This window comes from Nyctereutes procyonoides, unplaced genomic scaffold, assembly GCF_905146905.1.
Source record: "Nyctereutes procyonoides isolate TBG_1078 unplaced genomic scaffold, NYPRO_anot_genome, whole genome shotgun sequence".
Taxonomy (NCBI): Eukaryota; Metazoa; Chordata; class Mammalia; order Carnivora; family Canidae; genus Nyctereutes; species Nyctereutes procyonoides.
The window spans coordinates 21,940,984-22,011,464 of record NW_026575024.1 but is presented as its reverse complement, the minus strand read 5'-3'; the positions used below and the strand labels follow the sequence as shown (position 1 = coordinate 22,011,464).

Genomic DNA, 70,481 nt, shown 5'->3' with positions numbered 1-70,481 from the left:
GGTCATAGATTTTATTTTAGGACCCACAGTAAGTTTTAGGCAATTTGAATTTTATGCTGGGATAGAGCAGAGGCAGAAGCTCACCTCACAGGCTGTCCTGATCCTACCCCCCAGGTGATGCTTCCTGAAGGGCCCTGAGCTCTGGAGCAGTGCTGCAGAGGATTTGCTTGTTTGTAGCCTAGTGGGTCTGGGAAGGCTGAAGTCCACAAACAGGCTTAACTCAGAAGATCTACTGGATTTGTCACTGAAATTATTCACCACTGACAAATACCCTTTGTTTAACCAAACTTTAGTTAGGCTCCTCAAACTGCTCCTGGATCCATCTCTGCACTTGCTGGTAAGATCTAGTTTAAGCCAGAACCCTTTTAAGTCAGCCTAACCAGAATCTACCCATCACCTCAAGGCAATGTCCGATCACCAATCACCGTGGTCTGGCTGGACCTAACCTGGTGGGGAGAAGCCCCTTCCACCATCCACCCAGCCCCACCCCACCCTGCCCCTTGGCAGTAAATTTCCACCTGCCTGTGCTGCATTCTGAATTGAGCCCAGTTCTATACTGAGGTCTCTTTCCCCCTATTGCTGTAATCCTGAGTGGAATCTGTTTTTACTGCTTTAACTACCATGTGGCTTTGGCTTTTCCTCGATGCCACAGCAGTGCTGGGCCAGGCTCTCTAGAAGGAGAATTAACCATGGTGGCTTTGAGTCCAGCTGACCTGCCCAGTGAACCCTGTGCCCCTCTTATCCCTCAGGGCCTTGGTTTCCCATCAGTAAAAATGGAGATAACACCTCTACAAGCTTTATAAGGATGAAATGAGGTCATACCCAGAACACACACTGCGGGGCCTGGCACTCTGAGTGGACTCCGTTTGCTCTGATCCACACAGGTACGGCCATGGCCCTCCTTTCCTGTGTGGTAGTAGGAGCGCAATGCAGTAAGCAGTCGGTATCAGGTCCACATTGTTTGTTTGTTTGATTTTTGAATTTACTCAATTCCCCAGCTTGCATTTCCCGAGGGACCTGGAGTCTTGAAACCTGCACCAGAGCACTGCCCTGGAATCAGGATTTGGTTCCCAGCTTTACTCCCTCTGGGTGCGCGGGTGGGTCCTGGGGTGCTCCTGACCTCCCACCTCTCTGTGAGGCCAGCCCTGCCTCTCCTGAGGGCTGTGGGAGGGAGCAAATGAAGCAATGGATGGGAAGCCTCTTTGTGAACCTTAATACAAACATAAGGGATTATCATTAAAAGCGACAAGTCCCCCATTGATTAGAGCATTTCTTTAGGGGAAGAAAAATAGCCCTGAGTCTTAAGTAGGACCCCCAGGGGAACGTGAAGCCCCCAGCCCCTCTGCGGGGGAGGGTGTGTGTGTGAAGTCTTTTACAGCACCATTAGTGTTGTAGTTAATGGTGATAAAGCACAGGAATTGTCGACATGGTGGGTTTTTTTCCTTTATAATTGCATTCCCTTCAAAAGGCACAAGTAGCAGTAGGGCCCAGTGGTCATTATTTCATTTGAAAAACTAATTGGAAGTTGAGAGAGGCCTCAGCTTTTGCTTTTGTCGGGGTTGGAGGAAAGAGATGAGCAGGTGGGTCTGGGGGACGGAGGGGGCCTCAGGGCTGGTCACGGCCAGTCCACCATCCAGCAGCTCTTCCTTTGTGCTCCTCCTTGGCAGGTCCCCGGCCTGCCCGCCTCCCTTGGTTGAAGTGGACTGCCAGCCCTCAATGGCCAGCCTTCTCCTCTGGAGGGGGCTTTTGTCTCCCATTGTTGGTTGGGCCTCCTCAGCAGAGCGCCCACAGTGGCCCCCTGCAGAGCCTTTCCCACGCGCTTGACGTTCTTTCTTGGAGGGTAAACTGGGGACTCCCAGAGAGAGCAGGTGGTCTAAATCCTGTGAAGAATCAAGCTGGCTTTATAGTTCTGGTGCAGGGAGACAGACCTGCCTGCCAGGCCCGAGGTCAGAACTGAGTGTCCCTGGCTGCAGAATGACTGGGGTGGGAATGCTGTCACTGGGTCCTCATCAACTCCAGAATGCTGTGATTCTTGTACTTTTCTTCAAAATAGACATCACATCATCCAGACTTTTTTTTTTTTTTTAAGATTTTATTTATTCATGAGAGACACACAGAGAAAGAGGCAGAGACACAGGCAGAGGGAGAAGCAGTCTCCATGCAGGGAGCCCGACGTGGAACTCGATCCTGGGTCTCCAGGATCATACCCTGGGCTGAAGGCGGCGCTAAACCGTTGAGCCACCCAGGCTGCCTCATCCAGACTTTTCATAGCTGTTGTTTTTTTTTTTTTTTAATTTTTATTTATTTATGATAGAGAGAGACAGAGAGAGGCAGAGACATAGGCAGAGGGAGAAGCACGCTCCATGCACCAGGAGCCCGACGTGGGACTCGATCCCGGGTCTCCAGGATCGCGCCCTGGGCCAAAGGCAGGCGCTAAACCACTGCGCCACCCAGGGATCCCTAGCTGTTGTTTTTTAATTTAATTATAGCAAAATACACAAACCTTAAATGTACAGCTCAATGAATTTTTTTATTTTTTTATTTTTTTTAATTTTTTATTTATTTATGATAGTCACACAGAGAGGGAGAGAGAGGCAGAGACACAGGCAGAGGGAGAAGCAGGCTCCATGCACCGGGAGCCCGATGTGGGACTCGATCCCGGGTCTCCAGGATCGCGCCCTGGGCCAAAGGCAGGCGCCAAACCGCTGCGCCACCCAGGGATCCCTCAATGAATTTTTTTAAAGATTTTATTTATTTTAGACAGAGAGTGAGTGCACAAGTAGGGGGAATGGCAGAGGGAGTGGGAGAAGCAGGCTCCCACCTGAGCAGGGAGCCCAGTGCAATGTGACACGCCATCCCAGGACCCTGGAATCATGACCTGAGCCGAAGGCAGACACTTAACCAACTGAGCCACCCAGGCATTCCTCATTGAATTTATATATATATATATATATATATATATATATATATATATATATATATATATATATTAGATTTAATTTATTCATGAGAGACAGAAAGAGAGAGAGGCAGAGACACAGGCAGAGGGAGAAGCAGGCTCCAATAGGGAGCCCGACATGGGGCTTGATCCTGGGTCTCCAGATTCACGCCCTGGGCTGAAGGTGGTGCTAAACCCCTGAGCCACCCGGGCTGCCTAAATTTTTCTATCTAATGATGCTGGTGTAACCATTACTGAAAGGAAAATATAGAACAATTTGACCTGCCCCCCCCCCCCCGAAGTTCATGGATTCTAAGAGCCATGCATAAGGTAGGTGAGGCATGGAGGTACCTGGCCCCAGTGAAATGGTCTAAGAATAGAAAAAGCTGAGTAATCACTGACATCAGCACCTGTGGTCAGGGGCTTTGGTTTTCTGCTTCCCTTTACAGCAAAACCTCAAAAGAATTCTCTCTACTGGTACTATCTCATAGAGATGTAATGCAAGCCACACAGGTGATTTTAAATTTTCTAGTAACCAGGGGGGCCTGAGTAGCTTAGTCGGTTAAGCATCTGACTCTTGATTTTGGCTCAGGTCATGATCTCAGGGTGGAGAGATGGAGCCCTGCATAGGGCTTCACACTCAGTGTGGAGCCTGCTTGAGATTTTTCTCTCTCCCTGTGCTTCTGCCTTTACACACACTCTCTCTCTTTCAAAATAAAGAGAAAAAATAAAATCTTAAAAAAAAATTTTTTTTCTAGTAACCACCATAAAAAAGTTTAAAAAAGAAAGGTGCCTGGCTCATTCACTCAGTGGAGCATGTGACTCTTGATCTCAGGGTTGTGAGTTCAACCATGTTGGATATAGGGATTACTTATATGAATAAGGAATGGGGGATCCCTGGGTGGCCCAGCGGTTTAGTGCCTGCCTTCAGCCCAGGGCATGATCCTTGAGACCCGGGTTCAAGTCCCACATCAGGCTCCCTGCATGGAGCCTGCTTCTCCCTCTGCCTCTCTCTCTCTCTCTCTCTCTGTCTGTCTCTCATCAATAAATAATAAAAATTTAAAAAAAAAGGAATGGAAATTTCTTTTATTTTAATTTTTTTTTTTTATTTACGATAGTCATACAGAAAGAGAGAGGCAGAGACACAGGCAGAGGGAGAAGCAGGCTCCATGCACCGGGAGCCCGACGTGGGATTCGATCCTGGATCTCCAGGATCGCGCCCTGGGCCAAAGGCAGGTGCCAAACCGCTGCGCCACCCAGGGATCCCGAAATTTCTTTTATTTTAATAAAAAGAAAGACACTTAGAAGAAAACCAAATGAAATTAATTTTCATATCTTTTATTTAACCTGATATATCTAAAATATTATCTTAATACATAATATAAAAAGCACTGTGGTATTTTGTAATTTTTCATACTATTTTTTTAAAGATTTTATTTATTTATTCGTGAGAGACACACACAGAGAGAGAGAGAGAGGCAGTGACACAGGCAGAGGGAGAAGCAGGCTCCATGCAGGAAGCCCAACATGGGACTCGATCCTGGGTCTTCAGGATCACACCCTGGGCCGAAGGTGGCACCAAACTGTTAGGCCACTGGGGCTGCCCTTTTCATACTATTTTTAAAATTAGTGTCTATTTTACACTTAAAGCACATCTCAGCTTGTACTAGCACACTTCAAGTGTTCAATAGCTCCATATGGCTAGTGGCCACCATATTGGACAGCGAGATCTATACCCACCACCTCTGGTTCCTATCATTTGCTCTTGAATCCACTGTAGTCAGACTTACATCTCCACCACTCTACCCAATTTGTCCTTGCCAAAGTCATCAGGGCTTCCATGGTCACTTCCTTGGCCAGTTTTCTTCTGCCTTGACCCATCAGTAGCATTTGGTACACTAGGTCACTCCCTTCTTGAAACACTATCTTCGGTTGGCCTCTGGAATTCCTCTCTTTTGTAGTTTTTGTTATCTAACTGGCTGATCATTCTTAGTCTGTTTCGCTGCTTCCTCATCTTTCTGTGAAACTTTAAATGTAGGGGTTCCCTGGGGTCAGTCCTTGGACTTCTTCTCTATGCTTTCTGTTCTTCTTTGGTGACCTACTCTTCTGACTTTCAAGACCACCTGAATGGTAATGGCTGCTCAACCAAACCAGCTGCCCGGACTTCCCTCCTAAGTCCAGACTTGTATATCCTGGTGATTACACAACATCCTCACTTGGATTGTTAAGAGACATTTCAGACTCATCAGGTTCAAACTCAAACTCCTAACTCTCCTCCCCAAAGCTCCTCAATGGCAACTCCATCCTTCCAGTTGCTCAGGCCAAAATCCTGGGAGTCATTCTTGACTTCACTCCAACCCCCCATCTTCAAATTAGTTCCCCACTAAGAAAGTATCCAGAATTCTACCCTTTCTCAGAGTGACTTTAGATGCAAATCAGATCATGTCATTTCTGCTTAAGCTCAGTGACAGCTCCCATATTGCCAAGAGTGAGATCCTAAGTCCTTACATGGTCTCTGAGGATCCCTATGAGCTGGCCTCCTGCTCCCTCTGAACCTCCTTTCTTTCTGCTGCACCCTCTTAATGTTCTAGCTAGCCACCCTGTCCTCCTTGCTCTTTCTCCTTCTGCACTCTTGCCTCACCACCTTTGTGTTGGGTTTTCACTCTGCTTGGAATGTTTTTGACTCAGATGCTCACAAGGCCAACCCCCTCTCTTCCATCAGGAAGATCACCCTCTCACTGAGGGCTTCCCTGTCCACAGCACAGCACATAGATGGATTATAGCTACAAGAATGCCCTCCTGCCCTCTCTAGTCCCTTTCTTTTGTTAAAAAATTTTATTTATTTATTCATGAGAGACACAGAGAGAGAGACACACACAGAGGCAGAGACATTGGCCGAGGGAGGAGAAGCAGGCTCCCTGAGGAGCCTGATGCAGGACTCAATCCCAGAACTCTGGGATCATGCCCTGAGTTGAAGGCAGATGCTCAGCCACTCAGCCACCCACGCGTCCCTCCAGTCCTTTTCTTTCTTTCTTTCTTTCTTTCTTTCTTTCTTTCTTTCTTTCTTTCTTTCTTTCTTTCTTTCTTTCTTTCTTCTTTTTCTCTTTTTTTTAAGACGCCCATTCATTCACTCATGAGGGACACGGAGAAAGAGAGAGGCAGAGACACAGGCAGAGGGAGAAGCAGGCTCCATTCAGGGACCCCAATGTGAGCCTCGATCCCAGGACCCCAGGATCACACCCCAGGCCAAAGGCAGGCAGGTGCTAAACTGCTGAGCCATCCAGGTGTCCCCCTCCAGTCTCTTTCTTTCTTTTTTTTTTTTTTATTTGTTTATGATAGTTACAGAGAGGGAGAGAGAGAGAGAGGCAGAGACACAGGCAGAGGGAGAAGCAGGCTCCATGCACCGGGAGCCCGACGTGGGACTCGATCCCGGGTCCCCAGGATCGCGCCCCGGGCCAAAGGCAGGCGCCAAACCGCTGCGCCACCCAGGGATCCCTCCAGTATCTTTCTTATATGTGTCTTTTGCAACCACCACCATCTGACATATTCTATGTTTATTTGTTTTTCTTATTCTTCCCCCTTATTAGAACATAAGGTCTAAGAGATCAGAGGCTTTGCCTATTTGCTCACAGTTGTATCCTGGGTGCCTAAAACAGTGCCTGGCACCTAGCAGGTCCTCTAGAATAAATGTTGAATGAATAAATGATATCACTCGTAGATGAACAAGTCACTAGTTGAAGGTTGACTTTGGCCCAGAGTGGACAGATGTAGTTAAGAGCCAGGTTCTGAGCTAGTCTGGCTGGGTCTGAATCCCAGTTCTCTCACTTATCATCAGGGCCCTTGGCAGTTCACTTACCTTTCCTGTGCCTCAGTGCTTTGTCTGTGAAATGAGTATACCAATGCCTCCCATTAGGCTGTGTGACGAGCGTGTGAGATGCTATGCATCAAGCCACCAGGCTGGCACTCCCAAGCACTTATTTGGTAAGGGTTAGCTGTCTTTGGAGTATACCTTGTAACACCTCTTTGGGAAATGTAACTATGTAAAACACATTTAAAAAATGAGGCTGAAGAGAAAAGGAAATTGAGATGCAAACCAGGATGGGGGAATTTTATTGTATTTATGATGGAAAAAGTAGGTCAGAAATTAGGATTAACTGGATACAGTTGTGTTTTGGCTGCAGGTAGCATAAAACACAGGTGGGATCTTCATCCTTGGGAATTCCTGTTGCAGAAAGAAAGATAAAGCTCAACTGGGGAACCTGACACGGGTGAGTTTGGCCACGACACCTGGAACTAGGGTGATAGGTGCTCCAGGACTGGGACTGTCTGGGTTCCAGAAGAAGCAATGTGGGATGAAGGGAAGGGTCTCATGTGTTTCCACATAGTGAACCTCAGTCTTAACCCCAGCTCTGCCAACCCATCCCTGCTGAGATCTAGGGCCAGTTACTTCCCCTTGAAGAAGCCACCTCGAATCCCCAGACAGGGCTGGATTAGGTTATTTCCTCCGGCACAGACATTCAAACACACCCCTTATACCTCTCACCATTATCACAGATGAAATAACCCACTGTCCAGTATTTAATTTCTGTCTGCCTCAGTGTGGCAGTGTTACAAGGAATTCCATGGGAGCAGGGACCCTTATTGTCCTATCCATTGAGGGACCCTCAGCCCAGAGCCTGGCATGTACTAGGCATTTGGACCACTTTTCCAAGGAGGGGAGGACAGATCCTTCTGAATCTCCTTTTCCTCGCAGGGCCATGAGGTGGACATAAAGCATGGTAGGTATATAAATGTGCCATCTTCCAAATCATTTTCCTCTGACTCTCAAGGTATAAGAACTTATTCTTCTGTTGTTTCCTTAGGCCCACCAGGAGTTCCTGGGATTTGCAGCCTTTAAAGTGGAGGCAGAACGATGCTGGAGCAGCCTCCAGGCCCCTTCCCACCTGCATTGCGGCTAGGAGCTCCCTCTGTGAAGTCTCTGGCTTTTAACCTGCAGGAACAAGCCTGCATTCTTAGGACTTTGCCCTCCTTGGGGCCACTCTACCCTACCCCACTGGGGCCTGATGGGAGCCATAAAGCAGGTGAATGATGACCTAATCCCAGCATGAGCAGTTTAGGGGAGGCATTATTCTTAGAATTCTAGTCTTAGGGAACTTAGAGGTGATTCGAGCTCCTCCTCTCTCCACAAAGTGGGGAAACAATTTGCTGTGTGCCTCCCAGGCTGGTTCTCACCACTCCTGCAGCCTGCCCATCTGCCTCCTGCTTGTGGCTTCACAGGACTGTAGTTGGTGAGATTTCTGGGCCCTTGGTGTCTAATTAGGTTGGGAAGAAGGTGAGGGAGCGCGGGGAGAGCTCTGCTGGGAACTGGATTTGCTTAATAGGTTGGCCCAGAAGTGACTGGCTGAGCCATGCTGGGACATGTTTGTGCTCACAGTTAAAAATCAGGCTCAAAAATACAGCAGAGTTTCTCCACGGTCATATCATCACTAGGAAATTTTGTGAAGTGGAGCTCTGTGTGAAGAAGGGAAGCAAACAGGCTTTGGACCTGCTAGTTGCTGACTTGGGACCAGCTGCTGCCCCTTCTCTGCCTCAGTTACCCTCCTCTGTAAGGCAAGAGCACTCGTTCCTGACCTTCCCTGACACATGGTGGGAACATGAGGCTCAGCGATTAGGAGGCATGACCATCATCCGTCATCCTCATCTTCTCTCCTGAGTGCTGCCTATGCTAGTATAGTTTTGTGAACTTGTCAAGGGGTCCTGGGTGTGCCTGTCAGATCATCCACATCAGAATCCCCTGGGACATTCGTTAAAATTCAGGTTCTTGGGTTGTATCCCAGAACTACTTCCTTCTTCCAGTTCTTGATGTGTGTAAGGAGGGACCTCATTCCCAGTTTGTTTGGCACAGCCCCATGTCTTTAGAGAGCTGGGAATTCTTTCCATTTCCTGGCAACCTATGGGGAAGGATGCCTCTGAGGTCCTCCCTAACTATGCACGCGCACACACGTGCATGCACACGTACTCCTACCTGCGTTTCTGTAACAGGGATGCCAAGATGTTCTCCAATGCCATCTGCTTTTGGCTTGCCCACAGACTGTCCACCTGACGGCCGAGTCGTACCTTTGCTCCTTGCTCCCGGTTTCTCTCTCTATTCAATTAGAAACAGAGCAACAGTTGATATTACTGTTTGGGTAGGATGTGAAGAAGCATGGGAAAGGCCAGAGCCAAGTAAGTTAAAGCAGAACAGGTGTGTCCTTATGCCTATTCCAATATCTGGGGTGGACCCTTCTACCCACTGAATTAGATGCAGCAACATTGAGGAAGGCACTCACACAGTAGTGAAGAGTATAGGCTGTGAAATACATATTTGCCCAATATGTCCCCACAGATTAGTTATTAATTATAAAGGGGAAATACTAACTTTATAGAGAAGAGAACCGGTAGACATGTTAACCAAGTGATTAAAATTACCATCACCAATAATGGGACGAATGGACCTCATGTGCCTCCCAATATGGTGCACCAAGAAGGACACGATATCACTGCTACCGACACATAACCTGAATCTAATCATGAGCAAATATCAGGCAAATCCAATGCAAGGGACATTCTATAAAGAATAGTTGGCTTTGGGCAGCCTGGATGGGTCAGCAGTTTAGCGTGGCCTTCAGCCCAGGATGTGATCCTGGAGACCCAGGATCAAGTACCATGTCAGGCTCCTTGCAGGGAGCCTGCTTCTCCCTCTACCTGTGTCTCTGCCTCTCTCTCTTTGTGTGTCTTCCACAAATAAATAAAATAAAATAAAATAAAATAAAATAAAATAAAATAAAATAAAATAAAATAAAATAAAATAAAAATAGTTGGCTTTTACTAATAAGAAATGTCAAAATCACAAAAGGCTGAAGAACTGTCCAGATTAAAAGAAACTGAAGAGACATGATAATTACATGCAACCTATAATCCTGGACTGGATCCTGGATCAGGAACATTAAAAATTGCTATAGAGGACATTTGGGGGGAACTGATGAAGGGTGAATATGCACACTGAGTGCAGATTACTCTGTGATTATGTCGGAGAATGTCCTTTTGTTAGCCGTTAGGAGGCACCGTGTAGGAGTATTTAAGGATGAGTGAAGGGTTGCGATGACTGCAGTTTACTCTCAAATGGTTCAGCATAATGATAACAATGTGCGCACTTGTTTGTGCATGTCAGCAAATATGATAAAACAGTAGGAATTGTTGAAGATAGGGAAGAGGGATGTAGAAGTTCATTGCATTATTGCTGCGATTTTTCTCTAAGTGTCTTACTTTTTCAAAACAAAAAATGCAACAAGCCTTGGTGTCAGGCTCTTTGGATCCCAGCCCGGGTGCTCTTTGGTGTGTCCTTTAGAAGCTATTAACTGCTCTCTGTCAGATGGGAGTAAACAGTACCTACTTTGTAGCGTTGTTACAGGTAGGAGACTAAGTGTAATGGCTCATACTACCAAGGGCTTCCTGGGAGCCCAGCACTGTCCTGAGGGCATGTACAATGTCCCAGGCAGAGCCTTTGTTTCCAGCACTGAATCATGATCAAATAACGGTAGTACTACTATTGGAGCCTCGCACAGAGAGAAGCACGTAGCTGGTGCTCAATGATATTTTGGTAGTTAGAAGTAGGCTGGGGCTTCACATCAGGGCCCTTCTGCTATGACAAATCCAGAAGTGATAGATGCTGTGCAAAGGGAAGGACCAAAAGTCCCTCCACACTCTGATGCATCGGAGTGTGGGAAGAAGTCATCAGGACTTCTGCTTACCCCTGCTGCCGGCTCATGATGTCCTGCAGGAGCTTGCGGGCGGACAGCTGGCCCAGCACCTTCCGGTAGCTGTTGGTGAAGATGGCGTCTGCATACCGAGGGATTCTATATGGAAGGAGTCAGAGGTCAAAGGGCTGGGTGGCAGGGCCAGGCAAGGAAACGAGGGGAGCTGTACTCATCATGTCTCTGTAAGGTCCTTCAGCCCTTTGCCCTGTGCATCCCCAGGGAGGGTAGGATCCAGGCCGGGAGGCTTCTCTGGAGCTCAGAGTCTGCCCCCCTCCCAGAGATGGACCATGGAAGTTGCTGAGGAGATGGGTGGGGGGCAGCTTAGGGCTCCATCCTGCACCCCCCTAAATCATCCCCCAGTGGGTTGCAGAGATGGTTTTGAGATGTTAGGAAACTAGGCCCTGGTGGTAGGACTGCTTACCTGATGGGCAGGGATGGCGGGGAAGAGTGGGAGCCACTGCTGAGGGTGAGGATCACCAGGAAGAACACCCAGAGCAGCATCTTTCACCCCTGCAATGGCTCCTAGAAAATGATAGAAGGAGGTCAAGGGTAGCCATAGCCAGAGGAATGCCCTTTGCTGGCTGGGCCCAGCCCTGGGCTTGGCTCTATGCAATCCTTAGTGCTTGTCCTTTGGAAGCTGTGACGCAGGAAAAAAATCCAGACTCTGGAAGTCAGACAGACCTGGGTTCAAGTCCTGCTTTTGCCAGTCACGAGCTCTGACCTCATTTTCTGCATCTGTAAAATGGGCACGATAAGCTACCCTGCTGACCCTATAGGGTTGAGTGGAAAATTAATGATATTGGGGTAACTGCCCCTTGCTATAGGGCATTATATGTAGAATTCAGGCCCCATGGGTAGAGGGTAGTACCTTCCCCTGGTAGCTTAAGTCACCCCCACCCACTGTGGCACTGATAGCCAGTGAGCAGGGCCCACAGCTCAAGCCCTGAGTCACACAAATCTCAGCTCATATGTGGGTTCTAGCTGTGTGTCCCACTAGCTGTGTGTCCCAAGACAAGTAGCTTCTCCTTTCTGGGTCTCAGTCTCCCTATCCATAAAATGGAGTCGATAACTATACTGACTGCATAGGATCCTTGTCAGTGTTAGGTGACACAAAAGTAGCTTGGCACATAAGGAATTCTCTGAAACGCCTGCTGCTGTGACCTCATATCAGACCCAGGCAGGCTCCTGTCCTGTTTTGTTATATGCGAACTCAGGGGAAGGAAAAGCTATATATCTTACTCCAGACATTTCGATTCTGCCGAAGGGTTTTAGCATTGGAAAAGACCAGGGAGCCTGAGTAGCCAGTGTGGCAGTCATCTAATAGATCATGTAATTACCCTTAATTGGAGCCTACTGACACCGTGCTCTGCAATCAGGGGGAGAATAGGCAGCTTGGGGTGGAGTGAGGGGAGTGCCTGCCTTAGCGGGGAGCCGGCGAGCCGAGCCTCCCCTGGTAAGTCCGACCTGCCCCCCTCCATTGAAGCTGGAGTGACTCAGTTACAGAATTGGGTCTCCTCACTTCCCATGCCCCTTCACCCTCAGCAGGATATCCACTCCATGGGGATAGAGGCAGGGACCCCTCCTTTCCCAACATCACCCCATGTCTTCCATTTTCTCTCCTGTCCCATTGAAGACTGATTTTCAGCAGACAGGGGCGGAATCACCTTTCCTTTTCCGGGCTCACCTGCCTTCTTAGGATGTCACCTCCCTTCTACCAGACACCAAGGTCTTGACTAACCCAGGCATGCCTGGAGACCCAGGGTGGGATCTGCAGAGACAGCTCCATGCAGCCTGAGACCCTGTTCCTCCAGAGCTGGTGTGTAACCCTGTTTGGTGTGCAACCCCTCCACTCCCTCCAGCCACTGGCAGTCCTCCAGCTCCTGCTCAAATGCTCTCTGCCAGTGAGTGACGGGGAGCTCACTACCTACAAATCAGTACATTCTATTTCCAGCCAGTTTTTCTTGTTGGGAGGTTTTTCTCATCATGTCAAGTGCAAACTCCTTTGTCCTGCAAAGATGTGCTAAGCTTCTATTCTTCTGGAAAGGATGGGGGCTAGAGAAAGGATGAAACCATGGCATCTGCCCACCTTCTCCCCAACCCTCACCCAGGCTTTGACATCCACCTGCTGGGCTACCGCAGCTTCTGCACCTTCATCCACATGACAAAGCCCTTTAGATGAGTTTTGCATCTGCCTTAGTTAGGCCTTTGCTCCCCAGCCAGAGGATCTCCATATTCTATCCTTCTCATTCCCACCATATCACATCTGACTCTCCTTCTCCCAGCCTGGCCCAGCCTTCCTTGCGAGCCACAAAATTTCCTAAGCAGAGAGATCTTTGGAGGTGAAGAGGGCCCCTTGACATTGCTTTTTCTGTTTCTTGGCTGCAGCCTGGACTTTCTTGCCTTCTTTGCTGCTGATCTTTTAAAGACCTGGGCACATCCAGGGCCCTAATCATTTCATTCCCCTGCTCAGAAGCCCTTGGTTGCCCACCGCCTCCAGAGCAAACCCCAAACCCCTGCTCTTGGCTTAAGCTCTCCTCACCTTCTGCACCTTCTCCTGTGCTCCCCAGCCCCAAGTTCCACACACACACACACACACACACACACACACACACACACACACACCCCGCTGCGCCAGCCTGCACAGCCCATCCTCACAATCTCCCCTCTGGAGCAGGTATCACAGTCTTCATTTTACAGCCGAGGAAACGAGTCCAGGGAGCAGAAGGGCCTTTTTCCATGGTCCTCCATCAAATTAGTTTCGGAGTGGGCACTTCAGAATGGGCCTCACAGTTCCCAGGCCAGCAGGCTTCCTCCAGCTCCTTGAGGCAGCCTCCCAGATACAATACCCTATTCACAGCACTCCCTATTCATGGGCGCTTCAGAATTCATCACCTGCACATGGGAAGCAGTTCTGAAAAAAAACTGAAAGCTCTTGCTCTTTGTCATTAGATCTCTAGGGAAGAAAAAAGGGGGACAAACAGGAACACCTGCTTGGTCGGCCCCTTCCTATGTATGTCCAGTGGTTTCAGGGAGTTGAAAATAACCTGATAGGAGGGCAAGTCCTAGCAAATTCTGTAAACCTCAGCTTATTTGGAATGCGGCTAAGCAACCATATAGTCTGGACAACTAAGGAACACAACACTGGCTGCAAACCATGTGCCCCAGGGATGGGTCAAGACCCCATTGCAATCTCCAGGCTAGAACCTAATCCATGGTGTGGTAAAATTCCACTAAACAAAATTGGGAAACAAAAGTTTTCATCCCTTATAGCCCGATAAGAATAGAGCATGTATCACCAAGGATAAAATAGCTACTGACAGACATACTCCACACAAGTGGTCTACAGAGACAGCATTCCAGTGAATTAAGTGTAGCATAAACCCAAGAGTATCATCAACGACTCCCTGAATGCTCTGAAGGCATTTTAAGGTTTATTATCTACTGTTATGAATATTAGTTAGCTTTTCGCAGTGTTTACAGATGAATTCTGTGGTTAGATCTATTTGAGGTCATCTGGATTCAGGATAAATGGGCACTTGATCTACATTGGTTGGCACCTCTTGCCAGCCTCTATGCCAAGAATGTCATGAGAATTCTGCAGATGCATCTTCAGCTAATGACAGAGATCAGGTCTCAAGGGTCCACTTTTGAACAGCAAGGAAGGAAATCTCTTACTTTTCCTAAACATACTGCTTTTGTAATTTAAGAATGTTGAAGTGGGCAGCCCGGGTTGCTCAGTGGTTTAGCGCTGCTTTCAGCACAGGGCCTGATCCTGGAGACCTGGGATCGAGTCCCATGTCGGGCTCCCTGCATGGAGCCCGCTTCTCCCTCTGCCTGTGTCTCTGTTTCTCTCTCCGTATCTCTCATGAATAAATAAAATCTTAAAAAAAAAAAAAAAAAAGAATGCTGAAGCACTGACATCCTGATCCAGTTTATAGACTGTTTCAGCAGTAGTTTTCCAAATTGAAGGAGATCTAAGTTTTTAATGAGGAAGCATCTTGAATTGTCATTCAAAAGAGGGACACCCGGGATCCCTGTTTAGCACCTGCCTTTGGCTCAGGGCGTGATACTGGAGGCCCAGGATCAAGTCCCACATCGGGCTCCCTGTGTGGAGCCTGCTTCTCCCTCTGCCTGTGTCTCTGCCTCTCTCTCTCCATGTCTCTCATGAATAAATAAATAAAATCTTGAAAAAAAAAAAAGAGGGACACCCCCACCTCCTTCCAGAAAGCGTTTGAGGAGGCTTATGTTGAAAGACACAAATACTTTGGACCGTCAAAGCGTGGGGATCAAGAGACAAGCGTGGGGGTAATGGAGCACTCCAAGGGCAGATAATTGCATCTGAAACCTTGAGTAAGGAGCGCAGGTGCAGTTGAGCAAGAAAGCAAAATGTTATCAATTTCCAGGCAATTATGTTGAATGGATCTGAGCGAGATAGATGGGTGGTATTGATTTGCATAGCCACTTGGCTCCTTTCTGATCCATGGCAGCACCCCACTGTCGACTGGTGACTCTAGCCAGCTCATGTCTTGTCCCAGATGCCTGCCTACACACCCGTGAAGGAGAGCTGAGACCTCACCCGCCCCCAACAAACACTTGAAACTCATCTGTCTGCCTGCTACCTTTCTATGGTTGGGCTGCCACGTATTCGAGACAACCTCAACATGGTGCCAGTCATCTAAAGCATGTTCCAGATCCCTTAACCAGGGGCCCGAAGGGGCTCACAGGCAAAAAAGATGGTGGTGGGCCTCTTTGACTTGGTGTCTCTGACTTGGTGAGAAGGTCAACCTTCTTGCCCCATCCAGCCCAGCCCCCAGGGCCACCCTCTCTCACCTCCGACGTGGCAGGTGTCCCTCTGCTCTGAGGCGCTTCTCCTGCTCCCTGGACCTCAGGCTCAGTGTTTGCTGCTCGGCAGCTGCGTGGTGCGCCCATCATTTATACCTTCATTTTCCTAAGCGTTGTCAGCGTCAGAGAATCAATTACCCAGAAGTGAACCAAAGGCCCGTTTTTAGCATCACACTGACAAACCTTAATAGGGGGAAGAGGTTTTCCCCCTTGCAAATGAAGACTTTTATGGAACTTTCCCTTTATCTTGGAGGGAATGACGGAGCACAAAGTAATAGCATTATACTGAGGTGAATAGAGAGTATAATACCGCTTCTCTAATAATTGGAGGCATCATAACCATGAAACACCAAAGGGGTCATTTACTCTCTGGGTTAGATGTGCCTTTTCAAACCTTGATATCATTTTGTTTTGTCCGCGCACCACTTTATTTCACTTTAGGGTAGTCAACATTACAGATAAGTGTTCTCCTCTCCTTGGCAAGGAGGGTTGCTTGCTATCTCTCTCATCCAATTATCGACATTTCCCCCTATTCCATTTACACCCACTGGGGCCACAGGCCAGCCGAGGCAGCTAGCCCGGGAAAACCCGCTGGCAGGTGTCGAGGCAGCCGAACACGCGGAGTGGCCTCAGAATGTGTGAAGTGAGAGGAAAGATGGAAAACCTTGGGAGGGCTGTGGTGTTTCCAGATTTTATGAGCCCGGAGCTAAAGAATCCTCAAGAATGGCATAAAAGTGTGTGAGGCAGAAGTGCCAGCTTCCCACGCGGCTGCTGTGGAAGAGTAGAGAGAGCTCTAAGCTTCCAGCCCAGAGCCCCGCTGCCCCGCGTGTGTCTGTCAGTCATGACCCCTCTGACCCTTAGCGAGTTACTTCTACCCTCAGGCCTCAGTTTCTAAGCCTGGAAACTTGAGGACTGCCAGCGAATAGCAGCTTTCAAACTTTAAAAAAAAAAAAAAAAAAAAGTGGCATAGACCTTTCTTTGTAAATGTTTTTCTTCTTCTTCTTCTTCTTCTTCTTCTTCTTCTTCTTCTTCTTCTTCTTCTTCTTTTTAAGATTTTATTTATTTACTCATGAGAGACACATACAGAGAGGCAAAGACATAGGCAGAAGGAGAAGCAGGCTCCATGCAGGGAGCCCAGTGTGGGACTGGATCCCTGGACCCCAGAAGCACCCCCTGAGCCGAAGGCAGATTCTCAACCACTGAGCCACCCAGGCGTCCCCCCCCCCTCCTTCTCCTTCTCCTTCTCCTCCTCCTCCTCCTCCTCCTCCTTCTTCTTCTTCTTCTTCTTCTTCTTCTTCTTCTTCTTCTTTTTAAGAGTTATTTATTTATTTGAGAGAGAGACAGAGTGAGTCCAGGGTGCGAATGGGGGAGGGGCAGAGGGAGAGGGTGACTAGCAGACTTCCCACTGAGAAGGGAGCCCTGGATCCTGAGACCATGACCTGACCCGAAATCCAGAGTCAGATGCTTGATTGACTGAGCCACACCATGTGCCCTTTTCGGGAATCTTCTATGGAAGTGCAGTATATAAAGCAGATTTATTTATTTATTTTAAGATTTTATTCATTTATTCCTGAGAGACACAGAGGCAGAGACATAGGCAGAGGGAGAAGCAGGTTCCCTGCAGGGACTGGATCCAATCCAAGGATTCCAGGATCATGCCCTGGGCGTGAAGGCTGACGTTCAACCTCTGAGCCACCCAGGCGTCCCTATAAAGCAGATTTAAAACATGAGACTGCTCTGGTTGAAGTGGGGCAAGCGAAGACTCCCTTTGGCTGCCCCTGAAGGAAACCAGTAGTTTCTGAAGGAGTCTCCCAGCAGTTTATTGTGATCTTTCTTCTTAGCCTGCACTGAGCTGTGTTCTTGCCACACAGCACACAGAGGATGTTTCCCATAGAAGCAGGGGCAGAGTGGCAAGTCACTGTGCCAGCCTGGACACAAAGCGGTCAGGTCAGCCGGGTCCCCAGGGACTAAGCATGGGCAGATAGGTGGGAGACAACCCCCACCCAGAATACAGCCAGGAGAAGTGAGGTTATTTCAGGGAATGCAAGGTGGGGGCTGCATAGAGTTAAACTAGAATAGACACCAGGCCAGAGAGCAGATGTAGGGCACGTGAAGCAGGCTGGAGAAGCCATGGGGATCAGAATTCAACCTTAGTGGAAGCTCCCTTGCCTGGCAAGCATTATGCTAAGGGCTTCATGCCTGTTCTCAGTTTTCTCATCTGTAAGATAAGAATCATAGGGCTCAACTCATAAGGGTGAGGATTAATTGCACCAGTGCATTATGTACAGGCCTGCTATAGAACAAGTCTCAAGAATTAGCTCTTCCCATTTTTATTATTGTAGTTGTAATACACGAGAGAACAGAGGCACAGAAAGGTGACCCACTTATCCACAGTCACACACCTGGATGTGGGCTCAATCCCAGGGCCCCAAGATCATGACCTGAGCTGAAGGCAGATGCTTAACCAACTGAGCCACCCAGGCACACCTCTTCTACTCTTTTTTTTTTTTTAAAGAACTTTAACAGTTTTATTAAAGTATAATTCACACACCATAAAAAGCATTTGTTTGAAGTCTATGGTTCAACGAGTTTTCATAAGTTTATAAAATTGTGTCACTATCACACAATCCTGTGTGGAATACCTGTTACCCAAAAGTTCCCTTTAGCCCATTTGCTATCAATTCCCACCCCAACCCCAGCCTCAACAACCACCGATCTGCTTTCTGCCTCTCTAGGTTTTTCCTTTGGCAGAAAGTTCATATGAATTATGGAGTCACATGATACGTACTCTTTGTCATCAGGCTTCTTTCACTCCACCTCTTGCTTTTGAGATTCTTTGGTGTTGATCCAATGTCCACAGCCTGTTCCACTTTATCGCTGAGTAGCATTCCATTGTATGGAAGTCTGACAGCTTGTTTACCCATTCACCATGATGAACATTTAGGTCGATTTCAGTTTATTTAGAGGCTATTATGAAAAATGCTGTTATGAACACTCGTGTGCAAGACTTTGTACGAACATGTGCTTTTGTTGCTTTTGGGTGGTTACCTAGGAGTGGAATTGCTGGGTCATATGGTAAGGGAATGGTCAGCTTTTTAAAAAACTGCCAAACTGTTTCCCAAAGTGGCAGTGCCATTTATATTCTTGCCGGCTGCAATGGAGAGCTCCCCAGGCTATTCTAAAGCATTTCTTTATTCCACAAACACCTATGAAGCACTGAATTAGGCCCACACAGTGCTTGTCGGACCAGGTGTTCATCAGTTTCTGAAGGCCTGGTCCTATTTCTAACCTTAGAGGAGTGGGATGGCCCTTCCCCCCGCCCCTCCCCCCACCATATTTTCTTGGGTACTAAAAGGCAGGCACTTGTATTCAAATAGCTGCAGGAGGCAGGCAGGTGAGAAGCTGAGCAATTACCTCAGGCAGGGAGATCCAGAGACAGACATACTGTTAAACGTTCCCAGAATCGAGAGCAAGGAAAAGTCATGTAAAGCTCGGAGAGCATCAGACAGGAGGAGAGAGGAGAAGCATGAACCTGGGGGGCAAAAGGATTTGGATTTGAAACTCAGCTCTGCCACTTGCAAACTGTGTGATTCTGGGCGAGAGGTTTAATCTCTCTGGGCCTCGGCTATCGCATCTGTACGATGGGGATGATAATATCTACCTCAGCAGCTTGTGAGGATCAGAAATATGCTTGTAAAATGTCTGATGCATGTGGCAAGAGGCAGCTGTTTAGGGTAGTTTTTAATGATCAGAGCTCCTAAAGCTGGGCAGGGTGGTGGAGAGGAGAGCTGGGTGCTGTCTGGGATGATGGGCTTCATTTGCAGTATATTCTCCAACCCCTTGAGGTTGAGGATGAGGGAAGAAGCCAGAACAAGCCTTGAGAGGAAGAGCCCAGCCCCCTCCACCAATTCCTGCAGGCAGCCAGTCGCCTCATCCTTATCTTCTGAGAGGCGGTGGGAACGCCTTGCTCACCGCCTGCTTTCTTCCCAGGACGGGTTTTAACCCAGAGTTAATTAGCGATCGTGCCTGCACTAGGAGCTGGGGACTTGAGCTGTGGAAAGAAAGAGCCCCAGAGAAAGGCAGGCTCTAAAAGGCCCCAAAAGGCTGGGACAGAGAGGCTCCACCGAGAGAGAGACAAGCCGTACATTTGTGTTGCAAATTTCCAGTGTGCTGGAGCCAGCCATTCAAGGAGGGTGATGCTAAAGGCGGTGGGCCTGGGGGTTGGAGGGGGGCACGGGGAGGGAACAGAGGAAGTCAACAAAAGGGGCCAGACCCTGCTTTGTAAAAGCTGCTTTCATCACCCTCCCTGCATGGTGGCAGCGTTCCCAGACTGAGGCCAGTGTACAGGGAAGGGGAGCTTGGACCCCAGACTCCCAGATTCCCTTGACACTCCACACCCAGCGTGCCTTCTAGGCCTGTTTTTATGGAATTGGCAGCAGCAGATGTCACAGAAGTGCTCATGAGTGCTATATCAGGGTGAGGGACCAGGGTTCAAGTGGTTGGCCTTCTTGGGGGTGCCTCAGGCAAAGTCACTGAGCCTCAGTTTCCTCTTCTATAAAATGGGGCTAATGGGGTCTTTTCTCCCATTTTGTATCCCTACCCAGGTGGAAGTGCCTGTGATTGGTTGGTGATCCGATAATCATCAGAAGTTCTTCTCTTTCTGGAAAAAGTCTGTATTTGGGAAGGTCATTTGGAGAGCTTTTTTAGAGAGGTGAAATGGATTGTATTTAGCAAATCAATTAAGTAATTCTGGGTTGCTTGGAAATGTTACTCCCATAAGTATTTTAAACACTCACTTTGCTTGGAATCTTTGAGCCTGCCCCAAGGCAGTTATGAATGTTAACCAGGTTGGTTTTCTGGGTTGATCGATGCAGTGCAGGTGTCAGGCACGCTGACACAAGGAAGGCTGTCCCCAGTTGATCCCGGAGGCAAGCTCTCTTTGGTGGAGATGTGTCCAGGCTTTAAAGACCTCCTTGGATCCCACCTCTCCAAGAAGGGTCCCCACACCCTGCTCCTCCCTCCTGGCCTGTGATTCACTGACTTTATATGTGGGAATGTCTCCTTTCCTGAGACACTTGGGACGTCTGCAACCAGATATGACGAATTTTTGAGCTTCCTAAAACTTTCTTTTCCCAGCTTTATTGAGATGTAACTGAAATCTATTAACACTTTCTAATCAAGGTGTGGTTCCCTGACCAGCAGTATCAGTATCTCCTGGGACCTTGTTAGAAATGCAGAGTCTCGGGCTCCACCCCCAGACTGAAACAGAACCTAAATCCCTTTGTTCCAGGATTCTAAAGGTGTCAAGCACCTAAGATGGTCTCTGAAGGCCTGTTGGTTCTCTAAACGGGGAGGAAGGCCGTGAGCACAGGCAGCCGGGAGGTGTCGCTGTTCCCCAGTCTTTGGGGATATCAGGCTTCCCTACGAACGCCAGAGGCCCCCCAAGTTCTGTTTGCTGTGAAATCCAGGAGCACGAGGGGTCCAGGTCAGCTATGTCTGTCGGGCCACCTCCTCCGCAGCCCCCCTGGGGACATCTATCTTTCTCTGCCCACTTCCTGCCCTGGGTTCTCAACTATGTTTCCAGTTAGGGGAGGCTGTGTGTCCTGCAAGCTTAGCCCCTGTCCCAGGATCCCCAGGAGAAAGCCCGGAGGAAAAAAATCTATCATGTGGAGCCTTCTTTCAGCCTGGCTCATCAGGCAATAACATGGCCAGGCAGAGGAGAGGGCATCTATCCGGTGGGAGGCCCCTTCTCATTTGCAGAGTTGGAGGATCTTAGGGACAACAGGACCTGCAGACATAGCCAGTCTCTGGTTTCCCATCTGCTCAGTATTAGGACCAGTTTATGGCTTCACTTCCCCTTGGTGGTTGTAATGCAGTCAATGGATCTCCATTAGCTATAGATGCAGCAAACCTGAGTTCCAGAGTCAGGGCCAAAGACCAGAGGCAGAGTTACTGGTTTCTCTCCAGGGTTGAAGTTTCCAGTCTGGCCACATCCTCCTGACCTTCCCCCATCACGTGTCATCTGGTCTCTGAACACCCAGGCCACAGAGCAGAATGCGGATCAGCTTCCACAGCCAGCCCCACCCTTCGAGCTGGAACTCTAAATCCCAGAATCCACCCCCAATCCATGACAGACACCTGGCGTCCTGCCTAACTCCAGCCCCTGGGTCAGCCCAATGCGTCCTTACCTAATTTCTTATAGGAATCCAGTTGTCCTGGATCACAGCAGAATAGCTGTTATCTCTAGATGCTTACTATGTGCTAGTCATGTAACATACATGATCTCATCCAATAACCTTAAGGGTTAGGGGTATGAAGCGGTTGCATTTCACGGTGGAAGAAGCTGAGTGTTGGAGCCACTGGGTAACTCTCCGCTCTCACTCAGATAGTACATGGGGAAGCCAGGGCTAAAAGTGGCACTTGTCTACCTCCAGACAAGCCCTAGTGCCCTGGAGCAGTGCTACCCCTGCCCCAGCCTCAGCATCTTAGGATTGATTTCTGCCAGCACCTCACAACAGGTATCAGATTTCCCTTTGAGCAGCATCAGCAGGGTCTCTGTGGATCCTGTGAGATGGAGTGATAAATGTAATGAGTGAAAATTTCCCATGGCCAATGACAAAGATGGCACTATACATTTCACACGCACTTGTCGTGGGGATAGTGACATTTCTTATTCACATCAGAACTTTGATGGTTTCATCAGTGAGCCTGGAACCAAAAATCCTAGGCTCACATTTGACCCAATTCACATATCCTTCAGGTTAGAAATAGACTCAGGCATGCATGAGCTTTTCAGAATATTAATCAATGATGAAAATTCATCATTAATTCATTTGCATATTTCATCATTCATTCAGGCTTTCATCCATCTTTTGACAGTTCACCCATCAAACATCAATGTAATTATGCCTGCTGGGTGCTAAGCATTATGTTCGGTAGCCAGGAACCAAGAAATGGTAAGATGCAATTCAAATCAATAGATATTTCTCTAGTGCTTGCTGTGTGCTGCTGTTCAGTGTGTTGAGGGTTCAGGGATTCTGTGGACTTACCTTGGTGGAGATTTTTCTAACTAGGAAGGCAGGCAGGCAAACAGATATATTAGATATGGTGTGATACCTACGGTCTGTAATAGAGGTGTGTGCCACATGCTAAAGGAGCAGAGTGGGTGGGGAATCTAATCTGTTAGGCTGTAGCAAAGGCTGCAAAGGAGATGACTTTTAAGCTGGACCCTGAAGAGAAGGGAAGAAACTTTACTACAGCATGAGCAGAAGCTGGGAGGCATGCTCAGCATGTGACAATTTGTTTGGTGTGGCTAGAGGGTCCTCAGGCCTTTGCGTGCATTGGACCTGGACACCCACATTCAGTTGTCGGGGATAGCGCACAGGGTTCTGCAGTTTTGTTTTTTTAAGTAGGCTCCATGCTGGGCATGGGCCAACTCAGGCCAAGTTCACGACTATGAGATCAAGACCTGAGCTGAGATCAAGAGTAGGACACTTAACTCACTGAGCCACCCAGGCACCCCATGGGTTCTGCATTTTTAACCAAGGCCCCGGGTGATTCTGATGCAGGTGTGAGAGACCACAGTCTGAGCAACCCGGCTTCATTGGCAGGAATTGCAGAACATGATTCTTGAACAATGTGTGAAGGCCCAGCTGTGCGGGGTGTCAAATACCATGCTTAGGAATTTGGGCCTTTTCTCTTCTCAGTGGAGAGGCCCCCGTGGGAGGCTTTCAAGCCAGCAGCCCGGAGGGGGTACTGAAAAACAGAGTGGCCACAGGGAAGGAACGTGGCCAGGAAGCTTTTACAGCTGTCTAGGTCTGTGGTTCTGAGGGCCTGAGCCAAGACCACACCCCCTACCAACAGCAAGGAGGTCCTTGGGAGCACGTGGGGCAGGCTTTGAGAGGGCTCTGGAAGATGGGACCACTGGGCCTGGGGTAGAAAGGAAAAAGGAGGCAGAAGGATGGGGAGATGGGGAGAATGAGCTGATGTTTCTAGCTGGGGGCCTGAGGGGTTGTGAGGGGGAGCAATGAGCTCTGATTTACATGAGGTAAGTTTTTAGGACTCAAGGGACCTCTAGAAGGGAGCAGGTAACAGGCAGTTGAAGCCAGTCTGGAGCTTAGATCTGGGCCAGAGGCCAGTGCAGAGAAAGGAGCCAAAGCTGTGGAGCATGGGTGGGATCTCAGAGAAAAGGAACATTGCAGGGCAGATAGCTGCAGAATCAGAAACGGTGGTCAAGAAGAGAATTAGAAAAGGACACTGTTTTGTCATCAATTTATGACTTCCGTGTTGCAGATGGGAAAACCAGGACTAAGACATAAATGTCATGTCTTTGGTCATCGGGGTGGATCCAGGACTTTGAACCTGAGCCTCTTTGGCTCAGCATCCATATTGTCTTCTCTACTGAGACTCCAGGAAGCAAAACCCATCCCCGGAGACAAAATAATTGAATTCATAGATCCAGGGTGGGAGGCTGGAAAAGATGCAGCAAAAACAACTGGCGAGGGGAAGATGGTAGGAAACAGTCCATTAAGGGAGCCATATTTTTCTTTACCTTTCCCCACTAGCATATTTTGAAGCAAATACTAGACCTCTTATCATTGCACCCATAAATATTTAAGTATGTAATCTCCAAAAGATAAGGGCTCTTTCTTTAACATAGTCACAATACCATTATCACACTTTTAAAAAAAACCTAACAATAATTCCTATTAAGTGAACCTACTGAGGGCAATTTGACAAGACCTCAGAATGGAAGCCGGGCTTGCTTATCTTGAGCCAGTATTGTCACAAAGCCATGATAAGGAATTTAAATTTTCCCAAGATAATTACAGAGAAGGCGAACAGGGGATTGGAAATGCAGATTTGAGAAGCTTGTCAGGGCCCCGGGAAGGAAATGTTATAAAGGGGAGAAAAAAAAGTCTGGGAAGATTTGCAGAGTACAAAAGAAAAGAATCTTCTTTCTGACTTCCCTTCTCTTCATCCAAAGGCCTTTAGTCAGAAATGTGAAATAGGAACCGGGTCTAAAGTGAAACCAAACAGATTAAAAATAACATGAGTAGTTGTTAAGATGCAAGAAGACAGACTTCTGGGGCTCATTTCCCACTAAGACTCTCCTGACTGATCACTTCATAGTGAGCTAAGGACTGCTTTGTTGCTGTTCAGAATGCTAGCCTCCTGGGAGGTCCTATATATTGTTTATTAACTGGTTTATGAACTGGACTCTGCCCTTCTGCTTGGCATCTGGAAACCTGGATTCTGGGTCCAGCTCCTCTACAAAGTTGCTCTGTGACCTTGGACAAGTTATTTCACATCCCTGAGCTAATGTGCAACGAACATGAGGGTGTGAGACCACAAGATCTCAAAATTCCCTTCAAGCTCTGAATTCTCTGACCCAATGAACACCTAATGAAATGTCACCCATCCCCAAGGGTTTGGGCTTTGGTTTGATGTTACCCTGTATCAGCAAAATGCTTGGCTGACTTGATTGAGCAATGCCATGAAGACCCCACGTGTTTATTATGCAGGTCCTTGCTTCCCAAACACCCAGGTTGTATTTGACCCCCAGAAGGAAATCCAAGCCACCAAGAGATGGCTCCACGTGCGCTCACGGGAAACCAGTGGGTAAGGAGCAGATGGAAATCGCCCAGAGCCATCTACAGATGGAACTGGCTGCCTGAGGCCCAGGAAGCAAACGGTAGAAAGTTTAAAGGACAGCCCCATGTTCTTTCGATGGCAGGTAAAGGAGCTGATGAATGGCAACCAGGGATTTGGGGCCGAGATGGAGCTAAAGGCAAGCAAGTGGTCTTGAAAAGCTGTCAGATCATGGTGCCATATGTTGCTGGCATTCTGGGCTTTGGCTGGGGGAGCTGCATTAGAGCAGAGTCCTAAAAACCCGGGTTAGAGCGGAGCCAGAGGAAGACACCTAAGCACGTGAACCAAAACATGGGGAGAAACAATTCAGACCCCTCCCTGGACAAGAAGAGCAGCCCTTTCCTGAAAGCCTGCCCCCAGTCCCCAGTCCCCACACCCCACCCCCATCCCCCTGCCCCCAGCCTGGCTCCTTACCCCACCAGTGGCCTGACTTTCATTTCTTCAGTTCCTCCAATGTGTTCTCTCCCTCCCACGAGAGGGTTTCTGCTGGAGTCCTGTCCTCTGCCTGGATGGCAGCTCTCTTCTCCTGGTCAGCTTCTGCTCAGAACTTAGCTCAAACCTGTGCTTTCATGAAGCCCTCCTTGACCTCCCTACCTAAGTAAGACAAAGCACTCCATTTCTAGGTCCTTCTACCATTTCTATCATTATGTACTTAAAAAAAAAAAAAAAGCACTCAACACTGCTACAATTTCCAAGTAGTTATGTGATTTTTTTTTAATTTCTTGACATAACTTCTAGCTTTCAGAAAAGTTGCAGAAATAATACAAAGAACTCCCAAATACCCCTGGTCCATCTTCAACAACTGTTAACATTTTGTCACATTTGTTTTATTATTTTCTGTTTTCTCTCTCTGTGTATGATAGATTATATAGGTTATATATACAAACTACATGTATAGCTAATATATATATGATCATTATTTTTTTAACTACCTGAGAAAAAGTTGCAGACATCTTGCCCTTTACCCCTAAATGTTTAAGGATTATTTCCTAAGAACAAAATCATTCACTTACATAACCACAGCACAATTAAATCCTTTGATTCTTTGAGTAATGTCTGCCTCTTTTTTTTTTTTAAGATTTTATTTATTTATTCACGAGAGACAGAGAGAGAGAGAGGCAGAGACACAGGCAGAGGAGAAGCAGGCTCCATGCAGGGAGCCCCATGTGGGACTTGATCCCCAGACTCCAGGATTATGCTCTGGGCCAAAGGCCGGTGCTAAACTGCTGAGCCACCCAGGGATCCCCTGTCTGTCTCTTTCCACTCAAATGTAGACTCCATGAGGGCAGGGGCTACTCTGGCTCACTGCCCGAGCTCACCCTCTATCATACCGTCTGGCGCATCGTTGGTGCTCTACAAATATTTGTTGAATGTATAAGAAATTGGGAAGGACTTGTCAATGCTGCATTCTACCCTAGCTACAAGCTTTCTCACTCAAGAAGCTCCGGGTGTTGGATTGGGGTTGGGTGTTTGAATTTGTTGCCCGTCTCCATTTCTGTGGAGAATAAGAATCCCACAGTGGTAAATTATAGTGCCTGAAGATTTGGCTTCTGTCATTTTCAAATCCTCCCCAACCAGCCTTGGCCCTTGCTCAGCCTCAGTCTTGAGTGGCACCTGTTGGCTATTGCACCCAGTTAATTAGCCCCATGAGAGAGTTCTGGCACAGACAGCTGGAATGCCAGCCAATCTTTCCATGCAACTGCTTGTATGAGGTGTCGGCCTCTGCCTTGGAAACCGCCCACTGTAGGCTCTTGGCCCACTAGGTGCTTTGAGCTACCTTGCAACCTGTGTTGGGCCATCCTGTGGGATGTTATAGCTGCTTAGTTAACAGAGAAGCTGATGGAGGGGATGGAGGGAATGGATGTGCTCCAGAGGGAGCGAGAGCTGGAGCTCACAGCTCATGGAATCTTGAGTTGGAGAGGTCTTTAGAGATCTTTTAGGACAGAGGTTCTAGGGGAGCCTAGGTGGCTCAGCGGTTAAGCATCTGCCTTCAGCCCAGGGTGTGATCCTGGAGACCTGGGATTGAGTCCCACGTTAGGTTCCCTGCATGGAGCCTGCTTCTCCCTCTGCCTATGCCCCTGCCTCTCTTTCTCTCTCTCTCTCTCTCTCTCATGAATAAATAAATAAAATCTTAAAAAAAAAAAGGATAGAGATTCTCTAAGTACGGTTCCCCAATCCACAGTATTCGCACCTCCTGGGAACTTGTTAGAAATGCCCACCCAGACCTGTTGAATTAGCACCTCTGGGGATAGGCACAGCAATCTGTATTTTAACTAGCCCTCCTGGTGATTTCGATGAGTGCTCAGGTTTGCAACCCTCTGCTCTAGGCCAACCTCGCCAGTTTTCAAGGGGGGAGCTCAAGCTCCTGGAAGGTCACCCTGGTGCCTCTTTTCACACAGGAACCTTCTCTGCTCCTTGCTGCCTTTCCACAGCTTGCTGTTTTTTTTTTTTTTTAATGTTTTCAGAATCATAAATAAGCTTTTCACAGGCTATTACATTACCATGGCAACGTGGCAGCTAGCTAGAAAGAAGCAGGTAGCACAACTGCCTTGGGGGGTCTCAGTGGAACTAAAGTAATTGTGATTTTTCTCTCTGCTGGGGTCATTCTCTTTATTCAGGGCCTCTTTGTTTCTCTCCTCTTTTCCTCCTTTGTTCTCCTCTTTTCTTCTCTGCTTGGCCCTTATTCCTACCTCTTCACATTAGGAGCAACATGTGTTCTAATTGTTTTAGATTTTCCAAGGGCTGCCAAATCTGACCTGGGCTTTGAAACTAACAATCACACTGCAAGGTGGGCGGATGTGAGCAGGGCTATTTGACTGCATTTGTGTTCCCATCAAAATGTTGTATTAATTTTTAAAAATTGATTAACTTAACTTTCAAGGAGTTACATGCAGAGTGCAAAATTAAAAAGGTACAAAACAGTACACATTAAGAGGGAGTCTCCCAAGACTCCTGGGGTCCAGGTCCCCTCCCTGTGAGGGGGGGGCATGTCCCGTTTCCTGTTTCTTGTGCATCTTTGCTGGGATAGCCCATGCACACATAAGCATATGCTTTTATCTCCTTTTTTAATGTACACAATTGGCAGCATTCCATACCCACCATCCTGTACCTTGTTTGTTCACTCAATGATGTCTTAGTGATCCTTCTCTAGCATTTCCAGTTGTTTCATGCTTTTTAATAACTGCATATTCCATGGTGTAAATGTACCATCATTTATGTAAACAGTCTCCTATTGATGGGTATTTGGGTTGTTTCCAGTGGCTTGTTATTTTCATTCCCATTTTACAGCTGGGAAAGCCATGATTCAGAAAAGGAAGTGATTTGTAGATATTACCATAGCAATTGTGGGCATCTGTAGGCATTGCTCAGCTACAGAATCAAAGTAAAAAAGGAAGAGTTGATTGACTCCTGAATTACAGAAAAGAAGGAGCCATCTAGGCACCTGTTTTCTCGCCTTGCTAAGTGTCTTTCCAGTTGACTTACATTCTGCTAACATTGCCAGATGATTGATGCGTAATTAAATAATTGTTTGTTGAAGGATTTTAAATCTGTCTTCCCTGCTTAGATGATAATCTCTGTTAGGGCAAGGGTGATGTTTTCCTCACTCCTGGACCCCTAGCAAGTACTATACTCCTAGCAAGCCCCGGGTACACATTAGGTGCTCAATAAATCCTTGTTGAATGAAAGAACAAATGGGCCAGGATTGTGCGGGGTTAAGACACTGGGCTCAGAGGCCTGGGTTTGAATCCTGACCCTGATAGTTATTAATTGTGCAAACCAAGACCCATCTCTCAACTTCTCTCTCAGTTTTCTCCACTGTGAAGTGGAAACTCTCCGGGGGGGGGGGGGGGGGGGAGGTGCTGCGGGGAAGGAGGATGGAGTGAGTGAATGCAGGCCAAGCATCCATCACAGGGCCCTGTACACAAGGGAGGGCTCTGCCGTTTCTGAAAGAAGCTGAGCTTCTTTCAGCGTCATGCACTGCAGGGAAATTGTGATGAGGGAACTGAAAAATCTTCAAAGAGGAGGGCATTTGAGCTGAGCACTGAAAGAGAAATAAGATTCCAGCTTCTGTGGCGAGTGCCAGATCTCTTTACGAAGTTCATCCAACTACAAAATGGAGATGATGACACCCAGTTTCTGTCTCCCTCTGAGATGTTCTGGCTTAAAGTCCCTCAAGAGGAAGATACCACACAATTAAAAGACACCATTATTATTCAGCTGGAAAAGTGCCTTCACAGGACAAGTGAGCTAATCCCTGCCAAATACGATTCTGCTTGTGCTGTGTGTAATTGAATATTTAGTGTGGATTTAACCCGGGGAGCCAACTGTGCTGTTGGTTAGAGTCAAGTTTAATGGGGCACTTAATAAACACGGAGGTAATTAATATCATCCAGATGCTAGATGCATGTGAAGTTTGTGCTGCTTCTATGACTGAAGCATTTCAGAGAGATGAAGTTCTGGACTCACTCCTTGTGGGGAATTGGAAGTGCAAGCCCTGGCCTAGGTCTTTGCTTCTGTTGTAATCTGCTTCTGGAGAGTGAATGCCACTTACTCTGGGATGCCTTTGGTGATTGTCAAAGGTCTGATGCTTCTCCTTTTTAGAACTTCTCTGATGAGCTCTCCTTTGTAGGACTCAAAATATCCTATTGTATTAGTTTGTTTCTATGTCTCTCTCCCTGACCAGAGCCCAAGATCTTATCCCCAGTGTTTACCTGACATGCAGTTGGTATTCAATGAATGTCTGCTGAATAAAACTTTTCAGGTTTCAGGACTGTGGGAGATCTTGGGTCTCAAGAACAAGTGAGAGTGTCTGGTTTTTCCTGGGATAGGCACTTTGGTGTTCACATGTAATTTCTCTGGAAATTCTGTTTGCTGACCTCTCTAATGAGCCCAGCATTGGAATGTGAACCTCTCCTCCTTGTAGTAGACTGGCTCCTGGAAAATCCTAGAGCACAGGAATAGGATTCAGGCACCTTGTGTTTCTAGACCTCTGAGAGTAGAATCCAGTCCTGAGTTCATACCTTGTAGAAAACAAGAGAAGAACAGGTCTTGTCAAAGTTGGTTACCTGCTACGAGGCTCTTGGAGGCCCAGCCCAGAGAAAGAGTCTGGGATGTGATGAATCTCCACTGCTATTTGGGCTCTGCTGCCTCTGAGAGAAACGTGTCCTTGGCCTTTCTGGCATGAGGAAGATGTCCAGATCACCTGAAGGAAAGTGGACCCTTGTTTTGGTCCTGCGTCTTGGATTTATCTGGATCTGCCACACTCAGCATTCTTGGTTTCACACCAGAGCTGAACCTAAGGCAGAAGGAGGTGATGAAACACTGCAGAACCGGACTCAGGCAGGAACCACCCAAAGCCAGGTGGCTAACATCCTGCCGCTAGAGCCTCTTGTTCTGAACAAGGTCCCCAAATCTGGACTCGCCATGGTCTCTGACTGATCTTTACAGCTGGAATTTCTGCTTCCAGATTAAGTCTGGGGTGGGTATGTCCAGTATTCATGCTCTAGCAGGAACTGAGGTAAGAATGTGTTCACTTCATCCATCTGCCTTCATCCATAGGGAGAGAGGAGACTGCCTCGTCCTGTTTCTGTTTCTTGAGATTCCCCCAAATGAGAGTTGGGCAGCCAAACTGACAAATGCCAAGTCCCCCCTCCACTCCACAAACTCTATATTCTCTCCTGTTACCCTTCAGAAGGGCTCCATCTCCCAGGCTCAGTTAGTCACTCAAAAAACATTCACTTGTACCTCCAGGTACCAGGCAGTGTACTAGGTGCTGGGAGAAGGCATGAGCAAAGGAAACAGAAGTTACACTCTCTTGGGGAAGAGACAGATAATGATTACGCAAGCAAATAAGACAGTTACAGACCGTTGTAATGCCCTAAAAGAAGCAGACAGGGAGCTGTGATGGAAAGTAAGAGAGGTCTCCTAGAGAGTTTCTGTTATCTATACCTCCAAAATTAGTAGCTTAAAGTACTCATTAATTTAGCTCATGATCTTGTGGGTCAGGAATCCGGAAAAGGCTGGACTGGGAGCTTCATCTCTGCTCCACGTGGTGTCAGCTAAAGTGTCTGGGGCTGGAGAATCCACCTCCAAAATGGCTTCTCGGGCAGCCTGGGTGGCTGAGCGGTTTAGCGCTGCCTTAGCCCAGGGCAGGATCCTGGAGACCCGGGATCTGGTCCCATGTCGGGCTCCCTGCTTGGAGCCTGCTTCTCCCTCTGCCTGTGTCTCTGCCTCTCTCTCTCCTCTCTCTCTCTCTCTCTCTCTCCTCTCTGCGTTTCTCATGAATGAATGAATAAATAAAATCTTAAAAAAAAAAAAAAGAAACAAAATGGCTTTTCTTTTGCCCCAAATTTTGTAGTGGAAAAATTCAAATTTATAAAAAAGCTAAAAGGATTGTACAGCAAACACTACACTTACCACCTAGATGGTACACTTAACATTTTCCCATCATTGCTTTATCTCAGATCTGTCCATCGCTCCACCTCTCCCAGATGGCTTCTTTATTCCCTGATCTGGTGTCTGATGTTCCTTGGATTCTCTTCCTCCGTGTGGTTTGGACTTCTCACAGCTCACTGATCTCAGGCTGGTCACCCTTCTTACGTGGCTGACTTCCAGGCCAGGCGACTGCCATGCCTGAGGCTGACACAGTTCCTTCCACAGTATGCTGCTGGTCAAAGCAGCCATGGGCAGAAGAGCTTCTGGGGTGGCAATACTGCTGGAGCCATCTGTAGAAAAAACAACTAGCTAGAAAGGGGGGTCGGGGGGCCCTTTCTGAAAAGGTGGTATTTGGGCTGAGCCCTGAGGGATGAAAATGAGCCTGATTTGTGAAAAACCAGGAGGGGAGAGCATTCCAGGCAGAGACCGACAAAGGCGAAGGCTCAGAGGTAGAAAAGCAAGTCTTGCACCTCAAGTTTTCTTTTCCCATATTTGATCCAGCCCATTTATCTGGAACACACATTGAACCGCTTCCCTCATGAAGCCTTCTCAGATACCTCAGTCCCTGTGGATCCTTCCTTTCTTCCTGGGGCGCTCATGCCTGGAGAGCCCATCTGGCTTGGACAGGTTGGCTGGGTAGTGCACTGGTTATGCCTGTCGCCTCTGGGACGCTTTGGGAAGTTGCTTAACTTCTCCAGCCCTAGGCTTCTTTACTTGTAAATGAGCATAATTACAGCTGCCTTGTAGGCTTGCTGACAGGAGAATATTGATGTATGTAAAGTGCTTGGCACTTAGTGAATACGCAATAAATGGCAGCTATAATTAATAATTACAAACCAGTTTATGCTGTCATGTGTTCATCTAGTTTAGAATTTTTTTTCAGAGCAGAAACCATATCATTTTCAACTTTTTCTTTCATGCTGCGAGCAGTGTGCCTTGCATAGATATCATGGGTAGGAGCAAGTGTGGCACAGAGCTCTTCGCCTTGCTGTGGTGCTAATAGAGCCACGTAGGGCACAGAGATGAGCAAGACTCAGCTGGAGCCTTCCAGGAGCTTCCAGAGATAGAGAAAGTTAGCCATGCTTATAGCAGCCACACTGGGGATCTTTTACATTTGGATACAGAGTAACAGGTTTCAAAGCACCTGTGCATCTGTAGTAGTTTGCTAGGCCTCCATAAAAAAGTACCACAAACTGAGTGGCTTAAACAACAGATATTTATTTTTTCACAGCTCTGGAGACTAGGAATCTGAAATCAAAGCTGAGGGTTGTGAGGAACAATCAGCTTCATGGCTTTCGCCTAGCTTCCAGTGGTTTGCTGGCAATCTTGGTGTGTAGAAGCATCACGCTGATCTCCACCTTTATCTTCACATGTCATGCTCCCTGGGTGGAGATCAATGCCCAAATTTCCCCTTTAAATAAGGACACCAGGGAACCCTGGGTGGCGCAGCGGTTTAGTGCCTGCCTTTGGCCCAGGGCGCGATCCTGGAGACCCGGGATCGAATCCCATGTCGGGCTCCCAGTGAATGGAGCCTGCTTCTCCCTCTGCCTGTGTCTCTGCCTCTCTCTCTCTCTCTCTCTGTGACTATCATAAATAAATAAAATTTTAAAAAATAAAATAAAATGTTAAAAAAAATAAATAAGGACACCAGTCAGATTAGTGCCCATATTAATCACCTCATTTTATTTTTTATTTTTAAGATTTTATTTATTTATTCATGAGAGACAGAGAGAGAGGCAGAGACACAAGCAGAGGGAGAAGCAGGCTCCATGCAGGGAGCCTGACGTGGGACTCGATCCCAGGTCTCCAGGATCACGCCCTGAGCAGAAGACGGTGCTAAACCACTGAGCCACCCAGGCTGCCCCAATCACCTAATTTTAACTTGATTACCTCTATAAAAAAAATCATACCTTCATGTATGATTATATTCTGAGCTACTAAGGATTGGGACTCCAACATAACCTTTTTTTTTTTTTTAAGGCAGAAGACATAGCTTTCTATTCCCATCCAATTTTATTTATTTATTTATTTATTTATTTATTTATTTATTTATTTATTTATTTATTTATTTATTTTTAAGATTTTTATTTACTTATTTAACAGAGAGAGTGAGAGAGCATAAGCAGGGGGTAGTAGCAGCAGAGGGAGATGGAGACGCAGGTTTCCCGCTGAGCAGGAAACCCGATGCAGGGCTCCATCCTAGGACCCTGAGATCATGACCTGAGCTGAAGGCAGATGCTTAACTGACTAAGCCACTTAGGGGCCCCTCCAACATAGCTGTTTTTGGGAGGAGATATAATTCAACACATATGACAGAGAGGGTCTGTCTCCCATGACCCTCCTCTCCTCATCCCCATCCCACAGTGAGTCCCTTTAAGGGCAAGTACCAACTCTTATTCTACATTCCTGTGCCCTTCAGGCTTGAGCTTCTCTTCCCTTCTTATGCCCCAAGCCTTTCCCACAGCCTTTCCACCTCCCACCATGCGGTTTCCTCCCTCTCCTTGCCTGGCAAAATGCTCTTCATTCTTCTTTTCTTAGTTTAAATGTTACCTTCACAGAGAGGCCTTCCCTGATCGCCCTATCTTGATTGTATCTCCTACCTTATTTTCTCATGGTTTCCCCTCCTTCCCAACACATCTCCTGATTCATATATATTTCTCTGTGTGATTGACTAATGGAGGTGTCAGACATGAATTCCTACTCTGTAAGCACAGTGAGGGTGGGGATCCACCTGCCAGCCACGGTCTTCCCAGTTCCATAGTACATGATCCAGGGCAGAAACTCCATAATTATCTGCTGAATGAATAAATGAATGCTACGTTTTCTATCTTCCATTCCACCTCACATAGCATGGAGTTAGTGGACGTTGTCTGAATTATAATTATTTCAGTATCCTCTAAGAGTGAGCTTTTTTTTTTTTTTTTTTTAAAGACTTTATTCATGAGAGACACACAGAGAGAGGCAGAGACATAGGCAGGGGGAGAAGCAGGCTCCATGCAGGGAGCTCGATGCGGGACTCGATCCCAGGACCCCAGGATCATGACCTGAGCCAAAGGCAGATGCTCAACCACTGAGCCACCAGGTGCCCCTAAGAGTGAGCTCCTTGCGGGTAAGATTAGGTTTCAATTCTTTTTTGGATCTCTACCATCCAACCCCTCCTCTGCGAGCAGCCGAGCAGCCGAGCAGCGAGAGTGCTCTATGTTGCATGACAAAGGACCCTGAAAATAGGAGCTTAAAGCAGTAACGTTGATTATTTCAGAATTTCACTGTATCTCCGGTAACTAACACAGAGCACAGAGTATGGCACTGTTAATTTTCCGGGTTTTTTTTTCTCAAGTACGTTCTGTGCCCACGACTCGGAGATCAAGGGCCGCGTGCTGTACCCCGCCCCCGCCCGCCCCCCCCCCCCGGCCCGCCCGCCGCGGGTGAAGGCCTGGAACGAATTCTAATAATGCGCTTCCGTCTGAACGCTGAGAATTCTTATTTGCGTCCCCTCTTTGCAGGCTCCTAGCTCAGGGTCTACCATAGAATTAAAGCGCCCGTAGACGTCTACTAACCGTCTGCTGAAATGGGCTCAGACACAAAGGGGCTTTGAAACACCGGGGAGGTCTGTGCCCGCAGCCCCAGGCTCCCTCCCGCTCAAACCCCCCGAGTTGGGACAAAGGCCGGAACCCTAGCAACGCGGGAGGAGCTTGACCCGCGGGTTGCTAATGCGTCACTTCCGGGATCTGCGGCGGGAACCACTTCCGGGGGAGCGGCCCGGCGGCGCGGGAGGTGAGTGCGGCAGCGCGGCGGCGGCGGCGGGGCCCGGGCCCGGGCTCGGGCTCGGGCTCGGGCTCGGGCTCGGGCGTCGGGGCGGGGCGGCGGGAGCGGACGCCGGGTTGGGCTCGGGCGCCGCGGCCCGGCTGCCCCCAGCGGCGCGGCTCGGCCGGGCCCGGGGACGCCGTGCGCGCGGCGAGAATAACTTCCCGGGGCGCTCGCAGGAAGTTACTTGCGGGAGGGAATTGGAGTCCCTGGGGGGGCGAGGCCTCGCCCGGTGCCGCCCGGCGCGTTCGCTCGGAGCCCGGGCCGGAGCCGGGCGCTCCCTCCCACCTGCGGAGCGTCAGCGGCAGCCCCCGCCCCGGGGCCAGTCTGGCCGGAGTTGGACTCCAGAGTGGGCTCCCAAGTGCTGTGTCGTCGTGGGCCTTCTCTGGTGGCCTCCTCGGTTCTCAGTTTCCTCCTTTGTAAAATGGAGGAAAAAGCCCATAGGCTTGTGGTGAGGATTAAATGAGATGGTGAAGGCGAAGCGCTTAAGTGCACAGTGCATGTTTATTGTAATGAACCAATGTTGATAAGTTAATCTTAGCTAACGTCCGTGCTTTATTCGCTTTTGCTCAGCGTCCCCCGATGTCCTTTTATTTTTATTTTTTAAAGACTTTATTTACTCACGAGAGGCAGAGACACAGGAGGAGGGAGAAGCAGGCTCCACGCAGGGAGCCCGTCGTGGGACTCGATCCTGGGAATCCAGGATCACGCCCTGGGCTGCGGGCAGGCGCTAAACCGCTGAGCCACCCGGGGATCCCCCAGTCCCCAATGTGCTTTAAAAAAAAAAAATAGAAAGATTTTATTTATTCAAGAGGCAGAAACAGAGGGAGGGAGAAGCAGGCTCCCCCTGGGAGCTCCATGCAGAACTCCCATCTCGGGACCCTCCCCCAGTGTCCTTTATCTGCTCCAGGATCCTGTCCAGGATACATTACATTTAGTCGCGTGTCTCTCTCTCTCTCTCTCTCTCTCTCTTTAAGATTTTATTTATTCATGAGAGATACAGGCAGAGGGAGAAGCAGGCTCCATGCGGGGAAGCCGATGTGCGCCCTGGACTGAAGTCGGCGCTAACCGCCGCCACCCAGGGATCCCCTAGTCGCGTCTCTAAGGTTCCTCTTGGCTTTGATGGTTTCCCAGACTTTGCTTGTTAGAGCAACTTGGCAGTTTTGAGTAAAATGATCCTTAGTTGAGATTTGTCTGATGTGTTTTCGCATGATTAGTTGGGAGTTGGGAGTTTTGGGGCAGAAAACCACAGAGGTAAAGTACCATTCTCATCACATCAAGGGTACATGCTATTAGTATAAATTGTCACTGTTGATGTTAACCTTGGATCACTAGCTTGGGGTAGTCGAGTTTTTCCACTGTGAAATTTCTTCCTTTTCTCCTCTTTCCCATGTTGTGCTCTTGGAATAAAGTCATTTCGTACAGCCCGCACTTAAGAATGTGGAATCATGCTCCACACTTAAAGGCGGAGTATCTACATAAATTGTGTGGAATTCTCCACGGGAAATTTGTCAACTCGCCTACATTTATTTATTTACCTGTTCAATGATTTAGATCTGTATGGGCTCAGATATTTATTTTCATACTTTGGGTTTAATCCAGTAGTACTGTATTTTATTGCTCACACTGTTCCAGCTTTGGCCATTGGGCACTCTATCCCTTTGACATGTCCCAGCAAATGTGTTGTTTTGTGGGTTTTTTTTTTTTTTTTTTAACATTTCTGCTCAGGCTTATCTTGTATATTTCATGCCTCAGTCCTAGAATTAACCATTTCTTCGGAGCCTTGGTTCCTTTTATTGGAGAATGTATTAAATGCCAAGACCTGGTTGTTAGGTGTGATCATTGCTACTGGGATGCCCATGCTTCTAGGTCCTCAGTGCAAGAGACAGATGTGTGTATACTAACCTGTATATATACACATATCTATAAATACTTCCCTGTGTTGCCACCTGTGTCTATATTAAGCTAAATACGAGTTCCTAGAGATCTCTGCAACTCTCATCAATTCCACATGGATCGTTCTAGCCTCCTCTGGCTTATCTGTAACCTCCTACTCCATCTGACTAATCTAACTCCCACCATCTACCATCCATTTACTCAGTTGTTCAATTTCAGTATACATATAGTGGTTTCAAAATTGTTAACCTCTGTCGCCTGTGGGAAGTAACTATCAGGTAGAGTGTACTGTACATGTGTACTTCCTTTTACCTTTAGTCCTACAAACTCCACTCATTTTCATAGTTAACTAGGTTGGCACCTGATAGCCCCCGCCCTCCTTTCAACTACTAATTTTGTAAAGATTTTACTCATTTGAGAGAGGGAGGAAGGGAGGGAGCACATGCACATGACAGGGGGAGCAGTGGGGGAGGGGCAGAAGCAGATTCCCCGGTCTGGACCCTGGGATCTTGACCAAGCTGAAGACAAAAGACTTAACTGAGAGGCTGGGCCACACACGTCCTGCCCTCACCCCAGCCCTGTGAAGTTATTTAATACATTTGTAATACATTTAGATTCAGAATGTCACATTCTTTGTACCATCCTGGGATACTTTGACCTCTGAAATGATTTTTTTTTTAACATTTGCATACATTAAATTTTACTCTTTGTGTTGTAAAGTTCTGTGGGTTTTGACAAATCCTTAATATCTTCTATTCACCATTACAGTATCATACAGAATATGATCCCTTTGACCTTCAATCCCTTTGACCTTCAGGGATTATGTTTAACTTCTTTCTTTCGGATTTTACTTCAGCAGTGCCATTAGCTCTCTGCAAAATATATCCATATCCCCAGAACTTATCATCCCCCACTGCTGCCACCTGGGTGCAGGCATGTCTTTTTGACTGTTTCAGCAGCCTCCTGCCTGACTGGTCTCCGCAGTCCCAGGTCCCACTCTTGTACCCCTGCAGTCTTTTCTCAACAGGGTAGCCAGAGGGACCATTTAAAAATGAGTCAGACCCTGCCATCTTCTTTGCTAAGTACCTTCAAGAGTCTTCCCTTTTACTCAGGGGAGAAACCAAAAGGCTTTATAGTGGCCTCCTGGCCCTACACAGCTTGTTTCCTTTCTTGTTCTTCTTGATCATAAAGCTCATTCCTGCTTCAGGACCTTATTCCCACTGTTCCTCCAGTGGGTATTTAAATGGCTTTTCCTGTGCTTTCTTTTTGGCTCTGCTGAAATGTTACCTTCTCAAAGAGGCCCTTCCCTCACCACCTCATATCAAATCATACTCCTTTATATTTTCCCATAATACCCAACTCTGACATTATACTCCATGTGTATATGTGTTTGAGTACCCCCATTTGGATGAGAACTCCGTGGCAGAAGTTAGAATAACCCTTGACACACAGTAGGTGCTCAATAAATATGTATCCAATGAATGAATGTCTCAGACCACTGGTGTCTGGCATTCAGGGATGAGCCTCAAGGATTTTAATAACCTTATGAAATTATTTGTTATGTTTGGTAATAGATGAGTAAGTATTTTTTATTAAATTCTGGCAGGGGTATGAGATTTCCCCAGTGTATGAAAACCTCTGCTTGGGCAGCCCTGGTGGCTCAGCGGTTTAGTGCCGCCTGTAGCCCGGGGTGTAATCCTGGGGACCCGGGATGAAGTCCTACGTCGGGCTCCCTGCACGGAGCCTGCTTCTCCCTCTGCCTGTGTCTATGCCCCCCCCCCCTCTCTGAATAAATTAAAAAAAAATCTTAAAAAAAAATAAAGGCTCTTTAAAAAAAAAGAAAACCTCTGCTCTTAAAGCAAGTCTGGTGCGCTGTAGGCTAGAGACACCGCAGGATAGCTGTGCCTCTACTCACTGGGAAAGCCTAGGAAAGCCCCATGCTTCTCCACTCCTACTCCTCATTGTTAAATGAGGCGGTTGAGGCTTCTGTTCTTGCTTTCCAGGTGGGATACAGGCAGAGGCTTCATCATTCACCAAATATCTGAGTCAGGCCCTGGAACAAACTCGGGGTGGGCCCAGGGCCCCTGCTGTCCAGGGCCTTAGAGTGGAGCAAGTAAAAAACATTAGTCTCCAGACTCCTTATTTCTCAAATAATAAGAAATACGTTTGAATTTTGGCTCCGAACACATATACTTGGATGTAAATAGATGTAACTGAAAAAAAGCTTCAGGATACAATACTGACCCTTACTAACTGGATTTTTTTTCCTTCCTAATGTGATTTCTTTCTTTCTTTCTTTCTTTTCTTTCTTTCTTTTCTTTTCTTTTCTTTCTTTCTTTCTTTCTTTCTTTCTTTCTTTCTTTCTTTCTTTCTTTCTTTCTTTCTTCTTCTTTCCTTCCTTCCTTCCTTCCTTCCTTCCTTCCTTCCTTCCTTCCTTCCTTCCTTCCTTCCTTCCTTCCTTCCTTCCTTCCTCTTCCTTCCTCTTCCTTCCTCCCTCTACCCCCCACCTACACCAGTGGGTGGAAGGAGGGCAGGGACAGAGAGAGAGAATCCTTAGGGAGGCTCTGTACTCACAGTGCAGAGCCTCATGCAGGGCTCCATTTCACTTCCCTGAGCTCATGACCTGAGCTGAAATGAAGAGTCAGGCGCTTAACCCACTGAGCCACCCAGGCGCCCCACTAATGTGATATTTTCTATTGTCATTTATTTAAATCAAGTGTTGGCTAATGAAGTTAAGGAAAAAATGCTTCTTGCAGCCCACTAAGTGGTTTCCACGGCTCACTGATGGGTCACCGCCTGCATTTTGAAAACCACCGACCTAATGGGGAAGCTCTTAAGCTCTGGAGGAGCCAATCAGTTTGAAGCTTGACTTTACCATTCATCAGCCACCTGGTCCCTGGGCAGGGCACATAACCTCTCCCAGTCAGTTTCCTTGTCTTCGTTAGTAAAACCCACCTCCCTAGGTGGTTGCGACGTGAACCAGATGCTGCGAGGTGTGGTGCACATCTGTCAAACGATTGCTTGTTGCTGCTGCAACCATGGCAGAGGGTGGGGGGGCGGCAGGGCGACAGCCTGGCACAGGCACAGGGAGTCTGAGGGCAACCGCCTCCCACTTGAGATCTGAAGGATGAGTAGGACTCATGTGACTTCTGTACTCAGGAATTGAAGACCCGGAAACACTGGCAGGAAGGCTGGGAAGTCAAGCACAGGGGTGTAGACAAAACTAGGTAAGCGTTCTAAAGCACACATAATCTGTGTCAAGCAGATTTTTTCACAGTCACCCTCCCATTATATCTATGCTATCCTATATAGAAGCCTTTGCTTGAACAGTGACGATTCACATCTTCCTAACCTTTTTTGATCTTTGGCCAACAAAATCAGTTCATACATGGTTGCAGTCACAGTGTTCCTGTAATTGTTGTCTCTTCAGCGAATGTTATTTCGCAAAGACTTTCCACTGACCTGATATGCATCGTTTATATTTGCCATCTTAAGGGGGAATATGCCATGATATGCGGTAATTGGGTTAACTGACTCTTTATTGTTGGACACTTCAGTTGCTTCCTGTTTTTCACTATCATGAATAGCACTACTGTGAATTTTTTTGTACCTGAAGCGTTTTTTCTTGTTTTGAATTGTTTCCTTACTGTAAATTCTAGGAAATGAGTTATTCAGTCAAAGGATATAATCACTTTTATGGCTCTTGTTATATATGGCCTTATTGCCACTAAAAAGCTTAAATGCATTATTGCTTTGAATAGATATTATTGTTTGGCTCATGAGAATATCAAGACTCCAAAGTGTAGCTACTTGCTGATAGAATCAGGCTTTTTGCCCCCATGCCCAGGCCCAGTTTTTTTGTATTTCAAATATTCATAACAGTGTTGCTGTTAGTAACACTAGTTAATCCAAGTATTGATAAGTTCAGTAGGCTTGTTAACAGCATGAAGCTTGGGACCAAGGGCATTTTTAAAAATGTGTACTTTAGGGGTTCCTGGGTGGCTTAGTCGGTTAAACCTCCAACTCTTGATTTCTGCTCAGGTTGTGATCTCAGGGCCATGGGATCAAGCCCTGCATGACCCACACTCAGCAAGGAGTCTGTTTATCCCTCTCCTTCTGCTCTTTCCCCTGCTCATGCTCTTTGTCTCAAATAAATAAAATATTTTAAAATTTTTTCAAAAAATGTATAGTTTGTGAGCTGCAACTGAAAAAAATGAGAGCGCCTTCTTATACCTTGGTGTTCACATGATGGTGCCCTGGCAGGGCTGCACATTTCCTGCAGAGAAGCTGTTCTCGTGGCTGCTCTGGAATTCACTTCAGGCAGTTCATGAGCCACCCCAAACAATCTGCCTGTGTCTGAGCGTCATACCTTGTATTTGACCAAAAATGGTATTCCTGAGCTTGAGGCCCCACCTGATTCACCACACTTGGAACCAGATGATGTTGGGTTCTTTCCAGAAGTCAAATCCTTCCTGAGAAGATGAAGATCTGCCAGCTCTGAGGATTTTAAAAGGGCCCTCAGGCTTGGAAGGTGGCTCCCAAAGAAAGCAGAAATGATGTGAAAGTAGCCACCCTGTTGGCACAGGCATGTAACCTTCCTAAGTGTCCAGGTCAAAAGGGACACAGTACTTATTTGCATAAGTCCCACTCTACTTACTGAGAAGATCACTTTACTATCCTTTAGTCACTACTTTGATGATGGTGCAAAGCAGTGAAAGATCCTAGAAACTTCTCTTTAGCCCAGGGTTATGCTGGGGAATACAATGCAGGCCACGTGTGTAATTTTACATTTTCTAGTAGCCACATGTAAAAAGTAGAAAAAAGGGACGCCTGGGTGGCTCAGCAGTTGAGCGTCTGCCTTCGGCCCAGGGCGTGATCCTGGGGTTCTGGGATTGAGTCCCATGGATGGGCTCCCTTCACGGAGCCTGCTTCTCCTTCTGCCTGTGTCTCTGACTCTCTCTCTCATTTTGTCTCTCATGAATAAATAAATAAAATCTTAAAAAAAAAAAAGTAATTTTTTTTTCATTGTGGTAAAATGTATATAACAAAATTTACCGTTTTAACCATTTTTTTCCATTTTAACCATTTTTAAGTGTATTCAGTGGCATTCACAGGGGTGTCTAACCATCATTACTATCTCCAGAAGTCTTCCAGCATCCCAAACTGAAACTCTGTCCCGATTAAAAACTAAGTCCTGTTTCCCACCCCCCAGCCTCTGCTAACCTATCTCCACACTTGATCTTAGTCAAAAGGCCGAGAAGCAGTCTGCTAACCTATCTCCTAGTTTCTGGCTCTTTCTAGTTTCTAGTTTCTTTGCCTATCTAGGTACCTCTTACAAGTGGCATCAAACAACATTTGCCCTTTTGCGTCTGGCTTATTTTACTTAGCATCATCAGGGCTCATCCATGTTTTAGTAGGTGTCAGAATTTCACTCCTTGTAATAGCCAAATAGTATTCCTTTGTATATATGCCCCACATTTTATTGATCCATTCATCTGTTGATGGGCTCTTGGTTGTTTCCATCTTTTGGCTGTTGTGAATGCACCTCTGAACACTGGTGTACACGTTGTATCTGTTCAAGCCCCTGCTCTCTGCTCTTTGGGGGTATATACCTAGGAGTGCAGTTGCCCTATCATATGGTAATTCTGTGTTTAACTTTTTGAGAAACGACCAAATTGTTTTCTAGTTTGTATTTTCACCCTCTTGATAGTGTATAGTGTCTTTGGGTATACCAATTTTTAAATTCATCCTGATGAAGTCCAATTCTTTTTTATTTTGTTGCCTTTTTTTCTTTTTTATTTTGTTGCCTGTGCTTTTGGTGTCCCATGTAAGAAATCATTGCCAAATCCAATTTCATGAAGATTTTTCCCTGTGTTTTCTTCTGGGAGTTTTATAGTTTGAGCTCTTAAGTTTAAATTTTTTTTTTTAAGATTTTATTTATTCATGAGAGACACAGAGAGAGGCAGAGACATAGGCAGAGGGAGAAGCAGGCTCCATGCAGGAAGCCTGATGTGGGACTGGATCCCAGGACTCTCAGATCACAACCTGAGCCAAAGACAGAGACTCAACCGCTGAGCCACCCAAGTGTCCCTTAAGTTTAGCTCTTTGATTCATTTTTGCGTACATCTTTGTATATGGTATAAGGTTCCGGCCTCATTATTTTGCCTGTAGGTGTGCAGTTTTCACAGCACTATGTGTTGAAAAGACTGTTCTTCCACATTGAATGATGCTGGCACCCTTATTTGAAAATCAGTTGACTGTGTGTGTGAGGATTTATTTCTCAGTTCTCTATTTCATTAGTCTATATCCTTATCTCAGTACAATACTGTTTTGCTTTCTGTAGCTTCCTAGTAAGTTTGGAAATCAGAAAGTAAATCCTCCGATTTTGTTTTTAAAGATAGGGTGAAATTAATAATACAACTTAATCCTGTATATCATTTCAACATGTAATCAATATAAAAAATCATTAATGAGATATTGTACATTTTATGTTCCTCCTATGTCCTAACTTACGTGCATAATTAATTTAACAACCTTCTTAGTTTGGACCAGCTGTATTTCAACTCTCAACCACATGTGGCTCATGGCCACCATATTGAACAGCTCAAAAAAAATTTTTTTTAAGATTTATTTATTCATGAGAGACACACAGAGAGAGAGGCAGAGACATAGGCAGAGGGAAAAGCAGAATCCATGCAGGGAGCCCAATGTGGGACTCAATCCCAGGACTCTGGGATCACGCCCTGAGCCAAAAGGCAGATGCTCAACCACTGAGCCACCCAGGTGTCCCTGGACAACTCAAATTTAGCAGGAAATTGCATTGTGGCACACATCTCTGAAAAAACAGAGGGCTTTGGAGTCAGGTGGGCCTGGTTCCAAAGTCAGTTTGCCCCCCCCCCCTTTTTAAAGATTTTATTTATTTGAGAGAAAGAGAGCATGAGTGGGGGGCAGGGTGGGGCATAGGGAAAAGCAGACTCCCTGAGCAGGGAGCCTGGATGCAGAGCTCAATCCCAGGACCCTGGGATCATGCCCTGAGCAGAAGGCAGCCACTTAACTGACCGAGCCACTCAGGCGCCCCAGTTTGCCCCTTTCTTGTTGGGGTGGGCAGAGGAGGCCACTTGTGGGTACTGTGGTAGAGGGGAAGAATTTGGTCATACCAGGGCAGGGGGACAGCAATAAAGAAGGCATGCTGGGGAGGTGACACTTGAGCTCAGCCTTGGAGGTTGAGTGGGGGCTTCACCAAACAGTCAGAATGGAAAAGGGCATTCTTGGCAGAGTGTGCAGCCTGGGCAGAGGCCCAGGATTTTGAAAGAGCCCATGCTCTTGGAGAACTACAGGCAGTTCTTTCAGCTCGACCAGGGTATTAGGAGTGGGGGCCATGGTGAAAGGAGAAGCTGGCTAAAGCTAGACCTGCTACCACGGGCCACTCCGGCCCCTGTCGTTCATGTGCCCAGCATCTCTTACTTGGATTACTGTCAGTAGCCCCCTCACCGGCCTCCAAGTGTCTACTCTGCACCCCCTCACCTCACCCTTTAAAATGTAAGTCAGATAATGTCATCTCTCTCCTCAGAACCCCTCAGTGGCTTCAGTCAATCCAGAAATGACCTAGTGGGTCAGCCCACATTCCTCCCTGATCTTTCCTCCTTCTTGAGCACTCTTCTATGGCTATTTTGAACTCATTTCCTGCCCCAGGGCCTCTACACTTTCTTTTCTCTCTGCCTGGATATGCCTGTTTCAGATGTTCCAGTTGCTCACTCCACTGGCTCACTTCGTACCTCTGCCACTCAATTCCCATCTCTTCAGAGAGCCCCTGTTGACACCCTATACAAAATAAAACAATGCCCTTCATAAGTTTTGTTCAAAACAGTTGTCACTAGCTGGCACAAGCACATCTGGCAGAGGTTGTCGGCCTCTGCCCTGAGATGTAGGCCCCAAGATAGCAGGGATTTGTCTTTTTTGCTCTCTCTTCAGTGCTTGGTGTTCAGCAGGTATTTGTTGAATGAATAACTGGGTGAATAAACGAACAAATGAACGAAAACCTGAAACATAGCAGGCCTTCAAATGTGTGTTGATTAGAGACTTTTGTTGAAATGTTTGCCTTTACTTATTTTCCCTAACTTTGTATTTATTTGTTTATTTATTTATTTTTTAATTTTTATTTATTTATGATAGTCACACAGAGAGAGAGAGGCAGAGACACAGGCAGAGAGAGAAGCAGGCTCCATGCACCAGGAGCCCGAGTGGGATTCGATCTCGGGTCTCCAGGATCGCGCCCTGTGCCAAAGGCAGGCGCTAAACTGCTGCGCCACCCAGGGATCCCTTTTTGTTTTTTTTTTTTAATCCTAACTTTGTATTTAGAAAACTTTCAAATATAGAAAAAAAGTTGAAAGAATAGTCCAATGACTGTCCATGTCCACTTGATTCAAGGACTGTTAATATCTCACTGCGTTTGCTTTATATATTCTTGCAAGTATGTGTATGTTTGTGCAAGTGGAAGCGTTTAAAAGCCAGTTGTAGAAACATGACACTTAACCTTTGTGTTTAGAAGTTGGCTCTGGAAAGTGGTGAATCAGAGGAGACCACAGGCAGCTGGTGGCCGAGGCCATGGCCTCCGACCTGGACTTCTCACCTCCCGAGGTGCCTGAGCCCACTTTCCTAGAGAACCTGCTGCGGTACGGACTCTTCCTGGGGGCCATCTTCCAGCTCATCTGTGTGCTGGCCATCATTGTACCTGTTCCCAAGTCCCATGAGGTGGTAAGTCCTTCCCTGTGAGCCTCTGCTCCTCAGACTGGGTTCTAGGTACTAAAAATAGATACCATGGCAAAGAAGATTAGTTGGGACTATGCCAAATTCCTGCCTAGTGGCATTGAACTATGTGACCAACACTTTATTTGTTCACACGTTAAGCAAATTTTTATTTACTGTTTACTACATGTCAGTCTATTGCAAGATGTAGTGTCCATCCTCATGCAGCTTCAAGTCCTTGAGAGAAGGGCAGATATGAAGCAAATATGCATGTTTCCATGAGAAGCCCAGGGCACTGTGAGGGTGCATATCAAGGCGGGGAGGACCTGGTCTTACCTTGGAGCAGGGGAACTGAACTGCATTTGCAAGGACTCTACTTCAAGTAACTTAATGAAGGTGACTGTGACCAGAGCACAGAAGGACATGATGAGAGTTGCAGCTAGAAGAGTGAGTGGGGCCCAGAGGATTTTAAGTAAGAGACTGACATGATCAGATTGGCTTTTTGTTGTTTTGACTTTATTCTGTAGGTCTTTTTATTCTGTAGCATACTCCTTCCACTACCCTCCCTTTTCTCATGACATTGATTTGTTGGGGAAAGCAGGTCATTGTCATCTATAGTATCCACATCCAGGATTTAGCTGATTGCCTCTGTGTGGTGTCATTTAACATGTTTCTCTGTTCCCTATATTTCCTATCAATAGGAAATTCAATCTAGTTGCTTGAGTCAACTCAGATCAGGTTATTTGGTGAGAACACCTCATAGCTGGCGCTGTGGACTTCCTGCTATGTGTCACCAATGTGCGTGTGGTTTCTGCTTATCACACATTTAGAGATGCTGGGATTGATCAGTGGGTTTAGGTGGTGTGAGCTGATCCCTCTATTCAAAATTTCCCACCAGTCTTTCTTGTGTTTTCAGCATCCATTGCTGGGCTTCATTATTTCCTTCTGCATTTATTAGCTGGAATTCTTCAATGAAGACTTTTTCCTCATTGCCTATATGGTTATTCTGAAATGCTGTTCGTAGTAAAGGCTGGATAAATGCTTGTTTTTTTCCCCGTTTATTGATACTCAGAACAGTGAGCTTGGACTCTAGCAGTCTCCAATCTTGAACAATGAAGCTTTGATTTTCATATCATTTTGAACATATATATTTACTTATATCTGTTTCTTTTTTTTAAAAGATTTATTTAAGATTTATTTAAGTGTGCATGGGCACAGGGGAGTGGGGCAGGGGGAGAGGGAGAGAGAGTCTTAGCAGACTCTGTGCTGGGCATGAGTCAGATGCAGGGCTTGATCTCATCACGCTGAGATCATGACCTTAGCCAAAACCAAGTGTCAGGCCCTTAACCGACTAAGCCACCCAGGTACCCCTTGAATATATATTTTTATATATTTGATATGTTTTTAGATTTTTTTTTGTGCTCAAATGGTCTCAATGGGAGCCTCATCAAGTTGTGTGAAATAATGTCACCAGGGAAGTTCATTTGAGGCTCATTGGCTAGGACTTTTCTTAGGGATGGGTCCCACAAGCACCCTCTGCTTATGGACCAGAACTCCAGGCTTCCAGAAGGAAAGCCGGTATTCGGCATAAACCATATTGTTTGGTTTAGGTGCAGTGAGTCACTCTTATCAGTTCTAGGAATTGTGAGAACCACCCAGAATCCAGTTTTCCAGGTGCCAGCCAAGGGCCAACCTTGCAAGTAGACTTTCCTAAAGATAGCAGGGTTTTTTTTATGTTGACTCTACTCCATACACTTAAAATATATTATAATTTAAAAATAACTACATTGTTTTTTACTACTGACAGTAAGACTCCGAATGAAATATAAGGTTTCTTTGTGATTCTTTCTGGCCTAAAAATATGCCCCAGTAGGAATGTATGGTCAGAATACTGGGTTTAGTAATTCTTTTCTTCATATAGTTATATTCCCATTGTGATATACAGTTAGGCTAACTTGCTTCAACTTATTTTGAATTTTTAAGGATTTGTTTCCGTTTTGATTTAATTAAAAATTATGTAGAAATTTATGTATAATATTTCCCAAAGTCAAAATGATACAAGATACAATTGTCTTTAGAAACAGAAGTCTCCTTTAATCTCAATATCCTCCACCTTAGTTCCTTCCTTACTCCATAGGTAATAATTTTTATTATTTTTATTTATTCTTTTGTTTTTTTATTAAAACATGAGCAAATGCATATATGTGTGTGTGGTGTGGATATATATACGTATGTATATATATAAACATCCTCCCTTTTGATGCATAAAAGATGGCTTACTATTAAATACAGTTTCCCAGGGCAGCCCAAGTGGCTCAGCGGTTTAGCTCTGCCTTTGGCCCAGGGCATGATCCTGGAGATCCAGGATCAAGTCCTGCATTGGGCTCCCTGCATGGAGCCTGCTTCTCCCTCTGCCTGTGTCTCTGCCTCTCTCTCTGTCTCTTGTGAATAAATAAATAAAACTTAAAAAAAAATACAGTTTCCCATGTTTCTTTTTTCACTTAACATATAGTATATTCTGGAGATCCATTTTTCTTGGAGGTGACTGTGTCCCAGAGATCCTGCTCATGTAGCCGGGAGGATTACAGCGATTTACTGATGCAATGGGGAGCCTTGGCAAAGGAGCAGCTTGGGGTAGAGCTGGGGAAGAAGCATGCTAATGAGTTGTTTTATTTATTAATTTTTAAAAATATTTTATTTATTCATGAGAGACACAGCAAGAGAGAGGCAGAGACATAGGCAGAGGGACAAACAGGCTCCATGCAGGAAGCCTGTTGTGGAACTCGATCTTGGGATTCCAGGATCACACCCAGAGCTGAAGGCAGATGCTCAACTGCTGAGCCACCCAGGTGTTCTGAGTTCAATTTTAAATAGGTGCCTTTAAGATACTAGTTGGTTGTGCCACGTAAGTGGTTGGATCCACAGGTCTCTAGCAGGAGGAGGGTCTGGGCTAAATGCTGATCAACTGTGAGAGTTGAGATGTAATTGAAGCTGAGCAGTGAGGTTGAGGTCTCTGGGGCAAGAATCTGGGATGAGATGAGCAGAAGACCTGGGCTGCAGCATGCATTCATTCATTCATTCATTCATTTATTTATTTATTTATTTATTATTTATGAGCTGCAGCATTTATGGGGTGGGCAGGGAGGCGCAGCCAGTGAGGGCCAGGAAACCTTGGTGACTATGGACAGACCCATGGCTTCTGAAGGTTCTGGCCATCTCTGTTTCTTATTCTGGTACTTTGAGAAGGAGGTCATGATTGGAGTTTTTTCACCCACAATTGTATCACACTCTAAAAACGTAATCCCTCTGCTCTGGGACTCTGTCCTCACAGACATGGCATTCTATTGGGTATTATAAATAACAAACATTTTTACTGTCATTGGCCACTGATGAAGCCTACTAAGAGTCCCAAGGGAAGGAGGTGATGAATGTTTTTATTTTATAGGCAGAGATGTAGAGTCAGAGATGTGTGGCCTTTTGGATTGCTGCTGCTCACCTCCTGTCGTGTTCTTAACCCTTCCAGGCTGGGCACAGAGGCCTGGGTCAGTTTAGCAAACAAGGCAAAGGGGGTGCCTTTTACTCATCTCTTTGAGGCTCTTAGTGGTGCAGTGAGTTGAGGCATTTTAAGGCAGGGAGTTGACAAAGGGCTCAGCTGTGTGCCTGTTCCTGTTCCCCCCACTCTCCCACTCTGCCATTTAGAGGTTAATTTGGGACAACAGCCTCATCTTTTGAAATATGAATATAGTATATAACGTCTCATTTTAATTTATCTTGCAGTTTAACAGAATAAGGCTCACATAAGTGAATTGTCTTCATAACTGAAGTTTATGATTTTTAACTTTTTTTAAAAGCTTTTCAATGGATCAATAACAAAAATTACAGTACTGGTAATTAAGCTTTTTATTGGCACATTAGGCCAACAAATGGCCCCCAATTATGCAGGGATTCTACTGCCGGCTTTCCTCAGTGTGCCCCCATAAGGCAATCTTCTCTTACTCCACACATTCCCAATTCACCGAAGGGAACACAATATTCTGTGCACAGTCTCATGAAGAGAGGGTGAGTGCTGAGACTTCAGAGGTTGAGCCTCGCAGCTAGCTGGGATTTGGAATTTGGATGGCAATGGTGAAAAGAAGAGGATTTTACTTGGGACCAGGGAGGTCTTGAGGAAGGGTGCTTGTGGGGATAGCTGGTGGGAACCTCGGGCAGCCTGAGGGCAGGAGGGAAGTGGAAGGTGTCACTGGAAATGGAGGGTGCCAGGAGGTAGGAGAGGGTAGAAACGGGGGTGGGAGGACCCAGAGAACAGTCTTGCTCTCTTTGCCAGTTCGCTTAGGGCAAAATCATCCCTTTTGCTTGGCCTATAGGAACAAGGTTTATTAGTGGCTTTTTGGGTCAGAAGATAATATTTTTGGCTCTAGATGATGGGAAAGCCTTTGAAAAGCAAAAGAATGTCTTTCCTGTTGTTCCAGTAAGCCGATTTTTTGCAACTAGTTTATGACTTCAGTACTTCAATACTTAGCAGATTATTTGAAAGCTCTTTTGGGGGTAATCAGGGAAGAAAAAAGGAACACATACAAATGCTTCCCATCCCACCCCCTTCTTTTCATAGTGGGAGCAAGAACCAGTTTGCTAAATCAAAACTAAAGTCTTTCCAGTCCTAAGCCAAAGGAGAACATGTTCTTGTCAACACCTCATTAAACCAAGACCTGAGAAAACAAACATTTGTGTGAGCCTGATTGAGGCCTGAGCCACACTTAATCCAAGCATTTTCTTGTCGGCTGGATCCTAAAATATGAGATAGTAGATCCTTACACCATTTCTGTCTAGCCTAGGATGGCAGATACATGTCATCTCTCATGCCAAGTCTGATGGAGTGTGTGGTGGCCACAGTGAATGGGTTCTGGGCCTGCTTCTAGGCTCCAGGTAAAGTAATTGATCGTTGATGTCTGCTGTGAGCAAGAGCCTAGGGAGTCCTTGAGCTGGTCCATGATTCTCCATCTGTCTTCACCTGCCTGGGGTAATCTCTTTGAGACCAGGCCTGGGCTGCTCCCAAAGAGATTCTGATTCTGTTGTTCACTGTAGCCTGCATTGGTATTTTCTTGAAGTGCCAAGGTGATTCAATTATGCAGCCACTGGTCTAGTCTTTAGACTGTTTCCCTGAAGCACAGACCAATTTTGGGAGGGTAGGTGATATTCAGTTCTACATTAAGTCTGAAATAATAGCAAGACATCCGAATGGGAAGGAAAGAACGAGTGAGAAGTTGGGGATAGAGACCTGGGGATTATTATATCCACATGGCTAACTCCTTGAAACCTTAAGAGTGAATTACTGAGCTTTTCAAGGGAAATTAGGATTCAAGAAAGGCCTGAGCTTGGGGCATTCCCAACCTGCTTGAAGTAGTTTCTGTGCAGTGTGGATATCCTGAAAAGATGTACATGCTGTCCCAGAGCAGGGATGCAGCTGGGCCTCTGGAAGGGGTGAGAACCAGATACCCTGTCACTCACCATCTGCATCCCCTTGGTCTCCCCTCCCTGTCTATCTCCTGTCTTTCACTTCTTATACCAGGGCCCTGTTTCCTCTGCTCACCGTCTCTGCGGTGAGATGAAACATGGCTACTAAAATAGCTTCTAGAGTTTATGTCTTTCAGCTGCGGCGTCTGGAGGCTGCCTTCTTGCTTGGCCCCAGTTCCAGAATGTCCAGGGAAGGAACTGTAGCTGACCCACCTTGGGACAGCGAGGGCCAGTGTGATGGGAGGGGAGGGTCCTGTGGTGTGATCTCTTCGGGGTGGAAGGGCAGGCCATGTCCCAAAGGAACAGTAGTGCTGTGCAGACAGAGCTGGGGTCTCTGTTCTGGTGGCTCACTCAGAAGACAGGGAAGAGCAGTGGGCAGAGAGGACTGCAGTATCTCAGAAAACTGCCGTCGTCTGAGAGAGCACATGTACAACCTGGTCCCCACGGAGGTGGTGTGACAAGGAAAAGCAGCCCTCCAGAGTTCGGCTGCAGTAGAACAAAGTTTTTAACAGAGTTCCTAGATCCCTAGGGGGTCCCTGGATAGGCTACAGAAGTCTGCAAGCTCCCTGAAACTGTGAACAAAAATGTGATATTTTTACACTCAGGCATATTTTCTGGGAAGACAGGCTATAGCTGTTCTGAGAGTGAGGTGTGGTACTTTAATGAGGTGGGAGCTAAATTCCAGGAGTTTCAGGAGTGGGTGGTGAGGAAATATAGGTAGTGAGCTTCTCTCCCCCCCTTCCCCAAAGGCCTGTTGGAGCTTACTCCCAGTCTCTTTTGGATGCATTTCTACACAGAATGTTGATCCAGTTAACCCTGAGCAAGTGGGTGTTGACTTTTAGTTGAGCGACTCACGAAGCAGATAGTAATGGTTCATCCGGCAGTGAATCACAGAATTTGATTGCTGACTGTTCCCATCTCTCCACATGTATGTGTCACATCTCCCCAACTGCTGTCAGCACTGAGGCCAGTACCTTCACTTGCACCCTGCTGCCTCGATGTGGACCATCACAGTCTCTTTTTGCAGTCACGGGGACTCTCTGTTGAAAGTTCTGAAACTCACCTCCAGCAGTTTCTCCAGAAAGAAACTGTATTGGTTCTTAAAACTGGGAGTTTCAAGGCACAGCTGGGTTCAGAGGCTCAAAAGGTCTTCAGGGCTCTGTCTCAGTCTCCTGGCTTTCCTGTGAGCGTTGGCCTCCTTTGTAGGCCCTCGCCACGTGTCCAGGAGGTGGCTGCAGCAGTCCCAGCTGCATCCTCATTGCTCATGATTCACAAGCAAGAGAAGCCATCTCTCTGCCTATGCTCACTTTCCAGGTCTCCTGGAAGGCCTCTGGCTTGACCACATGCTTACACCTTGCCCCACAGGTGGGAAGGAGCAGTGGGTACCATTTCTGGCCAGGCCACGTTTAAGTGGCCACACCTGTGGCCACAGTGAATGAGACTCCCCCCTAGAACTACATGGGACAGAGAAAGGGCAGAGCTGCCAGACAGAGACAGCTGATGCCCAGTGAGATCCAGTGAGAACTCACAGAATTGATAGAAGAGTGGTGTGATGGCTTTCAGTGTGATGCCCACATAGATGTCACTGTCAGCCAGAAAGCTCTGCACTTTTGGAACCCTGAAAAGGATGGAGACTTCCCAGCAGTGGCCTAGAAGTTCTGGACCCTTTTGGAAAACTCTGTCTGAAGCTGCCAGAGTAAATAATTAACTCGGGCAAGTGTATATTATACCTACTCTCAACACCTTAGGAGACAGGCTCGTAGAACTAACTTTGCAGTTTCTGCCCTGTATTTTTTTAACCTTGGGAGTAGTTCACAGTTGAACTGGGTGGCAGGGTGTTTTTTACTTAACGAGCCCTCCTGGAGAGATTGCTGTGTGATGGGCAGGGTGATGGTATAAACACAGTTTTGAGACGTATACCATCTCATGGGAGAGACAGCCGGACACACAAAGAGCCGCAGACCAGCCAGTGGGAAGGGCCTGTGGTCGTGCTGAATTGTGTCTGGAATAAGCTCCGAGGCTGTTCTCTGTAATCACCGTTCTCTTGCCTGCCAGGCACGTCCCGGACACTGTGTCTTCATTTGCCTGTTGAGCCCACATGGAGGGCCTCCCAAACTGCCTGTTTCAGCTAGCCCTGTCCTCTCAAGGTCAGGGCTAGCTCCACCTCTGCGAGGTCTCAGACCCCACCCTGCCCAGGGCCTGGGACAAAGGCACACCTGGTCTGAGTGTGGCTCACCTTTCGTGTCCCTAAGCCTGTGTCCTGCTCTATAGAAGGAGGGCATGCATACCCAACCCAGAGTTCCTGGGGATCAAGTGAGGTAAGGTGTGTGAGGATCTATGCACGTAGCACTGTGGTTTTCTTTCCCTGGACCACTTGAGAGGAAAGAGTGGTTTCAGTCTGTATGGAATGGTGCTTTGTTCTGATTTATCAGACTAAATCCACACTCAACTGTATAGTGGAAATCATAAAATTCTGAGTGCTTTCCCTGCCGGAAGGGATTTGATGCATTGTGGCACAGATTCGATTATTTGAATCTGATGAATAGCAGCAATTTTCTGGCCTCGTAAGCAGCTGTGGAACTACTTCATTATTGATGAGGCCTGTGTCCACAGAGGACTGGCGCCTCCGCAGAGCCAGGAACCACCTGGGGGGCGGTGGGGGGGGGGGGTTTTCTTTTACTCCTGACAGCGTGATTGCTGAAGAAACTTAAAACTTGCTTCAGATGAGGCTCAGAGTTCCCAGATTTAAAGGTGGGGCTCTAGTACTAGGAGTCTGCCTAGCTTGTACCAACAACATGCATTTGAAGAGTAATTAAAAGGCAGCCATCACTCAGTCGTTCCTGTTAGCTAAAATTTTGGAGCTATAGCTCTTCGAGACTAGGACCCCACCCAGCATCTGAATCATGTGCTTAAGAGCTGCTTTTGCTTCCCTGTAGCTTGGGGGGAACTTGGCTGCACCCTACTGGATCAGTCACTGAGACTCAGCCTCAGTTTCCTTGCTTTGTAAAATGGACTTACAGTGGCTGGCTCATTAGGGTGATGGAAGCTTAGTGAGTGGGTGTTTGGTGCGCGTTGCTAGGCGTGTGTTCTCTTCATTACCCCGTGGTGTCTGGCACAGAACCTGTACGCACTGGGTACATGTAAGTAGGGGGAGTTCTGGGAGCCTTGGCAGAGCAGGAAAAGGAACAAAGCATGTGGCCAGTACTGGCGGGCCGGTAGCTTGGAGTGACAGTGGGCTGCACGAGAGGGCATGCCAGGAGGCAGGGCCAGCACTGAGTGGAGTGACCCTGGAGGCCACCAGGAAGCTCTTGGAATTTGCCTCCTACGAAGAGGGGGACCAGGAACACATTTAAGGCAGAAGACAGACATGGTCAGGACTGTTGTTTTAGACTAGACCAACATCTATCTGCGCGGTGGATGGTGGGAAGAACGTGTTGGGGGCTGACACGGTGAGGGGGCAGGCGGGAGGCCATGGGGTCTGGCCTGGTGCAGTACTGTCTGTCTAGAAGGACCGGGCCGAGTCGAGAGCCCCGGGGAAAGTAGAATGTGCAGGGCCTGGGGGTGCACTGGAAATGGGGGCACAAGGGAATGGCAAGAACCCAGAAGTGACTTGGAGGTTTCTAGCTTGGGTAACTGGATGAGTGATGATGCCAAAAACTGAGGTGAGAAAGGGAGGAGGAGTTCTGGGGTGAGGAGGAGACCGATAATACATTCAGATGACTCGATGGCTGTAATATGTACGCACACCCACAGAGAGCTACTTTCAGCCATAAAGAACAAAGCCGGCGCGAGGAGCCCTGACCCACTCTCCTGACTCCTGTCAGAAATTCAGTCACAAACAAGGGGTCTGAGTGACCCATCAGCAGAATCTAGAACAAGCTGTTCTTGTTGTTCTCCTGACAACTGTGCAGCCTGTGGGTCTAGGAGCTGCTAAATAGAGGGTGGACTTCACAGTTAACTCATTCTTGGTCCCCAGCCCTGAGGTCCCTAGGACACACAGGACAGACTCATCCTGCCTCTGCTGCTCACCCCCTGACTCCTTAGGCAAGTCACATAACCTCTCTGAGCGTTTCTTCGTTCGTCTGTACAGTGGGACTTGTCATGGCACTTTGCGAGGCTAAAATAAGATGTGTCCATGCCACATAGCCCAGGGCCTGGCACACTGTAAATAACAGTAGCAGCTGTTGTGGCTCTTGTTGTTATTACTGGTGGCTATGACTAGCCATACTTTAGGGAATGTGTATTGGGTTTGAAATCTGCTTGTGTCCTCTGTGCCCATGGGAAAACTGAGACCTAGTCCTAAGTGTTTTTTATATGTATATATATATATATTTGTGTGTGTGTATTTATATTTGTAGATATTTATTTATTTAAGTAATCTCCACAGCCAGTGTGGGGCTCAAACTCACAACCCCAGGATCAAGAGTCACATGCTTCACCGACTAAACCAGCCAGGTGCCCTTAAGTATTCTATTTTCATGACGATAAATAAGAGTGAAGTTCCCATAACTTCAATCCCAAGATGTTGCTTGGTCTTCCATTTCCTTCCTTCCTTCCTTCCTTCCTTCCTTCCTTCCTTCCTTCCTTCCTTCCTTCCTTCCCTCCTTCCCTCCTTCCCTCCTTCCCTCCCTCCCTCCAAGCTGTCCCAAGGAGCTCACAAGCTAGTAGGGGAGACCAACACAAGAACATTTAACTGTGGTAACATGTGATGTGGCACTCTGCAGTTCCTCAGTACTGGAGGTAGGGGTGGAAGAATGGATGTGCCCTGCTGGAGATAGAGGAGCAGGGAAGGAAGGCTAGATGGCGAGCAGAAGTGTGTTAGGCTGGGCCAAACCACAGGGAGGGGTTTGCTGGGTGGCTAAGAAGGGTATTTCTCTTGTTAGGGGTGACCAGTGGAAGCCCTGGCACCTGACCCAGTGTGGTCTGGAGAAAAGCCCAGAAGAAGCTGGAAATGTGGCCTCCTCAGATGCCTTGCCATGTGTGGGGCATTAGGCTGTGGGAGATGGAGAGCCCCTGGAAGGTTTAAGGTGAGGGTATCTGCATGAGGCATGGCATAGAGCAGGGAGGTTGGTTAGCAGTGGAAGAACTGAAGTTGGGATTTGGGTGCTAGAGAGAGTGACCATGTCAAGAGGCAGAAGGGGTCATCGGGATGTGGTGACTGGACAGTTGGGAGGAGAGAGTAGTGGGGTCACTGGGACAGTGTGGAGAAGGACCTGGCCTACTAGAGAAGGCGCCATGCTTGGTCTGGGACAGTGGAGTTGGAGGTACCTGGGAGAGGCCAGTCCCTGGCAGCTGACAGAGAGCTGGATCAGGAAAAGGTCTCAGGAGAGGTCTGGGAGGGACCAGAATGAATGAGGCCCCTAAAAAAGGGTTGGTGGAATGAGGGAAGCACTGTGGCTGGCGGGTGGTTGTCACCATCCCTGTGGATTCTGCACCGGGGCCTACTGAAACCAGAGGGGGCACCTAGCTTTTGAGTTTAGAGGGTTGGGAGCTCTGGAGATCCTGGCAGGCTTGGCAAGTTCCCTGTGCGTAAACCATTCACCCGATCAGGGCCTGTTTGTCTAGGGCACTGGGAGACTGACCAGTTAGTTTCCCCGGCCTCGTAGGTAGTGCACTGGGGACAGTTTCCAGTTCCCAAGGTCTCCAGAGACCGTGCCCTGTGATTTGCCTTCAACACTAGCCTCGCTGCTCCGCTCTGCAGCCCTCAGCCTGTGCACTTGACACACTGGCTCCTCTGAGGTTTGGTTTTGTTTGTCTTTCTAATGGGCTTTCTTCTTTTTTTCTCTTTTCCTTTTTTTTTTTTTTTCTTTCCCTTCTTTGGCCAAGTTTAAAGTATCCGTGCAAGTTGACAGGCTGGGGGAGCCCAGTGCTTCCATCAGGGAGCTGGCTGGGGAGGGGCTGGCCCCCTTGTTATCTTGGGAGGATCACCTGTGGGTACTGGGACTGGGCTGGGCCTTTCCCCCTAGTGTCTCAGCTGGCAGGGTGGAGTGGAGGCAGTGATGGCTGATAAGAGGGAGCTGAGACCTCTAGAGTAGGCCCCACTAAGGTGTGGGCCGCCCTTCCCAGCCCCGGCCACGCCTCCTTGGTCAGCCCGAGGCTTGAGGCACAGGCCAGGGAGGGATAGAGAGCAAAGCAAGCTGGAAGCTGGGAGTTGGCCAGTTAAACCGAGGAAATAATTTTCTCTTCCAGAAATGTGCTCCTTCTTAATATTCTTAGTCTGCTTTATATTTTCCCATTTTTAATAAAAGGACACAGGTACTAAAAAAGAAAAAAAAAAAAAAGGACACAGGTACTGAGAAACGTTTTGTGTTTCTGTCATGCTGGGGCCGTGGGGGAGTGTGGGCACTTAAATAAAGGGTCAGCCACCTCCCAGTCCATTTCTTCTACCAGGAGATTAGGGACTGGCATTGCCAGGCCTTTAATGTTTTCCGGAAAAGCTAGGAGTCCAGGTTGAATGGGAAATTACCAGTTGGCTCAAATTCTTAAAGATAAATGCTGGAAGCCAAGTGAAGTCCACCTGTGGCCAGAGGAGGCCCGGGGACTGTGGTCAGTGTTCTCCAGGCCAGACACACCTCACTCTAACATCCTGCCCAACCAAGGCACACTGGGACTTATCTCCCGAGGGAGGAGGGAGCACTACAAGACTGAGTCACTTCCAGATTCATCTCTGACATGAGCCTTTGTGGCTGTGGCACACTGAGTCCCTTCCCCGGAGTCCACTGTCTTCACTGGTGCAGTGAAGGCCAGGGCTGGGTCTATGGTTTTCAACCTTTTTTTTTTTTTTTTTTTTTTTAAAGCGGTAGAGCCTTTGTATAAACCAAATCTTATAGGGAATGGGACACATATAAAAATTGGGGCTGCCTGGGTTGTAGGGAGAGTCTGGAGTTCTGCCCCAAGGCTGACCTCTGCCCTCCCTGACGGCTGCCTCTGCCAGGCCCCACAGAACAGTGTAGTGGTTGCCCACCTGCGGGCCAGCGCTCTCTACCCCTCTGAGCCCTGGCATGCTGTGCGTTGAGTGGGAGGAAGAGGACCACAGGGCCAGAAGGAGAGCGAGCTGCAGTGGGTCTGCCCCGCAGCTGGCACCTCACCCACCCCCCCCACCCCCCGTACGTGGGGATGTAGGCATTTCGAGGAGCCAGCCCCTGGGCGGCCTCCTCGCATCAGCCCTCCATAGCATACATCACTATTTCCATTTCACAGGTGGGCAAACCAAGGCACAAGAAGAGAAAGTGAGTTGCCCACAGTTCACTTGGCTGGCATGTGGAGGGGCTTAAATTCTACCCAGGCCTCCAAGGCTCCAAAGGCTTCCTCCTGCTCTGGAGCATCTTTCTTTGTTCTTCACGGAGAACCACCCTGCTCCCCGGGTTGGGGGATGGGGCAGCCCCTCAGGTCTGAGGCTCCTGGGTCCCAGCGATGATGGTTCCCATCCCCAGTGTTTCTGGGCCAGTGTGCTTTAGTTTGTAAAGCTCCTTTCAGACATGACCTTGTTTTGCTGGTGTCAGACTTGTCTAAATAGGGCTCTCCTTTCTATTGCTACGCAGGAGGCAGAGCCCTCTGAGCCCAGAAGTGCGGAGGTGACGAGGAAGCCCAAGACTGCTGCTCTTTCCGCCAGCAAGAGGCCCAAGAAGGAGGCAAAGAAGAAGCGGTAGAAGAGGAGACCTGTAGAGCCAGGCGGGCAAGGCAGGGGCCTCGGCGGGGAGCCCTCCTGGGACTCAACGTCCTGTTCCCTCCGACATCCCAGGGTCAGGGCTGAGGTGGCTGGGCCACTCTCTGACCACAGAGATCTGGACAATCATGACAGTCCCCAGGCCCCAGCTGGGCAGCCTACCACTTCCTCTTCCTTCTGCTTCCGAGACAGTTTAGAGCCACAGGGACTAAACCCTGTGTGCAGAGGCTGTGCAAGAAGTCTGTCTGTCCAGAAGTTGGGTCAGCTCCGAGTGACATTTCCATACTTAATCATTGTGTCCAACCTTCAGACCCACACCTTGTGGATTTACATTGCATTTTAGAGTCGTGATCTCGTGCTGACACACACCGCCCCTCCCATCACTTGTGCACCACAGATCTGCTAATCAGTCACCTTTGTCTCTGCCATACAGATGGGGTCAGGCCAGGCCTTCCCTGTTTGTTTAGGTCAGGAAGCCATGGCTACTGCGATGTCAGTGGTCTCACAAGCATGACAGCCAGGTCCGAAGATGCCTGGTGGCAGAGCCAACAGGCAGGCTGGCTGGCCAGGATTTGCCTGGTTCTCTTCTGGCAGACAGAAGGGATTTGGCTACATGAGTGCATGTTCTTGGGCTCAAACTTTATTAGCCTCTGAAATGGGGGGCTTGTCAGTCTCAGAGCAACCTCTTTTCAGCCCATCATGGCGTATTCAGTGTGTGCCTTTTGGCTTCATCTGTACACGTCCCCTTTCCCCTCATTTCTTTTAACCCCCATAACAGTGAGGAAAAGTCATCTGGGCAAGTAAATGTCAATAAACTGCCTCACATGCTGAACCTCCTGTGTGTTGCCTGCTGCTTAGCGAAAGAGGTATCCTGGGTCCCTTGCCCTGGGTGCAGGGAAGGGGCTCACCCCCATAGAAGTGGGGTAGTGGGGCTGAGGAGGTTCAGAGCAGTGCTGCAGGCCAAGCCATTCTGGGACAGGTTTCAGGAAGGGTCCAGCCAACTGCTTCATGTGGCCCTTAGTCACTGGAAACACTCGTGAATGTCCATGCGTGTGTGAGAGTTTCCACCAAGGCTGGGCCCCACTCATTCCCCATTTCCCATTGCCAGAGGAGGACTCTGCTCATTCTCCAAGCAGCTTGAAAAAAAACCAACTAGAAGGCCTCACGTGGCGTGGGGCGGGTCACGCAGGTCCAGTCACGTGCTCCGAATCAGCTGCCAAGGAAAAGCCTCAAGCTCCGGTAACTCTGATTTGCCAGGCTGCTTTCCAGTTTGCCGAACACTTTCCCAAATATCACAATGAGTGAGGGGCCTGTATCACTTCCATTTTAGAGATGGGAGCCTGAAGTCCAGAGTATTTGAAAGTGCCAGAAGTCGGGCTTGGACCCAAGTCCATGGCCCCTTTCCTTGGTATTTAGGAAATACTCAATGAGTGTCAGTAGGTGCAACGTTTAAGGGTCCCCACTAAGGCCTGGGAACCCTAGGGGCTGGAGCATCAGCAGACCAGGACCAGTTGTGGCCAGGTGTTTCATGAGAGCCCCTTCCGATGGCCTCACCCCAGTTGGGCTCCCTGGATGCAGAAAGGAGGAAGCTTGCCTAGCCCAGTGGGAGACTCAGCCATGGAAAGAGGCTGGGGGTGGAGAGTTGTCCAATGTGGGAGCTGCAGATCCTGTGGGAGCTGAGCAGAGGGACACCCAGCTCAGTCCAGGTGGTCAGCACAGCCACCTGGCAGAGGGGAGGTAATGAACTGAATCTGTTTTTTTTTTTTTTTTTAAGATTTTATTTATTCATGAGAGACACACAGAGAGAGGCAGAGACACAGGCAGAGGAGAAGCAGGCTCCATGCAGGGAGCCTGATGTGGGACTCGATCTCGGGTCTCCAGGATCACACCCTGGGCTGAAGCTGGCGCTAAACCGCTGACTCACCCGGGCTGCCTGAACTGAGTCTTAAAGTCTGGCTGGAGGTGAGACCAGAGGGAAATCATGCTGGGAGAGCAGGGAGGTGGGGGTGGGGTGGGGGCAGACCTCTGGAGCAGACCTTGCCCAACCTCCTGCAGGAGAGACAGCTTCTGGCTCATAGCTACAGGGCTGCTTTGGTAGGTCCAGCTCCCTTATGGTGTCTCCCTTGGAGGCTGTCCTCTCATCTCTGCACACATTCCTCAGAGATCTGGCTCTGACGTTAAATTCTACCTACACATCTGCTGAGATCTCCCAAACAAATCCCTCCAGACCCCTACCCTGACCTCCAGACTTCCACATCTGACCAACTGCTCCTCTCTCCATCTGGGTTCCCAACACACATCTTGGAGCAAATTCCTGATTTCTCACGGCAGTCCCAAATCTGCACTTTTTGTGGTCATCCTCATCCTAAAAAGCATCTTAATTCTTCCAGTTGCTCAGGCCAAAAACCCCATGGACTCATCCCTAACGCCCCTCTTGCAGCATGTCTCTCTACTTCTGACTCTTAAGTGGTTCCTTGTGATCTTTCAAAATCCTGAATGAGACCTGTCTTGCCACTTCGCTCTGCTGCCTCAGCCCAGCCCCCAGCCTTTCACCTGGCGGCAGCCTCGTCATGGGTAGTCCTTTGTCCACACAACAGCCCGAGGGGTCCTGCTAAAACCTGTAGGACCACAGTCCTTCACCTTCTTCCATCTCACTCAAGGAAAGGTCAAAGTCCCTACCGGGACCCATGAAGGCTTGCAAGAGCCACTCACCAGCTTCACCTTTCTGCCTTGTCATGCAGTCCTAGCCCACTCCACAGCATTTGTACTGGTCTCCAACTTGCCAGAGGAGCCCTGCCTCAGGGCCTTTGAACTTGCTGTTCCCACTTCTTCTTGGTACTATGTCTTACATGGTGGACAGAATAATGGGATGCCCAAAGAGTTCCAGGTCCTAGTCCTTGGAACCTGTGGCTATGTTACCTGATGTGGCAAAGGGACTTTGTAGATGTGGTTAAATTAAGGATCTTGAGATGGGAAGATTATTCTGGATTATTGAGGTGGGCCTAGTGTCATCACAAACGTCCTTAGAAGGAAAAGAGAGAGGTAGGAAAGTCTGAGAAGGCCATGTGATGACAGAAGGAAAACATAGAATAATATAGGATCACAAACCAAGGAAGGTGGGGTCTCTAGAAGCCAGAAAAGGCAAGAGGATGGATTCTCCCCTGGAGCCTCCAGAAGAAGCATAGCTCTGCTAACATCTTGATTTCAGCCTAGCAAGACCCCATTTTGGACTCCTGACCCCAAGAACTATACAGTATTGGATGCCTGGGTGGCGCAGCGGTTTAGCGCCTGCCTTTGGCCCAGGGCACGATCCTGGAGACCTGGGATCGAATCCCACGTCGGGCTCCCGGTGCATGGAGCCTGCTTCTCCCTCTGCCTATGTCTCTGCCCCCCCCCCCGTGTGTGTGACTATCATAAATAAATAAAAATTTAAAGTATTACATTTGTGTTTGTATTACATTTCTGTAAAGTATTATATTGTGTCGTGTATTGTATTTGCGTTGTGTAAGCCATTAGGTTTGTTAGAACTGCAGTAGGAAATGGATACGCCTCACTTTCCTGGGGTTATCACAGAGGGAAACCTTCTCCAGCCAGCTAGTTTAAAATTTTCCCCCAAACTTCCTGTCCCTCACTTATTTTTCTCTCCTTACCATATACCACCAGCTAACGTACTAGGTATTTTACTTCCTTTGTCTATTGTCTTACCTGCCAATTGGAATGTGAGCACCAAGAAGAAAGGAACTTTATTGTTATTCTTGCTCCCACTTGGATCCCCAGAGCCTAGAAGAGTGCTGGGCTCAATAAATATTTACGATATGGCTGATAGGGGAAGGTGGCCTGTCTTAACAATACAGCTCATGAGTAAATGTGACATCTGCTCATATGCTTTCCCTGAATGATTTCATTCTATTCGCAGAGCAACCCCATGAGGTTGGTAACATTATCATCCCCATTTTACAGATGAGGGTATGGAAGTGCCTGGAATTGAACTCATACAGCCTGATTCCAGTGCTGGCCTGCTAAGCCATGTTGCTATTTTCTCCCTTTCTGCTCTGGAATTCTCATGGGAAATTTTCTGGGGGAGAAAAGATTGGGTCCAGGTTCTGGAGGCTTCACAATCCAGAGGACTAAATCACTAATGGCAAAATTATGCTCACCAATGAGGAAGAGGCTCTAAGGTAGAGTTGTGGCTGTTTTCATTTTACCGAGGTAAAATTCGTATAACATAAAATTAGCCACTTTAAAGTATATAACTTAGTGGCACTGATTAAATTTACGGCGAGGGCACCTGGATGGCTCAGTCGACTAAGCATCCGACTCAGTTTTGGCTCAAGTCGTGGTCTCAGGGTCGTGAGATTGAGCCCCTGTGAGTCTGCTTGTCCTTCTCCTTCTGTTCCTTTCCTGGATTGTGCTCACTCTTTCTCAACTAAATAAATCTCTTAAAAATTTAAATTAAAAAAATAAATTTATGAGGTGCAACCACCACCTCCATCTAGTTCATTTTTTAAAAGATTTATTTAGGGATCCCTGGGTGGCTCAGTAGTTTGGTGCCTGCCTTCAGCCCAGGTCGTGATCCTGGAGATCCAGGATTGAGTCCCACACTAGGCTCCCTGCATGGAGCCTGCTTCTCCATCTGCCTGTGTCTCTGCCTCTCTCTCTCTCTTTCTCTCTGTCTCATGAATAAATAAATAAAATCTTAAAGAAAAAATATTTATTTATTTTAAAGACAGATGCTCAACTGCTGAGCCACGCAGGTGTCCCTCCATCTAGTTCCAAACCATTTTTGTCACCCCAAAAGAAAATCTCATACTCATTTAACAATTTCTCCCCATTCACCTCTCCCCCAGCCCCTGGCAACCATAAGTCTGCTGTCTATAGATATAGATTTACCTATTCTGGATATCTCATACAAATGGAGCCACACAGTATGTCTGGCTTCTTTCACTTAACATGAGTTTCTGAGGTTCATCTATGTTGTAGCGTAGTGAATGTAGCACTTCATTCCTCTTTATGGCTGAATGCTATCCCATTGTGTGCATGCGCATGGAGGTGTAGCTGTGTGGTGTTATCAAAGGAATTTACATCTCTGATTTTCAGAGTCCACCAAATGGAGATCACACAATAACTTTGCAGGGCAATTGTAAAGATTAGACATGCTGGGGGCACCTGGCTCTTTCAGTCAGTGGAGCGGACAACTCTTGATCTAAGGTTTGTGAGACTGAGCTCCACACTGGATGTAGAGATTACTTAAAAATCTTAAAAAATAAATTAGACCACCTTGTGCATATGAGGTTCCTAGAGCCTAGTGGGTAACTTATACATGGTAGCAGTGAAAACGATTATTCAACCAGATAAATGTATCATTAAAATATTCTGACCTTGGAGTGCCTGACTGGCTTAGTCTGTAGAGCACATGACTCTTGTATCTCAGGGTTGTGAGTTTGAGTCCCACATTGGGCATGGAGCCTACTTTAAATAAATAAATAAATAACATAACATAACATAACATAACATAACAATATAACATAACATAACATAACATAACATAACATAACGTAAACCACCTTCCCAAGACATTCTGATCTCAAGTCAGACATTATCTTAGCTTCTTCTGAAGACAAGCATGTCCTTAGCTGCTCAGTCCTGGGAAACCAAAATTAAGGGAGAGGTTCTGAGGTTGAGCACTTGCTTGCTTTTATACTCACAGAGCTCTTTATATTTCTAGCAGATTTTGCCATCAGTGTTTCCCTTGCACATCTATTCAAGAGTTTTTCAAATAATGGAGGTTGAAAGACACTGGACAGTGAAGGGGTTGGGGAAGAGCTATCTTTAAAGAAATTCTAAATAAGCCCACAAGAGGAGTTCATTAGTCGTCAGGGGAATGCAAATTAAGACCACAGAGTGATGCCAGAATGACTAAAACAGAAAAGACTGACCACATCAAAAGTTGAGTAGGATGTGGAGGGACTGGAACTCTCATACCTCACTGATGGACAAGTCAAACAGTACAACCACTTTAGAAGACCATCTGGAGTGTCTTTAAAAAGTTCAACATAGGGGGATCCATGGGTGGCTCTGCAGTTTGGCACCGCCTTCAGCCCAGGGCGTGATCCTGGAGTCTGGGGATCAAGTCTCTCATCGGGCTCCCTACAAGGGGCCTGCTTCTCCCTCTGCCTATGTCTCTGCCTCTCTCTCTCTCTCTATCTATCTATCTCTGTGTGTGTGTGTCTCATGAATAAATAAATAAAATCTTTTAAAAAAATAGAAAGTTCAACGTCTGTCTACTCTATGACCCAGCACTCCGCTCCTAGGTGTTTTACCCAAAAGAAAAGAAAATATTTGTCCATGAAAGTCTTGCACTAAATTCTAGCTAGAATACTCATAGCCACATTATTCACAAAAGGCAAAGACCAGAAATAGCCCAGACGCTTATCTTCAGTAGAATGGATAAATCGTAGCATATCATACAGCGAAATTACTACACATTATAAATAAATGATCTACTATACATGCAATAATATGAAAGACCGTCAAAACTATTATGTTGAATGAAAGAACCCAAATATACCCACAAAACACACAAATATAATAAACACTGTCTGCTCTATTCATATGGAATTCTAAAATAGACTAAACCGTGGTGATAGAAATCAGATCAGTGGTGGTTCCCAGGAGAAGGATTGACTAGGAAGGGGCACGAGAAAAATTTTCTGGGGTGATGGAAGTGTTATATGCAGTTGCCAAAACTGAATGCTTAAGATCAGAGCATTTCATTATGTATCAATTATACCTTAATAAAACATCTTCCTGCCGGCCAGGCACTAAGCTATGTGCTTTGTAAACATTATGTCATTTAACTTGTCAGCAAATCCCACGAGGTAGATGTTACTGTCTCTGCTTTACAAATGAGAAACACAAGGCTCAGAAAGGTTAAGCCACTTGTCTCAGGATGCACAGCTAGAAACATTAGATTAGAACTCAGGCAGTATAATTCCAAAGTCCATGCCTCAAAGGTTCCCTCTTTTGCCTCAGCCCATTCTCTTCCCTAAGATTTTACAGATGGGGAAATTGTGTCTCAAGTAGCACTGGAGACATGCTCGATGCCACCTATGCTTTTTTGGGAGTCAGAATTGAACTGGAATCCAGAGTTCTGGAGCTTTCTTACTGTATCACACATCTTCACTTGGGCAAAGAGGTCAATGCACTCGCTCTCACTTCTACCCAGCTCAAGTTTGGGAGCTGAAAGTACAATTTTTAAAGAGTTGAGTATAACATTCATATTATAGATAGGAGACCCAAGCCTAGATCATAGATAATGAGACTTCAAAATCAGGGACTGAATTTTCCATCTGTCTTTGTATTGCTAGAATAGTTCCAGAGGTTTTCTGTGAGTTGTGGAGGTTCGCCATTCACTCTGCCCACAATTCAGTCATGCTATCCCCAAGCAGTGCTACCCACCCCCTCAACCCCTGCCCCATGCACCAGACTCACCTGTTACTCCCTCCATATCTTCCTGGTTGCAAGATGTCCAAAGTCTCTAACACATTCAGCCAGCTTCTCTCTACTTAAGAGGAGCGCACATGAGTTTCTCACCCTGTCTTTGACAACTGGAGTTCTAGAGGGATTAGAATCAAGAACAAAAACAGCCCGTCTAATTTGGTTTTAACTCACATCCAATCACTCAGTGTTAAGGGTGGTTGTTATTGGGTTCAGCCCATCAAGTTCTTCTTCTTCTTCTTCTTTTTTTTTTAAGATTTTATTTATTTATGAGAAACACAGAGAGAAAGAGAGAGAGAGGCAGAGACACAGGCAGAGGGAGAAGCAGGCTCCATTCAGGGAGCCCGACATAGGACTCCATCCCGAGTCTCAAGGATCATGCCCTGGGCTGAAGGTGGCACCAAACCGCTGAGCCACCGGGGCTGCCCCCATCAAGTTGTTCTTTTTTTTTTTTATGATTTATTTATTTATTCATTCAGAGAGAGCGAGAGAGAGGCAGAGACACAGGCAGAGGGAGAAGCAGGTTCCATGCAGGGAGCCTGACGTGGGACTCGATCCCGGGTCCCCAGGATCACACTCCGGGCTGCAGGCGGCGCCAAACCGCTGCGCCACCGGGGCTGCCCCCCATCAAGTTGTTCTAAAAGCAATGCTGTCTTTGGTGTTCTTAGAGCACACTACCTGGTGTTTTGGGGGAATTTGGCTGAAACCATGACAGCTGCCTTCCCCCAGAGCTTGGCTCTCTGGGAGGAAAAACATATAACAGAAATATAGAAATATTTATAATACATAAATATGTAAAATATATATGCTCCCCCAGCCTGTGTCCACTAAAAAGAAACTTCGTCTGGAGATTTCTATGTCTCCTCAAAAGTTGCAGGATGTATTTATGGTCTGCCTTTTCTCTGGAACTGGCAAATGGTGCTGTGAATGAATCACCCTGTTTCTTGGGAATGTTTTGCTCCAAGAGCTCAGGGGGGGTACAACAAGATGATAAACAGCCTCTTGAATGATCTCTCCTCCCCTCATGGCAGGGCCTGGGGCCTGGGCACTTGCAGGACTGAAGGAACCGAGGAACCCTGGGCTTTCGCACTTATGGAAGGGGCGCCGCAGAGCAGGCTCCAGGGGGATGGCTGGCTCAGCTCATGGCTGTGGTCTCCTCACTCTGGACTGATGAAGTGGGGAGAGTGTCCAGTTGGTTTCTGAGCTTGGAGGGTGCTTACTCCAGCAGCCAGGAGACACTTGCCTTGTCCTGGCATCCAAGGCCTGGCCCTCTTCGGCTCCTAGGCCCTCAGTCCTCAGGGAGCACCGGGTGCCTAGCACCCCCTCAGCTCTGACCAAGTAAGTCCCAGTACGCTTTGGAATAGCCTGAGAGGTGGGAGTGAGTCACCCTTCCCTCCCCTGACCCCTCGCCCTCAGGCCCCTGGAGAGTTGCCACAGGCGGGGGAAGAGCTCTCAAGGCTGACAAAGGGCTTAGGCGGCACAGCGGGCTGGGTGATATCAAAACGGAAATTATTATTCAGAAGCGTCCGTTCCTCTGGCAAATCGCGGAGTCCCTGACTCCAGGTGGGCAGGGCAGCGTCCTGGGGCCCTCAGTCCCCTCAGCTGCTCCCTCTCACCCCTGCCCTTATGAGCCAGACTGAGCCCCTGGAAAGTGTGAGGCTCAGTTGCTCTCCAGCCTTCTTTCCTTCCCCTCTGATCCCCCCACTCCCCTGCCCCTGCAAGCCTGGCGGGGGCAGCTACAGCCGCTCTGTGGCTCAGTCCCCTGGGCACCCTGTGTTCCTGTCCTTGCTCCCGCGGCCTCCTGGCAATGTCTGACCCAGGAGAAGCCTCTTCTGGGAAGCCCAGAGCCCCTTCGGAGGCCTCTTGCTGCAGCCGTTTAGACATGAGGGCTCCTTGGGATGCTGCTTGTTTTCTTCCCATCTCATACACAGTGTTCTGAGTCCTCAGTTTCCTCATCTGCAAAATGGGCCTAACAAAAGCACCTTTTCCAAGGGGTCGATGAAGGGGTTAAATGAATTAACATGAATAAGGCAGTTAGTGCCTGATGCAGTGTGTTCAATAAGTGTTGGCTGGAGTATTACTGATTTTTAAAAATCTCCATGGATACCTAGGGTTTCTCTAACATAAATTGGTCAAAACTGAACTCTTGACTTTTTCCCCCTTAGCGAGCTCCTGCCCAGGCTTCCCCATCTCAGTAAATGGCAACTCCATCCACCCAAACTAGGAGCCTGGGGATCAGCTTGACTCAGCCTCTCTGTGAGCGCACATTCCCAACCCAAGCGAGGGCCGAGGGCTGCGGGTGCTTCCCCTGTGCACTCAAGTCATGCACTTCTGGCCACCTCCCCATCAGGGCTGAGCCACCTCAGCCCTCCTAGAGGATTGGCTGCCTCTCTCTGCCCCCCCTCAGCCTCCTCCCTGTAGCTGCCAGCAGGATCTTTCAAAAACATATGCTGGATGTGTCTCCCCTCCTTGGCCCTTCCCACAGCCCACGAGCCTCTGGGCTCCAGCTTCATCTCCCGTTGCCCTCCTCCCACCCACAGCTCCACCCAGTCCCGAGTCACTCTCACCCCAGAGCCTTTGCCTGAAAGCTCGTCCCCCCAAATCTTTATATGGCCATTCTTTTCATCCTTGCAACTTTAGCTAAAATTCACCTCCTCTGAGAAGCCCTCCCGGTCCTCCTGTCTTCATGTTCCCCACCTCCTCCCCATCCTATCCCCCACGGACTCCCACTCTAGCATGTAACACAGCCTGGATTTCTGCATCAATAGATTTGCCCTCTGGCTTACTGACCACCTCTCACTTCTCTCAGGATCTCAACTTGTGATCTTGAAAGCAGGAACTGTGTGTGTTTTATGAACCAATGCACAACCACCAGCCGGGAAATGTTTCATCAACTCTCAAAGCCTCAACCAGATCGCTAGACCTGTGCTCTGTGACCTTGGGGAAGTTACTCACCCTCTCTGGGCCTTGAGTTCCCAACACCTGGCCGGTAGAGGGGCTTGGCGGTGATGGCATAAGGTGCAGCAGCAGGGAGGGGATGCCACCCAGGCTGGCCCTTTCACCTACTGTGTATTTCCCTGGGCACATTTCCTCTTGTTGACAGAGAGTGCTCCATGTTTGCAGAGTTGAATCAAATCAAGTAGTCCTGCCCCAAGGCCCTGGAAACACAGATACCAACACCTCTAGGAATGGGAGGGCTTCAGGGGAGCTAATTCAAGGCCCAGGGAGCTAATTGAACTATTGGATGACTAACTCTATTTAATTATTGGGAGATAGCTGTGGTGGGAAGTTGAGCACAGGCCATAAAGCGGCAAGAGGCCTGGTTCAGATTCGTGTTGTGGGGAGAAGCCTCCCTGCCAACTCTAGGCCTCCCTCATCCAACCATCTGGATGGGAGAGGTCTCAGCCAGGGACTGTGGCCCCAGGGAGCTGAGGCCTGGGCCAAGATGGGGACTGGGATCCTCCTTGGCTTCTCATGAGATCCCCACCCCACTGAGCTGGCATGGGTATGGGGAGAAGGTGAGGCCAGACTCAGGGCAGGACTTGGGGCAAGGTGGCTGGCTCAGTTCCTGGTCTGGAAGCCTAAGCTCGTGTGCTAGCCTCAGGCAGGGGCTTGGATAGGCTGGCACTGCTCCAGCAGACCTGGGCAATCCAGGGCAGAGATTCCTGTTCCAACGAGCCTGGGGCCTACCCGTCAAGCC

The 70,481-nt window shown here is 47.6% G+C and overlaps 2 protein-coding genes across 3 annotated transcripts; one reads left to right on the top strand and one right to left on the bottom strand.

Moving 5' to 3' along the window:
- Positions 1 to 8,911: 8,911 nt before the first annotated feature.
- GHRH (growth hormone releasing hormone) lies at positions 8,912 to 11,235 on the bottom strand. The gene is made up of 3 exons (XM_055307805.1): positions 11,156 to 11,235; positions 10,729 to 10,833; positions 8,912 to 9,083 (listed from the first exon to the last, which is right to left on the bottom strand). The coding sequence occupies exons 1-3, from the start codon at positions 11,233 to 11,235 to the stop codon at positions 8,960 to 8,962; spliced, it is 309 nt and encodes a 102-aa protein (XP_055163780.1). The 3' UTR covers positions 8,912 to 8,959.
- Positions 11,236 to 35,287: 24,052 nt separating this feature from the next.
- MANBAL (mannosidase beta like) lies at positions 35,288 to 60,116 on the top strand. 2 transcript variants are annotated; one of them, XM_055303577.1, is made up of 4 exons: positions 35,555 to 35,917; positions 40,522 to 40,589; positions 45,908 to 46,116; positions 59,160 to 60,116. In XM_055303577.1, exons 3-4 carry the CDS (start codon positions 45,967 to 45,969, stop codon positions 59,265 to 59,267), a joined length of 258 nt encoding a protein of 85 aa, XP_055159552.1. In that variant the 5' UTR covers positions 35,555 to 35,917; positions 40,522 to 40,589; positions 45,908 to 45,966; the 3' UTR covers positions 59,268 to 60,116. The 2 variants fall into 2 exon arrangements, with proteins under 2 accessions (XP_055159562.1, XP_055159552.1); XM_055303587.1 differs by lacking the exons at positions 35,555 to 35,917; positions 40,522 to 40,589 and adding an exon at positions 35,288 to 35,436.
- Positions 60,117 to 70,481: the final 10,365 nt, after the last annotated feature.

What these genes read in the sequence shown, in the direction of transcription:
- GHRH (XM_055307805.1), bottom strand. Translation starts at nt 11,235, where the DNA reads ATGCTGCTCTGGGTGTTCTTCCTGGTGATCCTCACCCTCAGCAGTGGC. An exon ending in CCGCCATCCCTGCCCATCAG is followed by an intron (nt 10,834 to 11,155) that starts GTAAGCAGTCCT and finishes CCTTCCATATAG; the next exon opens with AATCCCTCGGTATGCAGACG. An exon ending in ATCATGAGCCGGCAGCAGGG is followed by an intron (nt 9,084 to 10,728) that starts GTAAGCAGAAGT and finishes CTAATTGAATAG; the next exon opens with AGAGAGAAACCGGGAGCAAG.
- MANBAL (XM_055303587.1), top strand. Translation starts at nt 45,967, where the DNA reads ATGGCCTCCGACCTGGACTTCTCACCTCCCGAGGTGCCTGAGCCCACT. An exon ending in TTCCCAAGTCCCATGAGGTG is followed by an intron (nt 46,117 to 59,159) that starts GTAAGTCCTTCC and finishes ATTGCTACGCAG; the next exon opens with GAGGCAGAGCCCTCTGAGCC.